The sequence below is a fragment of the Lathyrus oleraceus genome, chromosome 5 (genome assembly GCF_024323335.1).
Source record: "Lathyrus oleraceus cultivar Zhongwan6 chromosome 5, CAAS_Psat_ZW6_1.0, whole genome shotgun sequence".
Taxonomy (NCBI): domain Eukaryota; kingdom Viridiplantae; phylum Streptophyta; class Magnoliopsida; order Fabales; family Fabaceae; genus Lathyrus; species Lathyrus oleraceus.
The window spans coordinates 117,998,313-118,070,401 of NC_066583.1; positions in this window are offsets into that span (position 1 = coordinate 117,998,313).

Sequence of the window (72,089 nt, forward strand, 5' to 3'; positions counted from 1 at the left end):
GGCGAATTTATAACTAGTTAGTTACTAACTTTTATCATGCAACCAGTAGACACAATTTTCAGAGGCAGAGTTCAGAGAAGGCGTTATGATTATTTAGCTCGGAAGGATATGGCTTTGTCCATATACTATGATGGACCTACCATGGATAGGTTAGGTATCCGAGATAGCATCTTGTTTATGTTTAATCAGTTAGGATGGGAGAATGTTGCTATTAAGAAAAGGTTTGTCACTTACCGTGAACTCACCCTAGAATTCCTTAGCTCCCTAGTTTACAACCCCGAGCACGGTTACAGACTTAATAAAGGGTTGATTTCCTTTAGGCTATTTAGCCTGGACTTCACCTATAACCGTAGAGACCTTGTTGACCTCCTAGGATTTCCTAGTGGCCTATTTGTTTTCACTACCCGCCAGGAGGAACTAATCGATGACATCGACCTAGATTACTTTTGGGGTAGTTTAACTGGAGACTACCACCCTAACCCAAACGAGATGCACTCCCAAATGTTCCATAACCCTGCTATCCGCTACCTCCATAAAGTACTAGCCCACGCCCTATTTGGTAAGGAAGAGAACAACACCATAGTGTCATGAGATGAACTTTTCATCTTTCTTTGTGTCGATCAAGGTCGACATGTCAATGTCGTGACATTTATGATGGAGAGATTCTTCACCTTGCAAAGAACAATTGAACCCCAATCATAATAGGTGGCCTAGTAACCATGATAGCTGATGCCATTGGACTTAAATGCCCACTTTACGAGCATGCACCGTTTGGACACATCTGACCCATGGACATTGAATTTTTCTTTAACCGTAGAATCATAGGAAACCTTGAGCCAGATACTTTTGATTACCTCATTAACAACGAAGTTGTCCGACTATTTACCCTGCCTAACCATGAGAGAACAAGTGTTCATAACCGCAATGACTGGCTTTATGATTTATATGAACACCCAATTGATCCACCTTCACCTCCCGAGACACCGCCTATATATGAGTATTTCAATGACCATATCCATGTTGATGAATCTGACCCTGAAACACCTCCAAACTACTATAACATAGATGAATCGGAACTTCCATCCTATGCTGATAACCTTGCTATGCTTCTTACCCGTCTGAATGACTTCCATGATGACATCACAACCGTGAAAGAAGAGATAAAGATCATGCACCTTGATATCTTAGGCCTAATGGATGTAGCCGTCGAGCAGTTTGATCATCTGAACCAGGCTGTAGCTGCATTGGGATAGAGCCATGGCTGATTTCAATGACCACTGATCTCTCCTACTCACACTAAGCAATGAGGACACTGCTATGTTTTATGTGGGGAGGGAGCACATTTTATTGTTTTTATTTATTGCTCTTTTTATCGTTATTATTTCTTATATTACATTTAATTTTAATCATTTAATCTAATAACATTGCTATTTATTTATTTATGCTTCAATTTATTTATGCTTCTATATTTATTTATTTATTTATGCTTTTAAATTCTATTGCTCAGTCATTATATCATACTGTATTAAACTGCTGCAGCATTAAGTGAAAAATTTGCAAACAAGCGTGTGATGACCGTCACACATAGTGTGACGCCCATCTCACAGGCGTGATGACCGTCACGAATCCACCATGGTCGTCACACAGCATGCAGATGACCGTTACACATAGCTGACCGTTGCAGACGACCGTTACACACCCGTTGCGTGTGATGACCGTCACGAAACCTGAGAGCGCGCCTATAAATACAGGCGCACTTCCTCTCTTCTTCCTCATCAATCATCCTACTCACACCACTCTTCTTTCCAATATTCAATTCTTTACCTTCTTTCAAGCGAGAAGCGTGTAACTCACGATATCCATTCCTCCCGCCAACACCTTTATTTTCATAAACCTCACCAATGGCCCGTCAAGAGAGAACAACTCCCGACCTCTCCACCGTCGTTTTCCGAAATGGAGAAGCCGACGAACGCCAAAGAGACAACTACCTCAAATTCTATCAACGCTCAGTTCAAGCAACGAGGTATGTTGATAACGAATGTCTGACGGAGCTGGGACTTCTGGACGGCGTGGGTTCGATGCTGACAAACTCCGGTTTGACACAGCTTTACACCACACCACAACCAACTTATGAAGCGCTGACCTTGGAATTCCTGAGTTCCTTATCCTACATTACCCCCCTGGTGCAACTCAGTTTCTCACCGGAGTCTCCACATTCAGAATGTTCAGTGCCGAGTATTCTCTAAACCAAACTCAGATAGCGCGAATGCTTGGTTTCCGACATGGAGAGGGAGTTCACTGCTGTATCCTTGACGGATGGTCAGAGATAACATTTGGAGTATGGCACATCCTGACCAACATGAACGCCACAAGCTGGGATACGCTCAATGCAACTTACATTCACAACCCAATTATTAGATATTTCCACCGAGTCCTGGGGCACACAGTTTTCGGAAGAGTTAGCAATCACAAGGTAAACTCCAAGGAACTCTTCCTTCTTCACTGTGTGTTCAGCCCGGTCGCGTTCAATGTCACTCCATTCCTACTAGCCAACATTCAGGCTGCTCGCATGAGAGGCAGCCATGCATTTTGTTTTGGGAGAATCATCACCTCCATATCACTAGGCCTGAATCTAGGTGATAGGCTCGCCGACTTTCCAGCCGAGTTCCTCGACATCAACTATTGTCGTGCTTCACACTTGATCAAGGCCAGAGACGACGGGAAGTATCATCCTGTGGTTAGAAACAAAATAGTTCGAAGCATCATCATGCCCAACAGGAACCGAACAGATCCGCAAAATATGGCGAATTAGATTTTTGATCTGGATGCCCCAGAGGAAAATGAAGGAGATCCTAATAATGGGGCAGATGAGGTCGAGGAGGATCTCGACCGAGGCATGCCACAACCACCTCATGAGTACGTTGCAGAGACATCTTCCCGAAGCCAACAAAGAAACGAGCGAAGACCCGCCACCATGGAAAACATCTACGCTGAGATGTTGCGACACAACCAGAGGATGGAAGAACGCTAGATGGGAATGATGCAAGCAATCCAGCAGATACAGCGGGATCAACACGACTATGCAAACTGGCACGACCAGGGGATGGCGGAGCTTTCAGACCAGATGAGTGCCTTGACTTTTCGCGTAGATGCCATCCAGGAGTACACTCAGCATGTAGGATTAGATCCTACCCAGCGAGGAAGAGGTGAGCATGCACGAGCAAGAGCCAGAGCACGCAGAGGCCAATAGCGTGACGTCGAGTAGCGATCCTCTTGATTCTTTTCTTTTTCTTTATATTGTCGCATTGAGGATAATGCTTTATTTAAATGTGGGAGGAAATGCCTATCTCTCCTTTACTTGATTTTGTTTTTAGCCAATACTTTTTTTTGTTTATCCTTATTAAACCGTTACCATCATTTAATAATTTATACATAATGTGGCATAACAAAATTTTTGTCCTTAAAATTAAATGAATACCCTACGAGTATATAGGTTGTCTTACAAAGGTTCTGTTAGGAAACTGAGAAAAATCTAAAAAGATTAATATCGTTCCGACACTTTAGATCCCTCACTTCCGCGAGATTAGTTTGAATACCCATTATACCGATACCTTAAGTCTCCGTTCTAGATTAACCCCTAGTAGTTTATACTAGCAGTCATCACCGTCTCAAGCACAAACCACGTGAAGAGCCGATGAATATAAGTGTTTGATGCCTACGAATTAAATAAAACCCTTCATACTTTTTGCTATCAAGAAATTGATAAATGAACCATACAAACGGTTGCAAGATATACCAAAGGAAGGAACAGAAATACCCGGCTGGTTGGTTCAGAGGTACCTGGTACTGGACTCGGTAGGGTGAACTATGATTCGATCCCCCACAACCTTAAAAAATGGGATATATAAAGGGGTACCACACTAGTGTACCAGACCCCGTGCTAAGAAAAGGATCAAAGTCACTAACCGGATACTTCACTAAGTGTGTGCGAAGGCAAAGGGCTTAATTGTTAGACGGTGTGGCAAGTGATCGAGAGGGGGGGTGAATAGATCACCTCTTTAAAATTTAACGGATTTAGAGTTTTATCAGAGTTTTTAAAGTTGGCGGAAAAAATCAGTCCCGAATCGACTTCCGTCTCTTCTGAACCGCTACTAGAAGACCGGACACACGAGTTTTAATGCTGGATTTTAATAAGAATGACAGAAACAATCCACACCAGAATTTTAGCTAATTGAATGCACTTATCATTAAAGTCTATGTCCAATGAATAAAACCTAGCTAACAATTTTGTCAAACAGTTGGTGTGTATGTGATCAATGATGAACAGCAGTAGTGTTTGATTGAAATTGTTTTCTTGCACCTGCTGTCTTGCAGAAGGAATAATCACAACACACATTAACTGAAATTGCGAAAACTGTTTTAAGCGTAAAAAGGAGTAAGGTAAGAATACGATACGCAGAGATTTGGTAAGGAAGTTCCCCACGTCGTCCTCGCGTGTGGGTACGTCTCCCTCTCAACTTCAAATGAAATTGAGAACTTTGATTATCGATAATTGCCGAATCTGTTGATACAAGGTTATGATACAAAGACAGAATTCTAAATTCCAAGAACTTCTTCTTGTATGAACCTTCACTTGATCTGAGCACGATCAAGAATTTCCTGCACGAAATTGCAAACAATTCACCGGTTCCACGACCTGCTTGCGAAATCCCCCGATCTCCAAACGCAACGCTGCGGCTGAATCTGTTCTGCAAACGTGACTCCCAAACCCTCAAGAACGCTTCAGTTCTTGAAGGATAAACCAGTAGGTTTTTCCTAGAAACCCCCTTCAATCTTCGACTCAGCTAGATCCTCGATCGTTCCGCTGAAAACCACAGCTAGATCCTTGATCGTACCACTGAACGTTATCTTGATAATCCTTTAATCCAAAGAACAAGAATTATTATGTGTTGATGTTCTTGAAGAAAAGTGATTGAGAAGATGAAGAAGATGAAGTCTCTTTCAGGTTTCTATGTGCTCTCAAACAATTGCTCCAACACTGCTTTTGATCTTGTGTTCAATTGTTTTCCCTCAAAGAATTCGTATTTTTTTTTCACTGCTGTCATAACATCTTATATATGCAGCAACAACAAAACTGTTAGTGAGCAAAACAGCTTTATGCATTGATACATGAGAGTATGCATCGATGCATACTGTAAGATAAGTGAATTTTTGGTGAAATGGATTAATCATGTATCGATGCATAATTCGTATGTATTTATGCATGTGATTTTTTCACTAGTATGTATCGATGCCTAATGCGTATGCATTGATACACAGGCTGTTTCAATTGGTCATGTATCGATGCAGGGATCGTATGGATCGATGCATGAAGCCTTTTGCCTTTCATGTATTGATGCATGACTCGTATGCATCGATGCATACTGAACAAGAAAGGTTTTGTGATTTATCACATGCTGTATGTATCGATGCAGAGGCTTATGTATTGATGCATACTGACACAAAATGCATTTTAATTGTTATTTTAAGAGAAGTGTTAATGTAGGTCTATATGTACAGTTATGCAACAATAGAGTGGGATGAAAACACAATAAAAACACAAATGTATCATGTAATATAATGCACAACCAACATTTGGATGATGATCACACAATTTGCTATCATTAAAAATTAATTCAAAGTAAAGAATTCTCTCACAAACTCCCCCTTTTTGATGATGGCAAATTCTTGGCAAGATGTGTGATACTCCCCCTGAGTTTGTGCATATCTGCATTTTCTCCCCCTTTGTCAACATCAAAAAGAGGAAGAAACAGATCTATCAAGGTAGCATAGTGTAGCAGGACATGGCAAAAAATGGATAACAAGTTATCAATCACAAAGAAGGAAGCTTCAAAGTAACGAATCATTCACAAAGAATGACGAATAAGGGCAATAACAATAGAGATAAACAGAAAGAGAAAAGCATTTAAAGATTCGAACGAGTTTAAGGATTACATAAGCTAAACCATATATTGTGCAACAAAATAAAACTTGAGCAATATGAAATGAAATGCAGTGAGATGAAATGCAGGTGGGTTAATTTGGATTGTGGCCACCACACGATTCCTCATCTCTGTCGAGATCTCTGTAGCTTGGCGGAGGCGGAGGAGGAGGCATTGTGTCTGGATTTTGGCCCATGAAGGAGTATTGCCTATGAGTGATGTCCGTAGTAGGTATTGAGGAATTTCCATCTGTTGAAGCATATGAGTGATGTCCGTAGTAGGTATTGAGGATAAAGTACCACCTGAGAATGGAGGGGCTGTAGGTTCAGGTACGTAGTTGGTGGGAGACCACCTTCGTGGCACCCAATCTCCCCAACCAGCATTGGCCTCAGCATGAGGCACATCTGTTTCAGGCGCATCCTGCATTTCTTCATCAGGCTGTTCTTCAGCAACATGGATTCGTTCCGAAGGCACGTCAAAGTTGTAGATTCTGGTTTTGGATTTTCTTTCAAAAAAGTAGAAGCATTTGCGGTCTTTGTCCCACCGATATCCCATATGCGATAGAGTGGAAGAGTCAAACTCTTGATCATAACTGACGTGACGTGTTCATCCTCACTCAACGGTCTATCTATCTTTAGGATAGATGGAGTAAAGTCCTTCATGTCAAATTCAGGATCAAAATGCAGGTCATGCCAGGACTTGACAGTCATCGACGGATGCGGAATTTGAAATACCGTTTCCCAATCAGAGGCTTCAAAGGTATATGTTCTGACACCGATAGAACACCGGAACATATAGCCTCTACCAGTTTGTAAGCCGGCATAAAAGGCCCGGATGAAATCCTCATGATAATCATCTTTTGTGGACAGGAATGACCCAAGTCTTTGTGCATGTAGGAGGTCAACCACCTCATTTAGGTGCAGGTGAATAGCATCTGTTTTATCAAAGATATGGGGTTTCATGACTAACCTTGTCTTGAAGGATTCCTCAAATTCAGCAGCAATAGCAGGATGAAGTAGGTCTAAGGCATTTGAAGGAACATCTGGTGGTTGCTGAGAAGTACCGGTTGTTTCCTTTCCCTTTCCTTTTCCTTTTGCTCTGGCTGGAATAGTGCGTGGAGGCATGGTGATGTGAGATTTAGGGTTTTAGAGAGAGAGTGAAGATGAGAAAGATTAGGGTTAGCCACTGGTTTTGGGGTTTTTGAGGACAGATGATATGAAGTCTTGAGATAGGAAGCGATAGGATTGGCTGATGTGTCGATGCATGAGAGAGAAAAAAATGCATTTAATTCAAATAGCATCAGTATGTGTCGATGCAAATGGTCATGCATCGATGCCTATTATTCACATTTGGCCTGTGTATCGATACGTGCGATGGCTGCATCGATGCATCCTGAACCATTTTGAAAAAAAATTGAAATTCAGAATATATGGATCGATCCATACATGTTTTGTGTCGATGCATACTGATGCCAAAGCAGATTTTGATGACTTTTGATGCAGTATGGATATGCATTATGCACTATGTCATGATGGTTATGCCCAAGGAAGATTCATAAGTCAGAATTTTAATGTGCACACAATATAGGCAAGGAGTATATGCAATCAAATTTATATCAACTAGAGTAAGAACATTTGTTCTAACATACACAATCACTTAGCAATAAGAGAATTGTAGAAAGGATTGATATTACCTCTGTTGGCGTAATCTTGTGATGGATAATTGACATCTAAAACAAGTCTTATCAACTATGATGAGGCATAACATAATTAAGAGGCAACATGCTTAGGACATCAAATGAGAAAGATCTAGGATCCCTAATTCACGACGAATGTTGAAGAAGGGTTCCGTTGCCAAAGGTTTAGTGAAAATATCAGCAAGCTGATGTTTGGAATCAACGTGCTCAAATACAACGTCTTCTTTTTCAACATGGTCGCGAAGAAAGTGATGTCTAATCTCTATGTGTTTAGTGCGTGAGTGTAAAACAGGGTTTTTAGTAAGGTTTATGGCACTAGTGTTGTCACATTTTATAGGAATACGTTTGAGTTGAATGTTGAAGTCTTGCAGTTGCTGCTTCAGCCATAAAATCTGAGCGCAACAACTACCGGCTGCAACGTATTCTGCCTCTGCAGTTGACAAAGCCACAGAAACTTGCTTTTTGCTATGCCAACTTACCAAGGAATTTGAAAACAGGTGACATGTACCACTTGTGCTTTTCCTATCTGATTTGCAGCCAGCAAAATCAGAATCGGAGTACCCTACTAAACTACAATCACTTCCTTTGGAATACCAAAGCCCATATTTAGGTGTTCCGTGAAGATATCTAAATATGCGCTTCACCGCTTTTAGGTGCGATTCCTTAGGATTTGATTGATAGCGTGCACACATGCAAACACTAAACATGATGTCAGGTCTAGAAGCAGAAAGATACAAGAGAGATCCAATCATACCTCTGAACTTTTTGACATCTACACACTTACCATGCTCATCCTTATCTAGATTTCCGTTGGTAGGCATTGGGGTGTCAATTGATTTTGAGTCATTCATTCCAAAGCGCTTGAGTAGTTCTCTGCAGTATTTTGTTTGACATACTGCTGTACCCTCATCAAGTTGCTTTATTTGCAGTCCTAGGAAGTAGTTCAGCTCCCCCATTAGACTCATCTCAAATTCACCCTGCATAACCTTAGAAAATTCTTCGACCAAGTGTATGTTAGTTGAACCAAATATTATATCGTCGACATAAACTTGAACTAAAAGAATGTGCTTCCCTTTGTGTTTAATAAAGAGAGTATTGTCCACCTTACCTCTTGAGTATCCATGATCAATTAGGAATTTGCTAAGCCTTTCATACCAAACCCGAGGGGCTTGTTTAAGGCCATACAAAGCTCGTTTTAATTTGTAAACATGATCTGGATTTTCAGCATTTTCAAAACCAGGAGGTTGTGAAACATATACTTCTTCATTTATGACACCATTAAGAAAAGCACTCTTTACGTCCATTTGGTAAAGCTTAAAATCCTTAGAACACGCATAGGCAAGCAAAAGACGTATAGCTTCAAGGCGAGCAACTGGAGCATAAGTTTCCTCATAGTCTATGCCCTCCTCTTGGTTATACCCTTGTGCTACTAAACGTGCCTTGTTCCTTGTAATCACTCCGTTTTCATCAAGCTTATTTCTAAAAACCCACTTAGTGCCTATGATATGATGATCTCGCGGACGAGGGACAAGTTCCCAAACGTCATTTCTTTTAAATTGATTAAGCTCTTCTTGCATGGCCATTAGCCAAAATTCATCAATCAAGGCCTCTTTGGCATTTTTAGGTTCTACTTGTGAAACAAACGCGAAGTGAGAACAAAAGTTACTTATCTTAGAACGGGTCATTACTCCCTTTGAAATGTCTCCCAAGATGTTGTCAATGGGATGGTCTTTTGAGGATTTCGAGGCTGTTGGAAGCTCCTTCACATCAGCTGTCTTTTCTTCCTCATTTTCTTCATGACTAGTATCTTCCTCCTTCTCATGGGCAGCTGTTTTGGACTGATCAGTTTCCTCAATAGCTTCCTTGAGTATGTCTTCTGTAGATACACCTGCGTCATCAAAAGAAATACCTTTTCCGACATTTTTCGAATAAGACTCATCAAAAGAAACATGAACAGATTCTTCAACAGTAAGTAAACGCTTATTATACACTCTATATGCTTTACTTGACAGTGAGTAACCAAGAAATATGCCTTCATCCGCTTTTGCATCAAACTTCCCAATGTTTTCCTTTCCGTTATTCAAAATAAAACATTTACAACCGAATACGTGAAGATGTGACAAGTTAGGTTTTCTTCCTTTCAAAAGTTCATAAGGAGTTTTATTTAAAATAGGGCGAATTAAGATTCTGTTTAAAACATAACAGGCTGTGCTAACAGCATCAGCCCAAAAGTATTTTGGCAATCCGCCCTCATTAAGCATTGTTCTTGCCAACTCCTCTAAAACACGATTTTTACGCTCCACAACCCCATTTTGTTGTGGAGTTCGAGGAGCTGAAAAATTATGCTCAATACCATACTTGTCACAGAACTTCTCAAAGTGATAATTTTGAAACTCACCACCATGATCGCTACGAATTGTAACTATTTTGGAATTCATTTTGTTTTGGGACAGATTTGCAAAGTTTTTAAAAGCAGAAAAAGTTTCATCTTTGCTATGAAGGAATATAGTCCAAGTAAATCTAGAGTAGTCATCAACTATTACAAAGCCATAGTAATTTCCACCTAGGCTCTTTGTCCTAGAAGGTCCAAAGAGATCCATATGGAGAAGCTCAAGGGGTCATGAAGTTGAAATTACGTTTTTAGATTTAAAAGAGACCCTTGTTTGCTTTCCCATTTGGCAAGCATCACATAGGTGGTCTTTTGAAAATTTTATTTTTGGTAGACCGACTACTAGATTCTTAGATACAACCTTATTAAGCAAATCGAAATTAACATGCGCTAAACGTCTATGCCAAAGCCAAGAATCATCATTCAAGGTGACTAGACATTTAGTACTTGTTAGAGGTACATCAAACAGGTCAAGCATATAGATATTGTTTACTCTTACACCCTTAAACACAATGTTTTGTTCAGCATGTTCAATTATGCAGCAAGTTTTTGTGAACGAAACTTTATAGTCCATGTCGCATAGTTGACTTATGCTTAACAAATTGTGTTTAAGTCCCTCTACTAGATGGACATTTGAAATAGTAGTGGTGGAGGGATTACCTACACTACCTTTGCCGAGTATGGCTCCTTTGTTATTGTCTCCATAAGTAACATATCCCTTCTTCTTTGCCTTGAAGTCTATAAAAAGCGATATGTCACCGGTCATGTGCCTCGAGCAGCCGCTGTCAAGAAACCACCTTCTATCTGCGGAGGCAAGGCACTCATCCTACAATATCAAAAGAGAGAAGTTGGTACCCAATTTTCATTGGGTCCAAGTGGGTAAGTGCTAACATGGTTGCCTTTTGGCTTCCATTGATAAATACCTTTAGGGACAAGAAATCTCCTAAACTTGCATTTCTCAATGGTATGGCCAGCATGACAACAATAATGACATAAACCATGATGATGTGTTTGTTGTTTCTTGTTCATTGAATCCTTTAGAATAAAAGAGTATTTTGCATATGGAGGATTTAATGACTTCTTAAACAAACTAGAGTCAACGGCATAAGTAACTTTAGGTTGTAGCGCCTTCTTTAATTTGACCTTAAGAGTGTTTACCTCTTTTTGCCAAATATAACAAGCGTCACAATACCTAACTCTACTACATCCATCAATGTCAATAGTTTTTGAATTTTCTGCAATACTAGCTTTCAAGGCTTCTAAATCAATTTCAGCTTTGTTTACTTTACCTTCCAAAAATGAGAAAATATGTTTGTCGGAAGATAGTCTTTTAAAAGCATCTACAGCTTCGTTATGCAGTTTTTCAAAAGCTATTTTTAGTTCCGAAAAAGACATAGAGGAGAAATTATTGTAATAGGCTTGTTTTACCTTTTTGTCATTGTTTTTCTTCTTGTGGTAGGACAGATTTTTTGTGTGAGCCATAAGGCACAGATTTGCAGCTTCATCACCATCACTTGAGCTTTGTGTGCTTGATGAATCACTATCGCTTTCCCATGCAATATACGCTCTTCTTTGTTTGCTGTACCCTTTTGGTGAATCTTTTCTTTGATCCTTATACTTCATAGGGCAGTCCGTTTTATAATGTCCAGATTTACCACAGTTAAAACAGGATCCTCTTCCTCTACTCTTCTTGTTTCGAATTTATAGATTGTCTTCGAAACTTCATGAGATTTTTGTCGGAATGCTTGACTCCATTCTTTCGAATGAATCTATTATATCTCCTTACAAACAGTCCCATTTCCTCATCATCCGAGTCTTTGTCACTACTTGAATCATTGTCGCTTTGCTCTTTTCGTGAGGACTTAGAGCTGGAGGCCACAAGAGCTATTGGCTTCTTCTCTCCCTCTTTGTCTCTTTTCTTCTCCTTTTCCTTCTTACTTTTATTTTCATATTTTTCAAGACTTTCCAATGCTTGCTGATGTTCTTCCAGCTTTCCAAACAGAGTTGTAATCGTAAGTCTTGTAAGATCGTTGGCTTCCTTAATTGTTGTTACTTTAGGTTGCCACTCCCTGCTAAGACACCTGAGAATTTTATTAGTAGCAATTTCATTGGAAATAGGTTTTCCAAGCGCATTCAATCGGTTAGTTAGGTGAGTGAATCTCTTTTGCATGTCGGAGATAGATTCTCCTTGTTTCATGCGAAAGAGCTCAAATTCTTGATTGAGTGTGTTAATGCGGGACTGTTTTACTTCAGTAGTACCCTCATGGGCAACTTCTAAAGCATCCCACATTTCTTTAGCTGTCGTGCAATGAGATACTCGATAATACTCATCAACACCAAGTGCTGAAATTAGCATGTTTCGAGCTTTCCAATCACACGACCACTTTTTCTCATCTTTCTCATTCCAATCATCTTCTGGTTTAGGTACTATGGCGCCAGCCGCATTTGTCATAGTAATTTGAAACGGACCATTTTCAATGGCAGCCCATACTAACCTATCCACAGAATTTATATGAACTCACATGCAGTCTTTCCAGTAGCCGTAATTTTCACCGTTGAAAATAGGCGCTCTATTATACGCCCCCTTTGGTTCAGAATCCATACTGTTACAGGCAGCCACAGAGCACCAGCGAACCGGCGCTCTGATACCACTTGTTAGACGGTGTGGCTAGTGATCGAGAGGGGGGGTGAATAGATCACCTCTTTAAAATTTAACGGATTTAGAGTTTTATCAGAGTTTTTAAAGTTGGCGGAAAAAATCAGTCCCGAATCGACTTCCGTCTATTCTGAACCGCTACTAGAAGACCGGACACACGAGTTTTAATGCTGGATTTTAATAAGAATGACAGAAACAATCCACACCAGAATTTTAGCTAATTGAATGCTCTTATCATTAAAGTCTATGTCCAATGAATAAAACCTAGCTAACAATTTTGTCAAACAGTTGGTGTGTATGTGATCAATGATGAACAGCAGTAGTGTTTGATTGAAATTGTTTTCTTGCCACTGCTGTCTTGCAGAAGGAATAATCACAACACACACTAACTGAAATTGCGAAAACTGTTTTAAGCGTAAAAAGGAGTAAGGTAAGAATACGATACGCAGAGATTTGGTAAGGAAGTTCCCCACGTCGTCCTCGCGTGTGGGTACGTCTCCCTCTCAACTTCAAATGAAATTGAGAACTTTGATTATCGATAATTGCCGAATCTGTTGATACAAGGTTATGATACAAAGACAGAATTCTAAATTCCAAGAACTTCTTCTTGTATGAACCTTCACTTGATCTGAGCACGATCAAGAATTTCCTGCACGAAATTGCAAACAATTCACCGGTTCCACGACCTGCTTGCGAAATCCCCCGATCTCCAAACGCAACGCTGCGGCTGAATCTGTTCTGCAAACGTGACTCCCAAACCCTCAAGAACGCTTCAGTTCTTGAAGGATAAACCAGTAGGTTTTTCCTAGAAACCCCCTTCAATCTTCGACTCAGCTAGATCCTCGATCGTTCCGCTGAAAACCACAGCTAGATCCTTGATCGTACCACTGAACGTTATCTTGATAATCCTTTAATCCAAAGAACAAGAATTATTATGTGTTGATGTTCTTGAAGAAAAGTGATTGAGAAGATGAAGAAGATGAAGTCTCTTTCAGGTTTCTATGTGCTCTCAAACAATTGCTCCAACACTGCTTTTGATCTTGTGTTCAATTGTTTTCCCTCAAAGAATTCGTATTTTTTTTCACTGCTGTCATAACATCTTATATATGCAGCAACAACAAAACTGTTAGTGAGCAAAACAGCTTTATGCATTGATACATGAGAGTATGCATCGATGCATACTGTAAGATAAGTGAATTTTTGGTGAAATGGATTAATCATGTATTGATGCATAATTCGTATGTATTGATGCATGTGATTTTTTCACTAGTATGTATTGATGCCTAATGCGTATGCATTGATACACAGGCTGTTTCAATTGGTCATGTATCGATGCAGGGATCGTATGGATCGATGCATGAAGGCTTTTGCCTTTCATGTATTGATGCATGACTCGTATGCATCGATGCATACTGAACAAGAAAGGTTTTGTGATTTATCACATGCTGTATGTATCGATGCAGAGGCTTATGTATTGATGCATACTGACACAAAGTGCATTTTAATTGTTATTTTAAGAGAAGTGTTAATGTAGGTCTATATGTACAGTTATGCAACAATAGAGTGGGATGAAAACACAATAAAAACACAAATGTATCATGTAATATAATGCACAACCAACATTTGGATGATGATCACACAATTTGCTATCATTAAAAATTAATTCAAAGTAAAGAATTCTCTCACATTAATGTGATTGCGTTAGAATGAAACCGGGTGAAATAGAAACGAGGGACACTAGGTTGAGCTATAATAGCATGATTCGAACTGGCTTGTACAAAGGAGAGGTCTACGTTAATTCTTATTGCTTGTGTCGTCACTGTATCTTTAGTGTTCTACTTGAGTATCGGCCATCTTAATAAACCACCTGACAACCACGTACGAATTGGAAATGTATTCGCGTTTAACTATGTTTTCAAAATTCCATTTGCTTGAGGACAAGCAAAGATTCAAGTTTAGGGGAGTTTGATAACGCGAAAATATATCATATATTTGCCTTGATTTACACTCAAAGATCATACCATTTTAGTTTATATTCCGATTATTTCGCAAGTATTCGAGTTATTTTTGTAGGTATTTCAATCTCCAAGCATGAAGGAGCAAAATGTAGAAAAGGAAGAAAAAAAAGAAGAAACAGATGAGAAAGCATCAGAAAAACAGAAAATAGAAGAACACAGAAATTGCTGATGTGACGACCGTCACAAAGGCGCATGACGACCGACACGCCCAGCCTGTGACAACCGTCACAGGCCCATGACGAGCGTCACACGGCCAGAATTAACGCTTGAAGCATTCAACAAAAGCAATCAAAACTTGCCTAAATTCTCTCCAATAGAACCACTTCCCCGTGGATTCCTCACTCAACCAGTCACCCTTAATTATCTCAACTGCCAAGACCTATGAGGAATATAAAAAGGACGAAGGTTGGAAAAAAATGGAACGTCTACACTCCCTCTGCAAGTTATTTTTCTACAACATTCTAGCTTTTTAGTATTATTTTCCTTCAGCAACTTTGTTTTCCTTACCGTAATTCAGTTACCATTCCGTTTAGAATTTCCGTTTTCCCCTTTCGTTTCCATTTTTCAGTTAGCCAAAGTAGTAGTTTCCTACACTGAGGAACTACTACACTTTATTTAATTTAGTAAGCAATTGTATCGAAGAAGCAGAATCCTACCGACCTGTGGAGGATTGCTCAAGTACTCCAAGATTCAACGTACTCTGTTAATCCAAATGCCAGGTTTTTATTCAATTATTATTATTATTATTTCCCTGTTATTATTATAATTGTGTTTGCTGCACTATTAATCTGTCTATGCTCGTTTGTGTTTGCGCTGTTTAACATGTCCGGCTAAACTACCAGTATCGGTATGTAACAACTTAATTGGATGGGATTTAATAATAATCGGTGAAAAACTCCTTTTCTCAAACAATCTTTTTGGCTGAGGTTTTTAATTTAAATTTAATTAACTTTGTCACAAAAGTGAGAAGTTATTTAATACAATTTTGCCACGAGAGTGGGAAATTAACTAAGGTGAGAACCAACAATCGCGAGAGCGTGAGACTCGAGTTGGATAGTAAAAACTAGGCATTGATTTTAAAAACAGCAAGAGCACTTTAAAAGCAATTAGAACTTATTTATTTTCAAAAAGAATTTTTAACTTCAAATGGGACAGCGAGAGCGTAAATTCTGACTTAAAGCTATTGGCCGAATCAACAACCACGAGAGTGTGACATAAAGTCTTTTAAATAAACATTTTCTACTGAGAGATATTTGGCATTTAAACTTTTCACCGGTGACTTATCGAATCCCTGAAGATTAATGCGTTGCATACTGATTCCTCCTATTAATACTTTCTTAAAACTCAATTTCTCTTAGATTTAATTCTCTGCACCCGAACTTCTATAAATCATTCCCTTAGCTAAACATAGTGACGTTAGTAGCACTAGTTTGACCATCGGTCCCTGTGGGTTCGATATCTTTTAAAACTAAAACAACTGGACTGTACACTTGCAGTCAAGTACCTGATTGACTATATTTTATATATAGTCACGCACGTATAAGGGGTGCAAAGTAAATGCCCTTTCAAAGTAGAGATTCAAGTTATCAAAATGGCCAAGGACCGAATTCTATCTAGGGATAAGTTGGAGAGAAGCTGTCAAATAAGACATTGCCCGAGGAGGCACGAGCTTGAATCAGGGATTTAATCATATCCAAGTGTGGAAAGGATAGCTAAAGCAAACCATTCCCACGAGGGTAAAACTCAGCGGGGAGGTTAGAACGAACATACACTTTCTACTTAAAGTTGTCGACTCTATCTGGAGAGAGATAAACAAATCACTTGGGGATAAAAACAACCATAATGAGTGAAATAAATAGCATCAAAAGGTGCAAACCAAACATGGATTTGATTTTAAACATGTAGGATGTATGGATGTATGAATATTTATGATGACAAAACAAACACAGAAGAAAAACCGGTGATGAATAAACATCACAACATAATCAAGTATTTGGCCAGTCTTAACAAGATGGAAGATATCACTGAGGATAAGGGATTCAGAGAATGACCCAAATTCGTTGAGGAGACAACATGGATTCTGTTTTGGTTGGAGACAAAATAAATCTATGACCTGTTGTGGGAGAGGGGTGTCTGCAGTCGACACTTAGCTGGGGACACAAGGTTTAGTCCTTCATTGGAGAGCAAAAAATCTAATACATCACGGCAATTTGGGGTATAGGATCCATCATTTGGAAACACCTGCAAGGAGCATCTCAAGGACGTTTGATCTGTATTTCGAAGCTTACTATGCTTGTGATAACTATGAATATTCTTTCTCACGTTCAAGAGTCAAAAGAAAATATACACTTTTAAACTTTTTAGATTTGTTTCAATAATTTATTGTCAAAGTAAAATGTTATTTTGCAAGATAGAAATAAAATGAGAATTGCAAACAAATGGGAAAAAGGCTCAAATTTTATTGATAGAATGGTAATCCGCAAATGGCGTGATCCCATGGATTGTTAAAAAGTTGGAAAATGGTAATTAAAAGGAAAAGGATACATTAAAAAAATACAATGACCATTATTTCCCCTAACAACTTTGAATTCCAAGCGTTCTTGAGATTCTGTGAAAGCGATCTGATTGTGAATTCTTTGATAGATGCAGCTTCTTCAGATGATCCAATAACTATTTGCCATAATCCCTAACTTTTGCCTAGATTGCCCTTTTGGGTTATCAATCTACCAGGGTGATTATTTCTATTTTATGTCTCTAATTTTTGCCTGGACTGCCCATTCGGGTTTTCAATCCACCAAGACGCTCTTTTTTTCCTAAGCCCCCCTTTCGGGTTTTCAACTTAGCAAGTTGTTCTTTTGTCCTTTAGGCGAAGTATTTCTTAACTGCATCGACATTCGTATGATGAGTGAACTCTTCACCATCCATAGTTGCAAGAATTAAAGCACCGCTTGAGAAGGCTTTCTTGACAACATATGGTCCATTATAATTAGGAGTCCACTTGCCCTTAGAATTAGTAAGGAAAGATTGGATCTTCTTAAGTACGAGGTCGCCTTCTCTGAATACACAAGGTCAAACCTTCTTGTTAAATGTTATCTTCATCCTTTGTTGGTATAACTGACCATGACACAAGGCCGTCATTCACTTTTCTTCAATTAAGTTCAGCTTATCATATCAGTTTTAACACCATTCAACCTCTGTAAACTTATCTTGCATCAAAACTCGCATTGATGGGATCTCAACCTCCACAGGGAGCACAACCTCCATGCCATAGACCAAGGAGAAGGGGGTTGCCCCGATTGAAGTGCGGACAAACGTACGATACCCATGCAGAGAAAATGGGAGCATCTTATGCAAATCTTTGTAAGTCACAACCATCTTTTGGATGATCTTATTGATGTTCTTGTTAGCAGCCTCAACATCTCTATAAGACCCTAATTTTGACCCTAAGATCCTTCATGTTATCTCATCATATGCATTGGCATTGGGATCACACCTTGACATCCTCCTTACCCCTCATTCATTGGGTTTTCATTAGGAGATATCACCAAGTACATTTGATTGTATCATACTTCATTTTCTTTGTTTACTAACCAAAACGCCAAAAATATGTCAATGTATAGTTTGTTGCTTTTGTAGGAAATGTGTATGATCACCTATGCTCCATCAAGCTCATATATAGGGTTTAAAACCCTCAATGCAAGGAGAACAATCAAGAATTGGTTTAAATTGGTTCTAAGCATCATATATAGATCCCTATGATCTTCACATGTCATTTTGATCAAGAAATCATCAAGAGTTTGAAGTTTATTTGCCTTAGAAACCCTAATTCATATTGGTATCTTGTGTGACTTCCTCAACATGTTTCTTCAACAATTGATCAAATATTTCAAGGTATACTTCACATTACATAATCTTACACACATATGATCCTCCATGAGTCCCAAAATTCAAGATAATGTCAAGCTAGCAAGATGGTTCATGGTGGTTGACCAAAGAAACTCAACTGGTCAAAACTGGGGTTCCCTAGACCCTATCTCCTACAATTTTTGTCATATTAAAATTATTCCAAGAGAAAGGATACTTAAAATGACATTACAAACAACTTTAATTTTGAAGTCAAGACCTATTTTTTCTTTGAAAGTCATTTTTTATGGTGAAAGATTATATGTCATTTTGTCTAAACCCTAGTTTGGAGGACAACTTCCCAAGACCATAACTTTCTCAATTTTTATGAAATGAAAGCCATTAAAATTCCATTATCAAATTCATGATGTCTAATTTAACTTTTATGTTTTGAGGAAGTTCAAATTCAACTTTCAAATGCATGTTCCAAGAGGAAACATTATAGGTCATTTTGGGACAATACCATTGAACAAGTGATTTTCCTCAACTTCTAAAATGCATAAATCCTTCATGCCAAATCCAAATGAGGTCAAATTTGTTACCAAATTGAATATGTTTGAAATATATACAACTTTTATGAAGGAAAGTTTCTCATTTGGAGTCCATAGAAAAAGTTATTCAAGGTGGAAGAAGTGAACATTTGACTTGGGACTTAGAAAATTTTCAAATATGTTTGATTTCCCAAACTTCCACCTCAAATTTCATCATGATCCAAGATCCAAATGAAAACATGCTCAACATGAAAGTTGTTCCCCTTGATCTCACCTTTCCAAAAAATCCAAGGTCACCTCATTTGACCAAAGGATGAAGGACTTACACATTGGTGCAATATGAATAACCATTTAGATGATTTCCATTTCAACTTTTCATACACGACTGCATGCCTTTGTAACATGATTTCAGCATGATCCTCACTCATTTTTGGACCTGATTACATCACTTGATGGGCCTATTGTAAGACCCCAATTTTGAACATAAGATCCCTCATGCAATTTCATCATATGCATTGGCATTGGGATCATACCTTGGCATCCTCCTTACCCCTCTTTCATTGGGTTTGCTTTGGGAGAGATCACCAAGCACTATGTGATTATATCATACTTGTATATTATCATTTTTACTAATAAAAATACCAAAAATATGTCTTTGTATTTGTCTAACCCCTTTGTAGGTAGAGCATGATCCCCATTGATCTATCAAGTTCACATCCAGGGTTTAAGACCCTCATGGCTAAAAGTACAATCAAGAATTGGTCCAAAATGTCTCAAAGTATCATATATGAGTCCCAATGATCTCTACATGTTATATTGATCAAGTATTCTTCAAGAGTTTGGAGGTAGTTTGCCTTGGAAACCCTGGTTTGTCTGGGTATCTTGAGTAACTTCTCCAACAAGCTATCTCACCAATTGATCAAATTTCTCAAGGGACACTTCAAAATTCATCATATTATGCATATATTATCTACCATGAGCCTATAAAGTCAAGAGAATTGGAAGTTAGCAAGTTGGTTGATGGTGGTTGGCAGATGAATTCATCTGATCAAAACTAGGTCTCCATAGACCCTATCTCCTACAATTTTCACCATATGAAAATGATTCCAAGAGAAAAGTTACTATAAATGACATTCCAAACAACTTTCATGTTTAAGTATAGAGCTAAGTTTGCTTGTAAAGTCATTTTCTATTTTGAAACATTATAGGTCATTTTGTCTAAACCCTAATTTGAAAGTCAACTTCCCAAGACCATAACTTGCTCAATTTTTATGAGATGAAAGATTTCCAAGTTTCACAATCAAATTCAAGATGTCCACTTAAACTTTGATGTTTGGAGTAAGAGCTAATTCAACTTTTATAAGCATGTGATATGAGGATACATTATAGGTCATTTTTGACCTATACCATTGAACAAGTGATTATCCTCAACTTCAAAAATGCATAAATCTATCATTCTAAATCCAAATGACATGAAATTGGTGAAAATTTTGAAGGTCTTTGAAAGAGATATAACTTTGATGAAGACACGTTTCTCATTTGGAGCTCACATAAAAAGTTAAGTAAGGTGGAATATTGAGATATATGACTTAACACTTAGAATTTTTTTCAACATGTTGAAATTTCCAAACTCCCACCTCCAAATTCACCATGATCCAAGTCCCAATTGGATAAGTTTCCAACATCAAAGTTGTTCCCCATGATCTAAGCCTTCCAAAGAACCCTATTTCATGCATTTTGGATGGGGTTTGCTAGGGCTACGCATGGTCTTAACATGTCTGTATCATTGGAGAAAATCAAATGTCCAAAACTCCATTTCACTTTGCCTTGCCATTCAAGCATGATTTAAACTTTAGTAAAGTTGCAATTGGATCATAATGGATTGCTTCATCGGCCTGTACACGCCCATGCAAGCTTGTGCATCACATTGCCAAATTTAGCAAATTTTCAAGTGTGCAATTATCAATCCCAAATGCTATAAATACAAGGCCTCTGAGCTCATTTCAAACACACCTTGCGCGCCAGCTTTACCCCCCAATTGAAACCCTCACAATTCAAAGGAAAATCTGAGAATTTTCAACTTGAAAATTGAGTTTGAATCTCACTGTTTGGAGATTCAAAAACTCCAGGATCCAAAGCTTTGTACCATAGCCAAACCACTTCTACAAGCTCCTCGAGTGTGATCAAGTCAAGTTTGAAGCAAGCAAGATCCATTTCTATACAACATTGAATGTAACTTTCAGAAATCTTCTTCTCTTCGATTCTCACTCAATTCTCTTCAATTCTCTTGGATCTTTGGTTGTCTGAAGTCCTACCAATGTAGGCAAGAAGATTGAGTTGCTTTGAGGTCAAATCGAAGCAACTCAGTTGACACCCCTCAAAATTCAACTCCTCATATCTTTCTATATATTTTGAGTTAGTTGAAATTGAGGTCAGATTCGTGCTCTACACAATTTTTTCTTTCAAATCATGTCCTCTTTTTTCATTTTTGTGATGGTGATGAGTGAACCAGTCCGATGGACCTCGCCTCAGAAGGTGACCGGAGGTCCAGCGCCGGTGGGGTGCTGGATAGGTTCTGAGCCATTGGTCTCATTTGAAATGTTTTAATCCTGAGCACCCAAAGTAATTACCATGCGTGTGGAACAGTTGACCGGATGTATGATGGAACACGCACTCATGTCCACTTGATCTGCGAGCTCAATTAATGAGGGAGATCAAGTGGTCCACATTTTTTTTATTTTTAGATTTTTATTTTATTTCATTTGATTTTCATTAATTCATATTAATTTTAATATTGGTCCAAAAAATATGAGAGTTCCACCAAATTTTTTTAAATAAATGCTTCTTTCATATTTTGAATTAAATTTATTTTTTGGATCATTATTAATATTTTTCATGATTTAATTGATTTTTTGAATATTTTTAATTATTTAAAAATACTTTTAAGTTTTCAAAAATTCTGAAATTTTTTCTCCAAGGTCCTTTGACCTTGTTTGGCCTATGATAAATCTCATGGCCATTTCTTTGGTGTTTTGATGAGATTTTAGGAATTTGACAAACCATATTTAATTTAATGCATTATTTTTAATATTTTTAAATTGAATAAATGACAAATAATTGTGTTGAGCTATCTTGATGATTTGTATAAGTTTGACTTGTGTTGTTGGGCCTTGGTCAAAGTCGATTTGACTTTGCTAGGTTAAGATCATTGGATTTAGGGGATTAATGGAATGTACATTCCATCTCCCAAAATGAATGAATGATCTTAATTTGGTAAAAGTCCTCCTTTGACCAATTTAAGTTTTGATCTATTCCCCTCCCTCTTCATCTAATTCCTCTTCTTTATGCATCCATTTCATTTGGCATATGATATCTCAAGGTCCTAAGGCTAGTTGATTGAAAACTCAACATAAGTATGGATGAGATTAGACCACCTCTTTTGCATATTCTTTTTGTGTGTGGTATGTTTCATGAGCATAGTCCATTATACTATGTCTCTAACATGCATTAACACCAAAATTCTATTGCCCGACCTCAAGTAGTTGTGACTTCTATATAAGTCCAATTACAATTTCTTAACATAGCGCTAGATTTTTGACACAAAAAGGCATATCATTCTAATTAGTGAGATTGTAAGTCTCCCCTCTTTCATGGTATTGTATGGAAACTTGGCCTTTTTTCCTTCCTTTGGAAGATGTCTTGGTTCAAGGATCCATGCTTGTGATAAGTGCGTTGAGTGTTCTCCAAAGAATGACTTAAAATGAAACGCAAAAGCAAGAACAATACTAAATTCTAATTCATTAACAACTAACATTTAATTTCAAGCCATTTACTTCTAATGCACTTTAATTTTTAAGCTCTATTCATTTGCCATTATTCATACCATTCTGATTATTTATATTAATGTCTTTTCACTTTGTCCACTTGGACCATATTATGTGATATATCTTGTTTGTGTATATTTTGTTTGTTTGTGTGGTCTTTGACCATTAATGTACATAATAAGAAACAAGAACCCTAAGAAACTATTGTATGGACTGTTGGTTTGATCTTGGATAATTGGACTTAGAATCTAGGAAACATCCCTATGCAAAAGGACTTGGCCAATGCCAACTTTCATGTAACCAAGTGCTTGCAATTTTAAACTTCATCTGATACATCATTCAAGATCCATCTGAGTTCATCTACAACATGATAATTGTGAAGCTGTTATTTTGAACCCATGACTAGTGGAATTCATCTACTACATGGGTAAATTTGAAGAAGATCATAGTGTGGCTAAAGCTTGGATGTGGATATATTTATTTTATGCCTTGCTCTTCAAGTTAATATATTATGCATTGTTTGTTGCTTGATTCTAATGTCCACGGGAATTTGGGTTTCTATATGGCATTCTTGCCTATTAGATTGCAGCTCATTGGTCAGATCTTTTCAACTCTTAACTTTTAAATTTATGCTTAGGATTAGTCTCTTCATATCCTCCCCATCTCTTTAATTTCAAAATCTCTCACTCCTTTTAAAAAAAATCTTTGTTTGAACTTGTTATTTTCTAAACTTTGACCACTTTGCAAACTAGAAACTTTAGCCTTATGCCATTGCATTTTCAAACTTCTTTTCCTAAATCAAACTTGTAAATAAACTTAACTATACTTGACTTAAAATTTTCAAAATCCAAACAGAACTAACTCATTCAAACCATTTTCTAGGCCCTTGTGCCTTTCAAATCTAACCTTTGTTAAAAGCAATGCCCCCACTTTGAAATTTGTATCACGAACTACGAGGTTTTGATCCCTCATTTTTATGTTGGTACGTAGGTACAAGTCCGAAGGTCTTGTCAAACACAAAAATATAATTAATACATTATTTTCTCATCCCCCCATTCTATTTGTTTGTAAACATCACTTTGTACAAAATACATATGCACACAAGAAAGGGCTCTTTAGGAGTACCTAGGACACTTTGGGTGCTAACACCTTCCCTCTGTGTAACCAACCCCCTTACTTGTAATCTTTGGCGTTTTGTTAGTTTTGATTTGAAAACTTCTTATTTTTGGGTTTTGTTCTTACTTTTCCCTTTTCCCTTGGAAACAATAAAAGCGCGGTGACGACTCTTGTTATTTGATGTCTAGCTTATCCATAGCTTGATGATCATGAATTTACTACTATATAAATTAAGTGGCGACTCTACTGCGGAGTAGTCTCCAATGGGTTTAGCCCACTTTTTTGTGTGTATATAATTGTATATATATGATGTATATCTATTTGTGTGATATAATTTGCTTGTTGTGCTTGGTGATCTCTGAGTGGTGAGATAAGTTCTAACCCAAAATTGAGTGCAATTAAGATAGGAGGATGGTATAGTTACGTTCGACTTGTGTGGAGTAGTCCTTAACAAGTTGGCTTGAGATCCATCTGCTCAGTGGAGACCCTTTTGGATTTGTAAATGTCATACAAGTATTTGTGGTTATTCATTACTATCTCTAATTTGGGTCCGAGAAGATGAGGACCGTAGAATATTTAACCCCCCCCTTGGCCTATTTAGGACGTAGTGCGGAGGCTGTTCAAGTGTAGACTTGATAACAGTTGTTACATGATACTACACTCAGACGAGTTTCTCTTGAGAATATTATGGATCGATGAGTCAATCATCTTAACCTGTAATATCTGATAGATGGAATTAAGACTTTGGGAACTTTTTAGAACATGATCTACATGTTTTATCCTTAGTTCACTCCTTTGGGAGGGTTCTTACCCAGACTCCGTGCTCGTGACTCACAACAAACCCTTGATTCTTGGTCGATCCAATCAAGTCTTGTCAACATCAATGGAACTTGGGTGTTGATAAGGTGTAAACCATAATCTACCAAAAATGGATGATTGATCTTGACAGTGACTTAATTCATCCCTTGACCTTTGTTTGCTTGCCTTGTGTGTGATCCCTTATTTATGATTGTTGCATTCATGCATTCATACGCATCATAACATTCATCACACGAAAATTTCAAGGAACTGAGGTATTATTTGCAAATATTTTCAGACCATGGATTGTGGACGAAGGAACACTAAGAAGTATGGTTTCAGAAGTCCTGGCTTGAAAGAGTTAAGGAAGCTAGCATCTTTTGTATTAGATCCCTTGGACTTTAAACAACGCCATGGGAAGCTTCTGTCTATCTTGTCTTCTAATGTGGTTGAAGGACTTCTGAGTGTGCTAGTGAAGTTCTATGATCCTCTATACCATTGCTTCACTTTTCCGGATTATCAGCTTGTGCCTACGTTAGAGGAGTATGCCCATCTCTTGGGAATACCTGTTTCTAGCAAGGTACCTTTTAGTGGGTTGGAAGAGATTCCCAAATCTCATCTTATTGATGAAGCTCTTCAATTGAAGAAGTCTGAGATAGAGGCTCATTGGGTGAAGAAAGGAGGATTATTTGGGTTGCCATATGATTTCCTCATCAAGGAAGCTACTGCCTTTGCTCAAGCCGGTAGTATGGACGCTTTTGAAGCTCTTTGTGTTGCTCATTTATGGATTAGCTTTGTTCCCTAACGTTGACGGTTTTGTTGACGTTAACACCATTAGACTTTTCTTGATTGGGAATCCTGTGCCTACTTTATTGGGTGATATGTATTTCTCTTTGCATTTAAGGAACTCTAAAGGTGGTGGAACTATCGTCTGTTGCATTCCTCTTATGTACAAGTGGTTTATTTCGCACTTGCCTCAGACGTTTGCTTTTGTGGAGAACAAACAATGTCTACAGTGGTCTCAGAGACTTATGTCTCTCACTAATGATGATATAGTTTGGTATGAGCCTTCTTTGAGCAGTTTGGAGATTATTGATTGTTGTGGTGAATTCTCTAATGTGCCTCTCATTGGTACACAAGGAGGAATTAACTACAACCCTACTTTGGCTCGTCGTCAACTTGGGTTCCCCTTGAGAGACAAACCTAATAACACTTTGTTAGAAGGTCTTTTCTATCAAGAGGGTAAAGATCCCCAACATTTGAAGTAGAAGATCATGCATGCTTGGCATAATGTGCATAGGAAAGGAAGGTCCGACCCTGGTCCGTGCAATTGTGTAGATTTGGAAGCATACACTCTTTGGGTGAAGAAGAGAGCTTTGGATTTGAAGATGCCTTATCCTTGTGAGCCATTGACTCTCCCTAACCAAGATGTAGAGGAGTTGGAAGACGCGCTTGTTAAGATGAAGCAAGAGAAGGATATGTGGGAAGAGCGTTTCCGTGCTTTAAGCAAAAAGCATGAGGAGTTGCAGTTGGAGTCTAAGGAAAAAGATGCACTTATTAAGCTACTTGAAGACCGAGTAACAAAGAGACAGAGAGAGCCGGAGGTTTCATCTTCCTCTAGTATGCCTCAGCCTTCCGTTGCCTGGAAGAAGACTTGTTACAACTTGTGAACACTCTAGGTTTTACCAAAATTGCTGCCAACACATAGAACCAACAAACTCCCCCTTTGGCAAATTTTGGCTAAAACATACATCAGTCCATTTGTTCACAAGAGTACAATAAAAACACATATCAGCAGTTTAGCAGCAAAAGTAATAAACCACACATTTACTAGCTATCATAGCAACTAGTAAACACATATGTGCTTCTTCTCCCCCTAAGTCTGTTCAACATAGACATCTCCTTTAACAACACCTGTAACATCCATCACCCCATCTGACATCTCCTTCAACATCACCTGTACTCCACAATAAACATAACATCCTTTTCATCATATGTCATTTGTTTATAGCCTAGCTACTTCATAGCACATATTAATTGCAACACCTCTCCTTTAGCTACTTCTCCCCCTTTTTAGTCAAAATAGACCAAAGAGACCAATGAGACAAAATAAATGTCTATTAGTCAAAGAGGATGTCACATAGAATGTCAAAACACATAGAATGTTAAAACAAATTGTCAGGTGTTACTGAACCACAAATAAACACAACTATATAAGCTGAGATAAAATGAATCCAGAGAAATCACAAAGAACCCAAGAAATTACATCAAGGCATCAAAACAAGACTGCCAAAAAAACATCAAACATCAAGGCATCCAAAACAATAAATCACCATAACAGGGGAACCATCTTCACCACAACTCAGTCAGAGGAGCTAGCATCTTCATCAACTTCAGACCCAGAACTGCCACTTGATTTATCTTGAGATTCAGACCTCTCACTAGAGGTGTGGGCTTCTGTTTCCTTGGCTTGACCAACATTATCCATATCTCCTTGCTCCAAGCTATTAATCAGAACCTCCAGAGCTTTTTTCCTAGCTTTAGCCACCCTTATCCCAGTCTCCAATTCCTTACAGGTCTCTTTCAGTTCAGCAATCAGAACACCTTGAGAGGCTGGCTTCTTTACAGCAGATGTCATGACAATGTCATTGACATGACTGCCTTCAAATAATTTGTAATGAACTGATAATGGAAGTTTTCTTCTACTAGGGATATCACTTGTGCTCAGTATTCCAGGTTGCTGGCTTAGGATTATCCCATAAATTATTGAGGGGAAAATCTATGGGCAGCTTCACTGCATTTGTGGAAGCATGTTTGACAATTTGTTCAAACATGAATCTACCATAATAAAAATTAAGCTTGGTTCCAATAGCAAATATGAGCCTTCCAAGAGAATTTGAGATTGTAGAGATGTGATTTGTTGGTACCCAGTGTCGCAACGCGAAAAACAACCGGCGGAAAAAAACAGGTTTACAGAGCCGCCACCGACCCTATTCATCCTCGGACGGAAAGGGAGCGCAGGACTAACCTAAGAAAGGGAAAAGGAACGGTCTTACGACCAGAGATTGCAAGGTACGGGAGTCGGTTACGCAAGGGGAAGGTATTAGCACCCCTCACGTCCGTCGTACTCGACGGGATCCATGCTCAAAAGAATAGGAAAAGGTTGCTAATAAACTGCTCAAAGGAAATGCACGCACTGGAATAATAAAACAGGTGAAAGAAGACGGAGGAAGTGGACTCGACAGGATGTCGCATCCTGGGCCTACGTAGTTTGTCAGAAACAAACATCAGAGTCAACGTAGTTCGGGGAAATGGGAAACATGCTCGCTAGGACATCACATCCTATGCCTACGTATCTTCTCTATCCAGAGTAAGAATCAGAGCACTCGTAGCTCGGCTAACGCACGCCGAAACAAAACACTCAAAAGGAAACAGAATGCCAATACATGGACTTATATCCGACTCCGAACAAACCACACAAACAAGGAAACAGAATGCCAATACATGGACTTACATCCGACTCCAAACAAACAACACACGAAAGGAAACAGAATGCCAATACATGGACTTACGTCCGACTCCAAACAATAGCACACGCTAACCAGCGAACACCAAAGAAAAAGGTTATCAGATTGACAAACTAATAGGGAGTCTGGAACTCGAGCCTAATAGTTGTCACAAAAACATAAAGAGACGCTGAGACGTCAAAAGAACAAAAAGGTTAAACACACATAAAAAACAAAAGGGTGAACAAACAAACTAATAGGGAGTCTGGAACTCGAGCCTAATAGTTGTCAAGCAAAACACACACACAAAAAAGAAAAAGGTTTAACAAACAAACTAATAGGGAGTCTGGAACTCGAGCCTAATAGTCGCCACAAAAAAGAAAGAAAGGGTTGCCCGGAGAGATCTCACATGATCTCCTGCCTACGTATCTCATCTGGTATGAGAATCAGGGCGACGTAGTTCCTCTTAACAGGGGAGAAACTCTCTCCTAACCAGAGACCAGGGAAGCCAACAAACTAATAGGGAGACTAAGACTCGAGCCTAAAAGTTGTCATGCAATCAGATCCCTAGGTTGAGGTCTCTAATCAGAAACTAACTCACACAGGAAGCAAGTCAGTTCAAACAGCAAATAAACACCAATCACAAATGATCAAGCATCACACACTATATACAAACAAGAGGCTCAGACAAATGGTTGGGCTTTAGTCAAGAGGGGTCATACAACCTCGACAAACAAGCCAAAACTGTAGGGGTATGCTGAAGCTCTTAACCACTAACATTGAGAGTTAGGGTGAAGCTGATCAAATATGGTAATGAGGATTAGACCTCATGCTCTTAACCCTGGCATGGGTGAGCTGAACTCAAAGAAAGCGTGGGGATCCAGAAAGAGGGACCCTATTCCACTTGACTGACTCTATACCGAGATCTTGGGTACATTGTTCAAGAGCATCAGCACGTAGTGCAAGCATAATGAACGACTCACTGAATAACAGGGGATTGATTGCTAATCCCTTCTATCTGTCAATTGCCTCTTCACTTAGGAGGACTTAACAAGTAACATGCCTCATTTAGAGGTCTTTGGTACAAATGTAAACAAACACAAACAGTGCCTCTTAAGGAGGACTTCAGCCAAAATGCCTGCCAAAAAGTGACAGGACTTCCAGAATACATGGAGTAAGAAGGCTAAACTACCTTAGTGGTGTATCAACCACACTCCAAAGCAAACCAAAAGCTAGCTAGCAAGCGACTAATGTACCTGTACAAAAACCTAACAGTTAGTATCTCAGACAACCAATCAGAAAACACAAAGTGAAACTTTCCAATATCTACACAATGCAAGTCATTAGTGCAAGCACTCAAGTGAGTTCATCACATCAATGGACCTACAACACAACCAGAGTTAGTAATCAAAGCAACTTGCATCTCAAATAATGAGACCAAACCAACCATTAGTGCCAAATGCTCAATCCTGAAACACAAAGCTCAATTAGTATGTGTACAAACCACTAGTTCAAAGACTAGGTTCAAAAGCAAGTCAAATGACCAAAACAGAAGTCAATATTTCACATGAAGCACATTCAATCAAACAAGAAAAAGTCCTCAAGAGTACCAAGTTCAATTCATGAAGCAAAGGTATCAAATGGATCATGCTTATGCAAAGGCAAACAATATGCACAAAGATGGACATCCAAATTAGAAAATGCAAATCAAAACAGAAAAGCATCCAATGATCATGAAATTTTTTATGTCAATTCAACATGTTATGAACATACATCATGCAAAAAATCAGATTCAGGAGAGCTCAAATGATAGGCAAATGAAAATGCACAAATGCAACATCAAAAATGTGACACAAATTGTCACACTACAAGTTCATGTGTCCAAAACAGTGATATCAAATGATAAAAATGCCAAACTAAAGCTCAAAAATCATATCACATGTTAGGGTTAAGCATGCCAAATTTCAAGTCAATTGGATTAAACATGAGCATTTCACAAACAAATGAATGTAACATGTCATTTTGGCATAAGGTGCAATCAACAATTCACAATTAAAAGTCCAGCATCAAACAATTCATGAAATTAATGCTAAAATATACTAGACATTAAAACAAGAATGTGAAAAAAAGTTTGGATTAATTTGGATTAATCTACTATTTTTAGTGATTTTTTGAAATTGATGAAATAATATGGATTAACATGAAAATGTGAAGGAAAATGAGATTCAAAATGAAATTCAGCAAAATGCCTCAGCCAAGGTTCGAACACACGCGTGCCAGGATCAAATGCGTGCTTAAAAATTAAATTCAGAAATAGCATGCGCCAGGCTCGAACTCAGATATGGACGGGTAAATGAGAAATCAAATTGGAATTCACAAAATGCTTGCGCCAGGTTTCGAACTCGCGCGCGGACGGTCCATAAGCGCATTCATTAAGCAAAATGCTGTGTTTAGGCCAAGAAACCCTAGCACTGTAGCAGGCGGCGGCGGACGGTTGTTTCAACCGTCTTCTCCGGCCAGCCAGGCGGAGCGCCGCCGTGGATTTTTTCCAGAAATCAGCAAGGCTTATACCATTCGAAAGCTCTTCCAACGTAGAATTCGAATATCTCATTATCTAATCCTAACTCTTCCTAATTTTTCCAAATCGAGCAAGAACATTATTGAGATCCAAACTTGAATTCAACATAACTTTCTCATTTTTCAGCCAAATCAAAATCTAAATACATCAGCATCATCAGTGAAGCAAGATCTACATGATTATCACAAGTATTTGGCAAAAAAGAGAGGTAGAAAAATCACCTACTTGAAATGGCAGTGATGTGAATCCGTGTATTCAAGCTTCCAAATGATCCAGATCTTCTCCTATGCTTGTATCTTGAAGCTTTGATCACAAAGAAACAGTCGAACACTCCTAGATCTGGCTGAATTTCAACAATCCATTAACATGAAGATGCATTCAATCTGCTTGAATATGGATAGAATTCTCCAAACCAAACGTTGAATCTTGCTCAATGGTACTCCATGATCATGATTATGCAAGCAAATTCAAGAATTATGTGAAGAATTTTGAGTTTTGAAGAGAGAGAAAAATGGAGGGAAATGAAAATTCTAGATCTCAAAAGTTAGTTATGAGCAAATTCTGTTATGATTTGGCTTTTAGATCATGTGTTAATGACAATGCTAATCCAAATTAGGCTTGGTTAATTAAGATTAATGAAATGTGAAGCAAAGTGCAAAAAAATGCAAATGAGGTTATGCATGGACATGTGCACGTGAACAGTGCCATGCTGAGCTTAAACTTCACTTAAAAACATCCAAAAATCAACATGGAATGGTTAAATTGCTTGTATAATCCACCAAATTTGAATTGTCAATTTTCCCTCCAAAATGCACATGAATGAACAAGTTATCACATGAGCTTCTTCATGCAAGGCAAGGCTTGATTTGGAACGTAATGGTCAAGACAAGCATTTTGCAAAAAGAGTGGACCAATTTGGAGTTCTGAATCAAAAGTTATGCCATGTTAAACTTCCATGTACACTTTGTGATCATTTGGCCATAACTTCTCAACCAATTATCATATGACTATGATCTTGGACTTTTTGAAAAGGGGAGGGAAAGATCTTCAACTTTCATGTTCACCAAAAATCCATTTGAAGCTTCTTTGATGTTGAAAAGTCAAGTTGAATGTGGACCAAAAACTTGCCATTTTTGGAAACTTTCAATTACAGGTCACTTTCCATTTTTGGAAACTTTTGCCATGACTTCAAAATCTTCAAGATAGATGCTTAAAATGACAAATGGACCTCTTTTGGACATGATTGAGGTGTTGAAACTCATTTCCCCACCTCATAGCCCTCTGTTGACTGCACAGTTGACTTTTGTGGTCCATAGATGACCTTGAAATGCTCTGATCAGCTTGAGCCTCTACCACTTGAGGAATTTGGTCAGAAATGAACCCCTAGCTCATGTAAGCTCAATATAATGATCATATGATCCTCATCCCAATAAAATGCTTCATCTCCTTGAGAAACCCTAGCTGGAAGAATGCATTGATTAGGGTTGACTAGAGGTCAAAACCCTAATCCAAAGGAACTTGAGGATGAACAATGAAGCTCTTGAAGATGATAGAACCATGATGATGATAATATATCCTTTCAAACAAGATAATGTTCAAGACCTTCGAGGAATCAAGAAACCCTGACTGAAGCACAAACCCTCAGATGGTTGATCACCAATTCATAGAAACCCTCAGGCTTGAATCATATAATATCTCCATCTTCTGAAAAGACCTTGGAGGATGACTTTCTTGTTTCCATATGATATGCAAAAAATGCAAATGCCTAATGTCCGAAAATGAAATGCAATGTATCAAACTAGTCCCAAGAAGAGGAGGGCAAATTTTGAGGTGTTACAGCTACGTCTATTCAATCCACTGTGAACCTGTCGATATGAACAACCTCGGCTTTCAGATGATCAGGGTGAAGAGTGGTTGAATACCAAGAACAGATGAACAATTTGCGCTCCACTGGGAAATAATTAACAATGCCTGTCAGAATCGGCAAAGAGGTAGTCTTGAAAGAAAAATTTGTCTGGTACGGTGCGAGTCGGCCTGAATACCGAAAAGAATGTTGACCTGGATACCAAAATAAATGGTAACACAGGAATAACCATGGCCTGAATGCCGCATCTGCTGGGGATTATTATTATTATATTTTTTTGCTTTTTCTTGAACCCCAAAACTTTTTGATGATGATTTTTTTTGCTTTTCTTGGACCCCAAAACTTCTTTGATTTTCATTTCCATCTCCTCCCGACAGAAATCCTCCTCCAATATCGCACTACTGGGGAATACCGTTGACCCAACGTCACGATGCTAAATTCCTCAGAGTAACATCTTCCAACTTCCATCTCGTACGACCGAAATTCTTCCTCCAATATCGCACTACTGGGGAATACCGTTGACCCAACGTCACGATGCTAAACTCCTCAGAGTAACATCTTCCAACTTCCATCTCGCACGACAGAAATCTTCCTCCAATATCGCACTACTGGGGAATATCGTTGACCCAACGTCACGATGTTAAACTCCTCAGAGTAACATCTTCCAACTTCCATCTCGCACAATAGAAATCTTCCTCCAATATCGCACTACTGGGGAATACCGTTGACCCAACGTCACGATGCTAAGCTCCTCATAGTAACATCTTCCAACTTCCATCTCGCACGACAAAAATTCTTCCTCCAATATCGCACTACTGGGGAATACCGTTGATCCAACGTCACGATGCTAAGCTCCTCAGAGTAACATCTTCCAACTTCCATCTCACACGACCGAAATTCTTCCTCCAATATCGCATCATCCTCAGCTGAACCAACCCAAGATCTTTCAATTTCTTTAGCAGAAAGGCATACGTCACAGGTGGCCTATCAAACTGACGATCAGTCATCCGTCCTCTCACTTGATACCCGGCCCGTTGTGTTCTCTGCTGAAAGGGCTGTCGTTGCTGCGGTTGTTGCTGTTGCTGTTGTTATGCAGGTTGATTATCAGCAGGAATTGTTACTACAGCAGTGTGCTGGTAGTAACGATCCCTACCATGTCCCCTCTGGGCATACACAACACTTGTGTCACCCTCCTTCTTTCGCTGACCGTTACCAAAGGGCTTCTTCGACCAAGAAGACGAAGCATTACCCTGTATCTTTCCTATCTTCAGCCAACTCTCAATTCTCTCCTCTGCCACTACTATATCTATAAAGCCAGTGATGGGACAACCCACCATTCTCTCAGCAAAAGTCCCCTAAAGGGTACCCATGAAAAAATCAAACATCTCTCGATCCACCAACGGAGGTTGAACTCTGGAAGCCAACTCCCTCCACCTCTGTGCGTATTCTTTAAACCCTTCATTCGGCTTCTGAGACATACCCTGTAGCTGGGTACGGCTAGGAGCCATGTCAGCGTTGAATTGATACTGTTTAAAGAAAGCATCCCCCAAATCTTGCCAGATTTTGATATCCGATGATCTCAACTTGGTATACCACTCTAGAGACCCACCAGACAAGCTATCCTGGAAGAAGTACATCCGTAGCTTCTGATCCATGGTATAGGCAGATATTTTTCGGACAAAGGCCTGGAGATAAGTTTCCGGGCAAGAACTCCCATTATACTTATCAAACGTGGGCACTTTAAACTTTTGCGGGATCACAATCCCCTCAACCAGTCCCATGTTTTTCATATTGATAGCCCTAGGAGTAGCATGGCTTTCTAGAGTCCTGATCTTCTCTGCTAGTACCTGAATTTCTTTGTTTGGCGGTTGAACACCGTACTGACCAAAATGTTCGTTCAGCACAGAGAACTGATCTTCTTCTTTATCCTCCATGGCCCCAAATAGAGGAGGAAATTGATTATCCTTCAGATTATTGCCTACGGGACCTAGCCCTCTGCCTGTAGCAAAACCGAAACCTCCACCGTTGTTGATCACTACACCAACAGTAGTTGCCTTCTTTCTGGGATCACCGCCATCCCTAGAACCACCAAGACCATTGTTGGAAACACCCTCTAGATTATTACCACTGTTGGCAGCAGAAGCCCGCTCAAGCTTTTCCACCTTCTCAACCAGTTCCTTCTGCCCCAAGGCGAACCCTTGCATGACGTTGATCAGCTCTCCCATCTTCTCTTTCAGCTCGACGATGTCTGCGTTGGGTAGATCCATCAGTTTGGATTTGTTGCGCCTGGTAGGGTATCTGTACGGACGAGCTACGTGCAGAGGAATGACTCTACGTGCGCGAGCAATGATTCCTGAGTCAATCAAACATGTTAGAAACTGAAACCTGCAAAACAGAAGACAAGTTATATGACTCACGCATGAATGCAATGTCTATCCGTATGAGGAACATTCTGTCCTTTGACTCTGGCTTCATCGAGACGGATAATAATTTGATAATAACATTCTGACATCAGGATGTCTCTTAACCAGAATCTCAATCGAGAATGTACCCTGAGTATGGATAAACATGAGTTAGATGCGAATGAATGCAAAATGGGAATGATGCAGATGCATGAATGCAAGGCACTGTGCCATCCTCCAAGTCATCTGATCACCAACTGTACGGACATTCCGGTCTCTGAACTGATCACAACCATCTGAGGTACTGAGTAACCACAAATCCAACTCGGGGTTCTGAAATAAACGGAACCGAAGGATACATCACCATCATCACAGGAAAGCCATTGACCATCTGGACAAGCAACCCCAAGTTCAACCCGGGGATCCGAAATAAATGGAACCCGCTGATAAATACCACGGACAGAACTCCGGCGTCTCAGAAATAAATATCCATAAGTCCGACTGAACCAAAGTCACCATCCGAGAGTCACCAACAAAACCTGTACTGTAGGAATCAAACCCTCCCCTCATGGGTGAATTCTAACAAGGTCATCCTAAGGCGGATAATAGTCTCGACAATTAGACAAGATACTCAACCGGGTTGCCCTTTCGGGTGTGTCGTTGCAGCTCTCATAAGATCATCTAAACCAAAGATCCGGGAAAGAACGGTCACCGAAGTCAACAGCTCAAAAGAGGTAACCCAACCATAGTGGATACTCCACGAGGAAGGGCTCTCTCAGAAGAACCTCGTCCGACTGTGGTATGTCACGTTGTAGCACCTCAAATTTGCACCCCCCCATTCATGCATTCATTTCATTTTTTAGGTCATTAACATTACACATTGCATTGCACCATATCAATAAGCATTGGCATCAAGGATATTCATCAGTGCAAAAGAGCAAGTATTCCCTTGAGATGAAGGCCACATGACTATCCTAAGGATTTTATATGAGCCAAGGTTCATTTTGAAGCAACTTTGCCAAGTGTTGGAGGCTCAAAGTCATCAGTGCATTTCCAGGTCACCTGGGGTCCATACAAGTCAACTGTACAGTCAACTGAGGGTTATGAGGTGGAGAAATGGTTTGAGACACTTCATTCACGTCCAAAAGAGGTTTATTCATCATGTCAAACATCTAGCTTGAAGATTTTGAAGTCAAATCAAAAGTTTCCCAAAATGGAAAGTGACCTGTAATTTCATGTTTCCAAAAATGGCAAGTTTTTGGACCATATTCAACTTGACTTTCCAACATCAAAGAAGCTTCAAATGAAATTTTGGTCAACATGAAAGTTGAAGATCTTTCTCTCCTATTTCCAAAAAGTCCAAGATCATGAGCATCTGATGAATGGTTGAGAAATTATGAGCAAATGATCACCAAGTGCGCATGAAACTTCAAAGTGCCATAACTTTTGATTCAAAACTCCAATTTAAGCCACTCTTTTTGCAAATTGCATGTCATGACCTATATTTTCCAAATCCATCATTGCATTGCATGAAATAATATTACATGATCATTTGGCCATGCATGTGCTTTTTGGAGGGAAAATGAAGAATTTGAAATTGGTTGATGCTACAAGCTTTTTGATCATTCCATCATGTTCATAAGTTGATTTTAAGTGTAATTGAACCATGCATGTGCACTGTTCACGTCCATTTTGCCATGCATAAGGTGAATTTACCAATTGTGCATAACACCTCATTTCTCATTAAATATTCATTAGCAAAGTGATTAACCTGTCATATAAAAGCCTAATTGTAACAGAATTGTTCATTCTTACACTTCTATATCTAGAAAATTTTCTTTCCCTCCAATTTTTTCTCAATTTGAAACTTCAAATTTTTGCACATAACACATCAAGATCCTTGCATATTCTGGATTATTGAGCATTGTTGATGAAGAATCAAGGTTTGGATTGAAGATTTTGGCCAAGATTCGTGCACATCAAGCTCATGAAGATGAACATGGAAGTTGCAATCTAAGCTAGATCCAAGCCTTTTCAAGCATCAACTCGTGTACCAGACTTCATATCAAGGTTGGAGGAGAAGATTGGGAGCTGGAGGGAGCTTGAATCCACTGTTTTCATCCACTGCTCTTCAAGAAGGTTGGATTTCGAACCTCATGATTCTTGATTTTATTGCCATAATTGTGTAGAGTTTTTGTCCCTGATCATTCTGATATAGATTTCATTGAATTTGGTGAAGTATTGATTGAGTTGTGAGGAATTAAAGTTTGATGCATGATTTTGTTTTCCTTCGATTTACATTGGTTATTGAGAATTAGGCTTAGAAATTGATAGATCCATGTTCTACTCGGTGAGAGCTTTCGATCCATACCAATTTTTCTTAATTCTGCAAAAAAAAATATATGAGGTCACTGTTGCTCCGCCGGTCTCATTGAGGAAGACGGTGGAAACCATCGTCAACCACCGGCCATGAACAGTGCATAAACTCTCTGGTTCGTTCACTAGGGTTTACTACTAGCGCGCTATTCACCGCCTCATCCTGCGCTCGATTCCCAGCGAAGGACATTTTATTTTTCACTTGTTATTTCCTTCATTATTCCAAAACGGCTGCGTTTTGTGCCTGCCGCGCCTTTGACATTACATTCCTCAGTTCGATTCTCAGCGAATGGATTTTCCTCAATTGATTTTTTTAGCGCTTCCTTGTACATACATGACCTGTGCTCGATTCCTTCATGATGCATTTCCATTTTTTTCATTTCATTTCATTTTTTTTATATGATTCACATGATGTCACATTATTTCATGCAATTGAAAAAATCACTAAAAATAGTATAGGTATCCAATGGAATCCAAATTTTTTGCCACATGTTCATTGTAATGTCTATTATTTTGTGGTATTCATTTCCTGATCTTAGCTTTTTTGGAATTTTAATTGTGAACTGTTGTTTGATCATGATGCAAATGTGATATGTTGTACCAAATGATTTGTGAAATGCTCATACTTGATCCAATTGCCTTGAAATTTGACATGCTTGTTCTATACATGTAACATGATTTTTGAGAATTGGTTTGGCATTTTTAGCTTTTTTCATCTCTGTTTTATGCACATGAATGTATGGTGTGACAATGTGTGTCACACATTTTGATGTTGATCTTGTTCATTTTCATTGACATGCCAATTGAGCTCCTCTGATTCTAGATTTTTGCATGATGATTGTGTTTAACATGTTGATATCACATAAAAAAATTCATAATCATTGGATGTGTTTCTAATTTAATGTGCATTTTCTCATTTGTATGCCCAATTGTGAACACATTGTATGCCTTTGCCTTATCATGATCATTAGATGGATTTGCTTTAGGATTTGAGTTTGTTCCTTTTTAGGACATGTTCTTACTTGAATAAATGTGCTTCATGTGGAAAATCAACTTCTATTTTGACTTTTTGCTTTGCCTTTGACCCTAGTCTTTGCACTAGTGGTTTGTACTCCCCTTTTGAGCTTTGTATTTCAGGTTCAAGCAATTAGTCCTAATGGTTGATGTAATCTCATGACTTGAGATGAAAATTATTTGGTCCACTAACCTTGATTGTGTTGTAGGTTCATTGGTGGAATCACTTGAATGCTTGCACATAGAGCTTGACTTGTGTACATATAGAACCACTGTTGACTGTCTGTTTGATTTGTCTGAATGTGAATACTGATTGTTTGACTTTTGTACAGGTACTTTAGTCGCTTTTAGCTCATTGCTTGAGCTTTTCTTTGCTTGTGGTTGGTATACCACCTAGGTAATCATCCTTTAACTCCATGTAGTCTGGAAGCCCTGTCGTTTCTTTTGGCAGGCATTTGGTTGAAGTCCTCCTTAAGAGGCAATGATTGTGATTGTTTATATTTAAGCCATGTACTTGTTAAGTCCTCCTAAGTGAAGAGGCAATTGACAGATAGAAGGGATTAGCAATCAATCCCCTGTTACTCGTTGAGTCGTTCATTATGCTCGCACTACGTGCTGACGCTCTTGAACCTAACCCAAGATCCTTGTATATAGAGTCAGTCAAGTGGAGTAGGGTCCCCCATTCTGGATTTCCACACCTTCATGATTTAAGCTCACCCAGGCCCGGGTTAAGAGCTATGAGGTCTTATCCTCATTACCCTTTTCATCTGCTCACCCTAACGGTCAATGTCAGTGGTTAAGAGCCCTCAGATACCCTTCCAGTGTTGGCTTGTTTGTCGAGGTTGACATGACCCCTTGACTAAAGCCCAACCTTGTATGAGCCACTTGTTTGCATATAGTGTGTGATACCTGTTCACCTGTGCTTGTTTACTTACTGTTTAGGCTAGCTTGCTTCCTGTGCGAGTTAGGTGCTGATTAGAGACCTCAACTTAGGGATCGTTTGCATGACAACTTCTAGGCTCAAGTCGTAGTTTCCCTATTAGTTTGTTATCTCCCTAGTATCTAGTTAGGAGAGTTTCTTCCCTGTTAAGGGGAACTACGTCGCCCTGATCCTCATACCAGATGAGGTACGTAGGCAGGAGATTGAGCTGATCTCTCCGGGCAACCTTTTTGTTTTGTTTGGTGTGTGTTCACCACCCTTTCACTCTTTTCTTTTTCCACCTTCTTGTGTGTGTGGTCGGAGTCTGATGTAAGTCCATCTATTGGCATTCGGTTTCCTTGGTTGCGTTTGCTTGTTTGGAGTTGGATGTAAGTCCATTGATTGACCTTCCGTTTCCTTGGTTGTGTTTGTTTGTTCGGAGTCTGATGTAAGTCCATCTATTGGCATTCGGTTTCCCATTTGTTTGTTGTTTGTTCGGAGTCTGATGTAAGTCCGTCTATTGGCAGTCGGTTTCCTGCTTCCTTGTTCGTTTGTTTGGAGTTGGATGTAAGCCCATTGATTGGCATTCCGTTTCCAGTTGTGTGTTTCTTTTGACGTCTCAACGTCTATTTTCCGTGTTTTGTTTCGGCGTGCGTTAGCCGAGCTACGAGTGCTCTGATTCTTACTCTGGTTAGAGAAGATACGTATGCATAGGAAGCGATGTCCTAGCGAGCATGTTTCCCGTTTCCCCGAACTACGTCGACTCTGATGTTTGTTTCTGACAAACTACGTAGGCCCAAAATGCGACATCCTGTCGAGTCCCATTCCTCCGTCTTTTTCCTTCGCCTGTGTTTCATTCTAGTGTGTGTGCATTCTTTGAGCAGTTTTTTATTAGCAACCTTATTCTATTCTTTTGAGCGTGGATCCCGTCGAGTACGACGGACGTAAGGGGGTGCTAATACCTTCCCCTTGCGTAACCGACTCCCGATCCTAGCAATCTCTGGTCGTAAGACCATTCCTTTCCCGTTTTTAGGTTTACTTTGAGCGTTTCCTTTCCCTCCTTTGGGATAAATAACGCACAGTGGCGGCTCTGTGTCTTTTCCAGCCGGTTGTTTTTCGCGATGCGACAGCTGGCGACTCTGCTGGGGATACTAGAGAAGTTGACCTCTTGCTGGTCAATCTTCCCTAAGCGAGTCAATCCTAGTGTAACACCCTTCTAAAATACCCCAATAATAATTAAAACAACAAATATAAATCAGAGTAGATATGCAATTTCAGGGTGTCACACTTGACACTTCACACCATTCACCAAAATAGTTGGTCATGCTCATTTAATAATCAAAATAAAACATTGCACAATTCGCAGCGGATAGAGATCTAATCAATCAAGCAAACCATGTAACACATTACATGTAAAGTTGTTCAACAACCAAAATGAAAACAAAGTAAAACATCCCGTCCCGATGTTACATATACCAGAGCATGACCCACTAAGGAACTACACTAGACTTCAAGCACTAGCTTCTACTCAATCACTGCTCGTTACCTGAAACATAGTTGTAAGGGTGAGTTCCTCAATCGATATAATAAGCATTATAAAATATCATGTAATGCTAAGTAATTTAACACATTTCATCACCCAAATCAGATCACACATTCAGCAACGGCAACATCAACTCAAAATCATAATCATACTCAACCCAACACAAAACACACGTATAATATTGGAATACATCCATTCATATTATCCGCCATACATACATTATGCAATGAGACTCCATGCATGCGGTACCGACTATTCGTGAACACATAGTTCAACCTCACCGATCAAACCCAGATGCGGCTACCAAGCTCACTAGTCCCACTCATTTGAGACCTAGTGACTCACTCACTAATTCCTCACCATGGGAATTAGCTACCACCCCAAGGGCTATGCTATGCACGCTAAATCACCTAGCATGCAAACATCAACAACAATCCACAATAACTCACTCACTAATTCCTCACCATGGGAATTAGCTACCACCATAAAGGCCATACTATGCACGCTAAATCACCTAGCATGCAACCATCAACAACAATCCACAATGGACATATGCTCACACTCTAAGCCATAAACAGTCCATTCACAATTGCATACATAACAGATACATTCACAGTATTATGCATACCATCATACATCATCAGCATATTTATCACAGAATCATATTCATATCATGCCAAATAATAAATCACAGTATTAGCACACTCTACTAATACCTATACTGCTCAAACAACGGGAAATGATCCCTACTATATCATACACCAATATAGGCCAATCATCAAATATGTCCACAATATTTAAATATCAATTTTTCACTTTCCAAACAATGTTAACCGGTTAAGGCCCTGGGTTAACCGGTTAACGCAACACAGAACACGCTTCCTGACAATTTTAACAGTGTTAACCGGTTAACACCCTGGGTTAACCGGTTAACGCAAGACAGACTTTAATTATTTTAATATCATAACAGTGTTAACCGGTTAACACCCTGGGTTAACCGGTTAACGCAAGACAGAAAGCTGTTCCTGCGCTAACACGAACAGAATGCAGAATCCCCCGCATTTTCCGCCGTTGGAGGACTTCCGGACCTCCGATTTCGATTCCGTAAACGGCTACACGTCCAGAAAATCACAACTCATCCAAATATAGGTTCATTCACAATTTTAACATAACTTATTCATCATCATTTACAGCATTCCTCATCCGAATTAGGGTCAATTCAATGGCTTATTACTACCCATTACATGTTAACCCATAATACCCATTAAACGACGATAAACCCCCCTTACCTGAGTTAATCCGGCAAATCCTTTACTTCAAGCTTTTCCCTTCTTCAACCCTTGTTCTCTTGCTCTTCCTCTTTGCCCTTTTCTCACTTTCTGTCGCTTCTCTGGTTTTCACGTGAAAAAAACCCTTTTTACCAAATGGAACTCTTTATATATATATATTCCAACTTTATTATTCCATTAATAATAATCCAATAATATTCCAATTATTTAATTAAATTAATAAATATACTATTAACTTAAATTAAATAATTATCATATTTTATCGGGGTGTTACAACTCTCCCCCACTAAAAGAGTTTTCGTCCTCGAAAACATACCTCAAGCGAATAACTCTGGATAAGACTCCTTCATCTGACTCTCAAGTTCCCAAGTCACATTGCCACCTGCTGGTCCTCCCCAAGTTACTTTTACCAAAGCAATCTCTTTACCCCGCAACTGCTTCAACTCTCGATCCTCGATCCTCATAGGTGATGTTTCAACAGTCAGGTTATCTCTCACCTGTATATCATCTACTTGGACCACATGCGACGGATCAAGAATGTACCTCCTCAACTGAGACACATGAAAAACCTCATGCAAATTCGCAAGTGACGGCGGTAAAGCGATACGATAGGCTACCTCCCCTATCCTCTCCAAAATCTGATAAGGACCAATAAATCGAGGTGTCAGCTTCTTCGACTTCAAAGCTCGACCAACCCCAGTTATCGGAGTAACACGAAGAAACACATGATCTCCCTCTTGAAACTCAAGTGACTTCCTCCTCTTGTCGTGATAACTCTTCTGACGACTCTGAGCAATCCTCATCTTCTCCTGAATCATCTTAATCTTTTCCGTAGTTTGTTGAACAATCTCCGGTCCAACCACAGCACTCTCACCGGACTCATACCAACATAAAGGTGTCCGACATCTCCTACCATACAAAGCTTCAAACGGTGCCATACCAATGCTCGAATGAAAACTATTGTTGTAGGTAAACTCAATCAAAGGTAAATAACAATCCCAAGCACCTCCCTTTTCCAAAACACAAGCCCTCAAAAGATCCTCTAGTGACTGAATCGTCCTCTCAGTCTGACCATCAGTCTGCGGATGATATGCAGAACTCAATCTCAGCTTAGTTCCCAAAGCCCTCTGCAAACCTTCCCAAAACTTCGATGTAAATCTAGGATCTCTGTCTGAAACAATACTCGACGGAATACCATGCAAACTTACAATTTTCTCAATATACAACTCAGCTAATCTCTCTAACGGATAATCCATTCTGATCGGAATGAAATGAGCCGATTTTGTCAATCTGTCAACAATCACCCAAATAGCTTCAAAATTCTTAATTGTCCTCGGTAAACCAGAAACAAAATCCATACTGATACTATCCCACTTCCACTCTGGAATAGCCAGCGGTTGCATTAGCCCAGACGGCTTTTGATGCTCAATCTTTGACTTCTGACAAGTCAAACAGGAATAAACAAAACTCGCAATTTCTCTTTTCATTCCCGGCCACCAAAATAACTTTTTCAAATCATGATACATCTTCGTAGCCCCAGGATGAATACTCAGGCCACTACGATGTCCTTCCTCAAGAATACTCTTCTTAAGTTCGGTAACATCCGGAATACACACCCGATTACCAAATTTCAAAACACCATTCTCATCAACTCTGAATTCACCACCTTGACCTTGATTCACTAGAGTCAACTTATCAACCAAAAGCACATCGGATTTCTGACCCTCTCTAATCTCATCCAGAATATCACTGGTTAACTTCAACATTCCCAATTTAACACTATTGTGAGTACTCTCACACACCAAACTCAAGTCTCTAAACTGCTCAATTAAATCCAATTCCTTAACCATTAACATAGACATATGCAATGATTTCCGACTCAATGCATCAGCCACTACGTTTGCTTTACCCGGATGGTAATTCAAACCAAAGTCATAATCCTTCAGAAACTCTAACCATCTCCTTTGTCTCATATTCAGCTCTTTCTGATCAAACAAATACTTTAAACTTTTATGGTCACTGAAAACCTCAAATCTTGACCCGTACAAGTAATGCCTCCATAACTTCAGAACAAATACCACAGCTGCTAACTCTAAATCGTGTGTCGGATAGTTCCTCTCATGAACCTTCAGTTGTCTCGAAGCATAAGCTACAACCTGCTTATTCTGCATCAAAACACCACCCAAACCCAACAATGAAGCATCACAGTAAACCTCAAATGGTTCCGATGGACTTGGTAATATCAGAATAGGAGCAGTAGTTAACCTTCTCTTTAACTCTTGGAAACCTTCTTCACACTTTGAGTCCCAAACAAACGCTTGCCCCTTTCTAGTCAACATCGTCAACGGTAATGCCAACTTAGAAAATCCCTCAATGAATTTCCTATAATAACCTGCAAGTCCAAGAAAACTCCTTATCTCAGGAACCGACTTCGGAGCTTCCCACTTAGATACCGCTTCTATCTTAGAAGGATCAACAGTAACACCACCTCTTGAAACCACATGACCAAGAAAACTAACCTCTTCTAACCAAAATTCACACTTGGACAGTTTAGCAAATAACTTCTTTTCTCGTAGAACTCCTAAAACCACTCTCAAATGTTCAGCATGCTCTTCTTCAGATTTCGAATACACCAAAATATCGTCAATAAACACCACAACAAACTTGTCTAGGTACGGATGGAAAATCCTATTCATATACTCCATAAATACCTCAGGCGCATTAGTCACACCAAAAGGCATTACAGAATACTCATAATGTCCATACCTTGTTCTGAAAGCAGTCTTCTGAATATCCTCATTTTTCACACGTATCTGATGATACCCCGATCTCAAATCTATTTTGCTGAACACACTCGCACCAACCAACTGATCCATCAAATCATCAATCCTCGGCAAAGGATACCGATTCTTGATCGTCACTTTATTCAGTTGCCTGTAGTCCACACACAACCTCATAGTACCTTCTTTCTTCTTAACCAATAACACTGGTGCGCCCCACGGTGACACACTCGGACGAATAAATTTCTTATCCAACAGATCTTCCAGCTGATTCTTCAATTCAGTTAACTCAACAGCAGACATACGGTACGGAGCCATCGATATCGGCCTAGTACCAGGTACCAAATCAATCGAGAACTCAACTTCACGCTCTGGCGGTAATTCATTCACTTCTTCAGGAAACACATCAGGAAAATCACACACCACAGCTAGATCGCAAATCACCAGTTTATCTTTAGCCTCCAAAGTCGCTAACAGCATAAACAACTCTGCCCCATCTGCTACTGCCTCATTCACCTGCCTTGCTGATAGAAACAAACTCTTTCCTTCCTCAATCTCAGGAAAAATCACAGTCTTATCAAAACAGTTGATATAAACTCGGTTAAACACCAACCAGTTCATACCCAGGATAACATCAATATGCACTAGTGGAAGACACACGAGGTCCATCCCAAAGTCTCTACCAAAAATACTCAAAGGGCAATTTAAACAAACTGAAGTAGTAGTCACTGAACCCTTCGCAGGAGTATCAATCACCATACTCCCATGCATCTCAGATATCTCTAATTTAAGTTTCACAGCACAATCCAAAGATATAAAGGAATGAGTCGCACCTGTGTCAATAATAGCTACAAGAGGAAAGCCATTAATATAACACGTACCTCGGATCAAATGATCATCTGCAGAAGTCTCAGAACCCGATAAAGCAAAGACCTTGCCTCCCGACTGGTTCTCTTTCTTAGGCTTAGGACACTGTGGACTGATATGACCCACCTCTCCACAGTTGAAACAAGTCATAGTCTTCAACCGGCACTCTGCAGCCAAGTGACCACCTTTTCCACACTTGAAACACTTCTTCTCAGCACTGGTACACTCATGGATACGATGTCCAACCTGACCACATCTGTAACACTTAGCAGGGGCACTGGAGTCTCCCCCACTAGGTCTCCTCATCCCACTCTGTCTCTGGAAACCTTTGCCAGCTGCATACGGTTTCCCCCGATCATTCTGATTCTTGCCTTTCCTATCAACCCTCTGCTGATAGCTTTCCGCTCTGGCCTTGGTATCCTGTTCAAAGATCCTGCAACAGTCAACAAGGTCAGAAAACACTCTGATCCGCTGATACCCAATAGCCTGCTTGATCTCGGGACGCAACCCGTTCTCAAACTTCACACATTTTGAAAATTCCCCAGTAGCCTCATCATAGGGAGTGTAATACTTCGACAGCTCTGTGAACTTAGCAGCATACTCAGTAACAGACTGGTTGCCCTGCTTCAATTCTAAGAACTCTATCTCTTTCTTTCCTCTGACATCCTCTGGAAAGTACTTCCTCAGGAATCTCTCTCTGAACACCGCCCAAGTGATCTCAGCACTCCCAGCAGCTTCCAACTCAGTGCGGGTAGCAACCCACCAATCATCTTCTTCCTCTGATAGCATATGCGTACCGAACCTGACCTTCTGGTTATCGGCACACTCAGTCACTCGGAAGATCCTCTCGATCTCCTTCAACCACTTCTGAGCACCATCTGGATCGTATGCTCCCTTGAACATTGGAGGATTGTTCTTCTGGAACTCACTCAGTTGACGAGCAGCTCCCAATCCCACAACATTCGGATTTTCTCCAAGTACTCCAGCTACCATACCCAGAGCCTCAGCAATCGCAGCATCCTCTCTACCTCTTCCAGCCATCTCTATTCTGAAAACCCAACAAGCTAAAATAATAAGTACTGATAGGGTTACACAACACCTATCACGTACAGGGAAACAGAATAATTACGACTCGACTCGACCGACTATGCTCTGATACCACTAATGTAACACCCTTCTAAAATACCCCAATAATAATTAAAACAACAAATATAAATCAGAGTAGATATGCAATTTCAGGGTGTCACACTTGACACTTCACACCATTCACCAAAATAGTTGGTCATGCTCATTTAATAATCAAAATAAAACATTGCACAATTCGCAGCGGATAGAGATCTAATCAATCAAGCAAACCATGTAACACATTACATGTAAAGTTGTTCAACAACCAAAATGAAAACAAAGTAAAACATCCCGTCCCGATGTTACATATACCAGAGCATGACCCACTAAGGAACTACACTAGACTTCAAGCACTAGCTTCTACTCAATCACTGCTCGTTACCTGAAACATAGTTGTAAGGGTGAGTTCCTCAATCGATATAATAAGCATTATAAAATATCATGTAATGCTAAGTAATTTAACACATTTCATCACCCAAATCAAATCACACATTCAGCAACGGCAACATCAACTCAAAATCATAATCATACTCAACCCAACACAAAACACACGTATAATATTGGAATACATCCATTCATATTATCCGCCATACATACATTATGCAATGAGACTCCATGCATGCGGTACCGACTATTCGTGAACACATAGTTCAACCTCACCGATCAAACCCAGATGCGGCTACCAAGCTCACTAGTCCCACTCATTTGAGACCTAGTGACTCACTCACTAATTCCTCACCATGGGAATTAGCTACCACCCCAAGGGCTATGCTATGCACGCTAAATCACCTAGCATGCAAACATCAACAACAATCCACAATAACTCACTCACTAATTCCTCACCATGGGAATTAGCTACCACCATAAAGGCCATACTATGCACGCTAAATCACCTAGCATGCAACCATCAACAACAATCCACAATGGACATATGCTCACACTCTAAGCCATAAACAGTCCATTCACAATTGCATACATAACAGATACATTCACAGTATTATGCATACCATCATACATCATCAGCATATTTATCACAGAATCATATTCATATCATGCCAAATAATAAATCACAGTATTAGCACACTCTACTAATACCTATACTGCTCAAACAACGGGAAATGATCCCTACTATATCATACACCAATATAGGCCAATCATCAAATATGTCCACAATATTTAAATATCAATTTTTCACTTTCCAAACAGTGTTAACCGGTTAACGCCCTGGGTTAACCGGTTAACGCAACACAGAACACGCTTCCTGACAATTTTAACAGTGTTAACCGGTTAACACCCTGGGTTAACCGGTTAACGCAAGACAGACTTTAATTATTTTAATATCATAACAGTGTTAACCGGTTAACACCCTGGGTTAACCGGTTAGCGCAAGACAGAAAGCTGTTCCTGCGCTAACATGAACAGAATGCAGAATCCCCCGCATTTTCCGCCGTTGGAGGACTTCCGGACCTCCGATTTCGATTCCGTAAACGGCTACACGTCCAGAAAATCACAACTCATCCAAATATAGGTTCATTCACAGTTTTAACATAACTTATTCATCATCATTTACAGCATTCCTCATCCCAATTAGGGTCAATTCAATGGCTTATTACTACCCATTACATGTTAACCCATAATACCCATTAAACGACGATAAACCCCCCTTACCTGAGTTAATCCGGCAAATCCGTTACTTCAAGCTTTTCCCTTCTTCAACCCTTGTTCTCTTGCTCTTCCTCTTTGCCCTTTTCTCACTTTCTGTCGCTTCTCTGGTTTTCACGTGAAAAAAAACCCTTTTTACCAAATGGAACTCTTTATATATATATATATATTCCAACTTTATTATTCCAATAATAATAATCCAATAATATTCCAATTATTTAATTAAATTAATAAATATACTATTAACTTAAATTAAATGATTATCATATTTTATCGGGGTGTTACACCTAGCGCTCTCTAGGATAGTTTTGGTTGCTTTTCCTGCTTTATCTATTGCATTTATGATTATTATGTTGTGATTGTATATATTTGCATATATGTTTGCATGCAACATATTATCATTGTGCTGGCTATGTATCTGTTTCTCTGTTGGGTGGGAGTCACAAGAGGTAAAAGGCCTAATACCCAGGCTATGAGTGAACTTTAGGACACCTAGGAATAGAGTGATTCATGGGAAGCGGGTGGTATGGCGCCACTTAGCGGAACATGGTATCACGAGTAGTTTAGATTCTGATGGGGTATTATCGTTGCATACACCTGGTGTGCATATGATGATATTCTTGAAATGATCGTTTATCCTGCGTTTCTCTTGACCTTACCTTGGCCTAGATGAAACCCGTGAGTGGGGCGGAAATGAATCATTTGCAGGTACTGATGGTGACTTTGGTTCAGTTGGACTTATGGATACTTATTTATGAGACGCCGGAGTGCTGTCCGTGGTACTTATCAGCGGGTTCCGTTTATTTCGGATCTCCGGGTTGAATTTGAAGGTACCTGTTCAGAGAATCTTGTTGTCATCCATTCAGTGGATTTCCTGTGATGATGGTAATATATCCTCCGTTCCGTTTATTTCGGAACTCCCCAAGTTGGATTTATGGTTACTCTGGCCCTCAGATGATTGTGATCAGTTCAGAGACAGGAATCCAGTACAGTTGATCTTCAGATGTCTTGGAGGACGCACAGTGACTTGCATTCATGCATCGGCATCGTTCCCATTTTGCATTCATCTGCATCCAACCCATGTCTATCCATACTCAGGGTACATTTTTGATTGAGATTCTGGCTGAGAGACATCCTGATGTCAGAATGTTATTGTTGAATTATTATATGTCTCGATGAAGCCAGAGTCAAAGGATGGAATGTTCCTCGTACGGATAGACATTGCATTCATGTGTGAGTCATATTAACCTGTTTTCTATTTTATAGGTGTCAGTATCTAACCGGTGCACATAGCTCTTCCGCTCAGATACCCTACCAGACGCAACAAATCCAAGCTGATGGATCCACCCAACACCGACATTCTCGAATTGAAAGAGATGATGAGGGAGTTGTTCAATGTCGTGCAAGGGCTCGCCTTGGGGCAGAAAGCAATTGCTGAGAGGGTGGAGAGGATTGAAAAATGGCTGATAACGGAGAAAATACAGGGAAATGCTCCGTCGTCTGGAGTAAAGAAGCCCTCTTGTAATGGTCAGCACAAGAAGGAGGTTGAATCAAGTGATGTGTATGCCAAAAAAGGGCACGATAGAGATCGTTACCACCCGTATGCCGCTGCAGACTATTCCTGCTGGTAATCAATCTGTACAACAGCAACAACAGTCACCTCAACAGAGAGCACAGAAAGCTGGGCGCCAAGTGAAAAAAGGGAAGCCAGATCGTCAGTTTGATAAGCCACCCGTGACGTATGCCTTCCTGTTTAAGAGGTTGAAGGATCTTGGGTTGGTTCAGCCGAGGATGTTGGTTCCGGTAGGACTAGGTCAGAGGCCTGCAGATTACGATGAGAACACCAAGTGCGAGTTCCATTCTGGTGCACACGGGCATAACATTGAGGGTTTTAGAGCTTTTAAGCATGTCGTTCAAGATTTGGTGGATTCTAAAGCCATCAATTTTGCACCGACACCGAATGTTGATGCTAACCCCATTCCGATGCATGGTCCCGTGGGGGTAAACGTGACGCCAGAGGATAAGTGAAAAATATAGGTGATGAATGTGGATCAGTTGAGGACTCCAATGTCTGTGGTTAAGAGACGTCTGATGAAGAGTGGAGTTTTCCCTGGTTGTGATAATTGTTGTGCTGCTTGCGCTGTCACTACGAATTGGTGCGTAATGTTGAGGGGGACGATTCAGAGAATGATGGATGGCGGACATCTCCGATTTGAGAAAGTTGATTGAGGAGAGGAGGGTATTTTTGTCATCCCATTGTCATCATTCAAATATATGGAAATGGACGGTGAAATATGTGAAACACCATGTCAGGCGTTTGAAACCGTCAAGGTAGAGAATGTCATTTTTGCTAAAGAAGAGAAAAAGCCGTCCATTTCTTCTTACAAACAGGCCATGGAGGTGGTGAAGAATGGAGAAGCCCAAGGGTGGGGAAGAATGATAGACATTGCGGTGAAAGCAGATAGGTTTGGGGTTGGCTATCAGTCGGGCCAAGGCTCGTCTGGACAGAATAAAGGACGTCGTCAATCGTTCATGTTCACCAGTGCTGGAATGCTAGATCCAGATCACGCCTGTGCGAAGGGTGAAGAGATTGACAGTGATTGCGAGCTCGAATCGTGGATAAAATCGTGCGTACCAGGGATGGAGGTCCAGAACTGGAAGGCCTAAAAGATCATCACTGTCACACTACATGAAGAGTAATATTTCTGTTTTTCAATTCTATTTGCATGAAAGCCATACGTTTTGCCCGAAACGTAATGGTTCATTGTAAGGGCCACCTCATGTGTTTCATTTTGCAATATTTTGCATCATTAATAAATGGATGTTTTTTGTATTAAAAGCGGTGTTCCCTGTTTTTCATTTATTTTTACAGTTTAAAAATAATAAAAATGGCAATGCTTGTTTTCATTTTTCTTCCTTTTGATTCGTCTCGTCCCGACCTCGAAAGCAATGCATGAATCAAAATTCATGTAGATGCGATCATTCTCTGGATCTCATTGATAACAATCCTGTTACACCCCGATATGACTTCGAAAATCCGATCTATCATGCCGAAGAAGAAGGCGAAGAAGATTGCGAACTGCTGGAAGAATTAGCCAGGTTGTTGAAACAAGAGGATAAGGTGATTCAACCGCACGAAGAGCAAGTTGATCTTGTGAATCTGGGTACCGAGGAGGTCAGAAAGGAAGTGAAAATTGGGGCCACTTTGGAGGTAAGTGCCAAGAGCCGAAGAAGGATAGAAAAGTGAGGATGTGTGTGAACTCCCGGGATTTGAACAGAGTTGGCCTGAAGGGGTTTCCCATTACCTCACATCGATGTGTTGATAGATAATAAAGCTCAATTCTCGGTGTTTTCCTTCATGGATGGCTTTTCTGGCTATAATCAAATTAAAATGTCCAGATGATATGAAGAAAACAATGTTCATCACACCGTGGGGCACTCTTTGTTATAAGGTGATGCCATTCGGTCTCAAGAACGCCGGTGCCACGTATCAAAGAGCTGTGGTGACTTTGTTTCATGATATGATTCATCATGAAATTGAATGCTATGTTGATGACATGATAGCAAAGTCCCAAACAGAAGAAGGGAACCTGGTAGATCTGGCCAAGTTGTTTGACCGGTTGAGACAATTCAGACTGAGGTTGAATCCGAATAAGTGCACTTTTGGAGTGCGGTCCGGGAAGTTGCTGGGGTTTATTGTAAGCGAAAGAGGAATTGAGGTTGATCCCGCTAAAAAAAAAATAAAAAAAAATAAAAAAGCAATACAAGAAATGCCTGAACCGAGAACAGAAAAGGAGGTTCATGGTTTCTTAGGTAGATTGGACTACATTTCATGGTTCATATCTCATCTAACAGCCACGTGTGAATCCATAGTCAAGTTGTTGAAAAAAAAAGGGATCAAACGGTCAGGTGGATAATGATTGCCAAGCGGCATTTGAGAAAATAAAAGAATTTGCAGGAACCTCTGATTCTGATGCCTCCTGAGGAGGGACAACCGTTAATTCTGTACTTGACAGTCCTCGAGGGATCTATGGGGTGTGTACTGGGGCAGCATGACGAGTCTGGTCGAAAAGAGCATGCAATTTACCTTAGCAAAAAGTTTACCGACTGTGAAACAATATATTCACTGCTCGAAAAAACTTGTTGTACTTTGGCATAGGCTACTCGCCGACTGAGACAGTATATGCTGGTTCATGCCACTCTATGGATTTCCAAGACGGATCTGATCGAGTATATATTTGAGAAGCCAGCATTGACCGGACGGGTTGCGAGAGGGCAAATGACTTTGATTGAATATGATATTCAGTATACTTCTCAGAAAGCAATCAAGGGGAGTGTATTGTCTGATTACCTCGCCTGGCAACCCATTGAGGATTATCAACCGATGAAGTTTGAATTCCCTGATGAAGACATCATGGTTCTCAAATCGAATGATTGTGAGGAACCAATCCCGGAGGAGGGGGCCTGACCCTGAATCTGAACGGATTCTGATGTCTGATAGGGCTGTTAATGTGAATGGTAGTGGAGTTGGTACCGTTTTGGTTACGCCGAAAGGATCCCACATTCCTTTTGTTGCCCGGATAACATTTGGTGGCTGAGTAGGAAGCTTGTATCCTGGGTGTCGATCTTCGGGGCGTACGTCTACTGGGGCAACGCCGTTCTCGCTCATGTATGGGATAGAAGTGGTATTACCTATTGAGGTCTAGATCCCATCATGGAGAGTCCTGATGGATGTAAAATTGGAAAAGGCTGAGTGGATAAAGACCCTGTATGGAAAGTTGAGCCTGATTGAGGGAAAGAGGCTGGCAGCCATGTGCCATGGGCAGTTGTACCCAGCGAATGAAGCGTGCTTTGACCGAAAGTTTCGAACTCGTGGGTATCGTGTGGCAGACGTGGTGTTGAAAAGGATCCTTCCTCCTCAAAACGATCGTAGGGGCAAGTGGACACCCAATTGTGAAGGTCCATATGTTGTCAAGAAGGTCTTCTCTGGTGGAGCCTTGATGCTTACAACTATGGATGGTGAAGATTTTCCGTCCCCTGTTAACTCAGATGTAGTCAAAAATACTTCGCATAAGAGACCCGCTGGACGAAAAGAATAAAATAGTCCAGGCAAAAAAGGGCATCCCGGCGAACCAAGAAAAAAAAAAGAAAAAGGTTCGGGCAAATGTTAGGGATAAAGAATGAAAAAATATATACACCCGGTAAGTCGAAAACCTGAAAAAGCGGCTTAGGCAAAAAAGGGTATCCCGGTGGACTGAAAACCCGAAAGGGCGGTCCAGGCAAAAGAGGGAATGAAACGAACAACTGCGTCTAGCATGATCGTTTGCATCTTTGGATATGACATGGGTAATCCTTGGCAGGGATCGGTCAGAAGCGTCTTGTTCAGAAGGCAGAAAGTGTGGAGAGTCTTGAGGACATATGGGGTGTAACCGAGTTGGAACTCGATGAGATCACGGTTTCACATTGCCATTAGGATAGATTTTTCCTTTTGTGCGCAATTACTTCTTTTCAGGGATTGCTTCCTGTGTGGTGCTCAGTGACGAGCCACCTTTTTCAGTCAATAAAATGCATGTTCAGTCAAATAATTTTATTTTTGTTTTCATTACCGCTTTGATTGCAAAAACATCTGTTTGTTTTGATAAAAAATCTTTGCATTTTGAGACATAGGGGTCCTTTCCAATGCATGTTCATAAGGTTGAAAATCTAAAATCTTATTTGGAAGGTTGAGTGACCTAAGTGTTGAAATTTTGGCATGCTTGGGGCACATTTTTATCTAACGATCTTTTTTGTAGGTGCTGTTAGATATTTTCACTCACTCGCAGGTTGTGATGTGAAGCGTTTTGAAAAGAGATCCCCGTAGAGTCCAATCAGGGACGAGGGATAGAATAACGGTGAAAAGACGGCGAAAGAAGTGCGACGATCCTAGAGGGTAATCAAGAAGACTCTTCAAAGTCCGAGGATTAGAGAATTGGCCCGGATCTGAGGAGATTGATTTTCTCGAAGAAGAGAAAAGCCGAGAATACAAGATGATGAATCAGAAGAGACCAGATGAGTCTGGGAGCTCTCAAAAGTGGAAAGTTGACATTGTGGTTGGATGGTGAATGCCAGTGTTCAACGAATCGACGAGCGTTCCGTGTCAAATAGGCCGTATTTCCCCAGCGGGTTCGAGGTCGTTATTTCCCCAGCGGATCCGAGATCAGTGTTTCCTCAGCAGCCAGGTCTGGAATTTGTTGTAATCCCCAGCAGGGTTGTGACTGTTAGTTCCCGAGTTAGTCTGAAGGTTACTATTTCCCCAGCAAGTCTGGAGGTTGCTCTTTCCCCAGCAAGTCTGAGGACTGTTAGTTCCCCAGCGAGTCTGGAGGTTGCTCTTTCCCCAGCAAGTCTGAGGGTTGTTAGTTCCCCAGCGAGCCTAAAGGTTGCTGTTTCCCCCAGCAGGGTTGAGAGGGTTGTTTCCCCAGCTAGTCCGAAGTTTGTTGTCTCCCCTAGAAGGGTTGAGAGGGTTGTTTCCCCAGCTAGTCCGAAGTTTGCTGTCTCCCCTAGCAGGGTTGAGAGGGTTGTTTCTCCAGCTAGTCCAAAGTTTGTTGTTTCTTTCAGCAGGTTTGAGAATGTTGTTTCCCCAGTAAGTCTGAGGGTTGTTGTTTCCCCAGCAGTGGTTGGCATTGGCAGTGTCCCCAAGCGGATCAAGTTCGGTGAAGGTCATCCCCTATGAGGATTATCCTTTCCCCAGCAGCAGTGCTATTCCCCAGTAGGGTGGAGATTGGAGTGATATTGAGTTCCTCAGCAGAGTTCCTCGAGATCCCCAGTAGAGTCCCCAGAGGGGGACATTTTTTATGCATTCATCATTTAGAAGAGCATAGCATATTGCATCATTAAATACGTAGCATTTCCATGGTTATGGAGCATTACGCTGAAAAAAAAACTCATGCATCAGCATTGCAAGCATAAACTAGCCCTAAGTCGTGGTTATCATTCAAGAATTGGTTGAGCTGGTTTGTGAAAATGTTGCTCTGAGGAGTTTTGCATCGCGACGTTGGGTCATCTGGGTCGATTTCAAAATTTGCTTCTCCAGCATGGTTGAGAGGTTGGTGGTTTCCCAACAAGTAACTCCCGAGTTGAGTGGGTTTCTCTGCCGTTTCGAGAATGACAGATCAGCGAGCGTCCCCAGCATTGTTTCCCCACAGAGTTGGGAAATCGAATCAGGAAGCGTGTGCTCAGCAAAGTGATCACTGGCTTTCCCAGCAGGAGTTTTCCTCCCCTTGCATCTTGCAGGCTTGGATCATATCTCCAGTAGAGGCGGATCCGTTTTCAACATCTGAATGGCACATTTGCAGCGGTTGCTCTTGACAGCATTCAGAATTGACAATCCCCAGAGAGGTTTATTTCCTCACCCGTCCGTGAAAGGAAAGCGTGACTCCTCAATGTAGTCCCTGGCGAGTGTCTGCCTTGTTTGACATAGGTAGATGTCGTCCTTGCGATACCAGTAAGTGTCGCGTTGATCCCCGTGTGGGTCCTTTCTTTTGGTGTCAGTAGACATCATCTTTCGATGTCCGTAAACATCGAGTTCTTCCCATTCGTCCGTTGATGTCTGGTCGTGGTTTCTCTCTTCCCATTCGTCCGTTGACGTCTGGTCGTGGTTTCTTTTCCCATTCATCCGTTGACGTCTGGTCGTGGTTTCTCTTCCCATTCGTCCGTTGACGTCTGGTCGTGGTTTCTCTTCCCATTCGTCCGTTGACGTCTGGTCGTGGTTTCTTTCTTCCCATTCATCGGTAAATGTCTGGTCGTCCTTTTTTTGGTGTCGGTAAACATCATCTTTCGATGTCGGTAAACGTCGAGTTCTTTCCCAGTCATCGGTAAATGTCTGGTCATGTATCCTTCCTTCCCAGTCATCGGTAAATGACTGGTCATGTATCCTTCCTTCCCAGTCATCGGTAAATGTCTGGTCATGTATCCTTCCTTCCCAGTCATCGGTAAATGATTGGTCATGTATCCTTCCTTCCCAGTCATCGGTAAATGTCTGGTCATGTATCCTTCCTTCCCAGTCATCGGTAAATGTCTTGTCATGTATCTTTTCGTTGATAAATATCAACTCCTCAGTAGAGTCGTCAGTGAATGTATGGTCTTGCTCCAGTCGTAATCATCTTTTCCTCCCCAGTCGAAGCCGCCATCGGTAAATGGCCCCGCTTTCCTTGATATCAGTGTATATCAAGTCGACTGTTTTGAAGCCGCCATCGGTAAATGGCCCCGCTTTCCTTGATATCAGTGTATATCAAGTCGACTGTTTTGAAGCCGCCATCGGTAAGTGGCCCCGCTTTCCTTGATATCAGTGTATATCAAGTCGACTGTTTTGAAGCCGCCATCGGTAAATGGCCCCGCTTCCCTTGATATCAATGTATATTAAGTCGACTATTTTGAAGCCGCCATCGGTAAATGGCCCCGCTTTCCTTGATATCAGTGTATATCAAGTCGACTGTTCTGAAGCCGCCATCGGTAAATGGCCCCGCTTTCCTTGATATCAGTGTATATCAAGTCGTGGTTTCTTTGATTCATCCCCTGCAGAGTGCAAATTCTACGATCCTTTTGGTATTCAATCCCAGTGTACCTTGAAGGTCTGATAGCCGTTGCTCTCATCCGTTCAGGTTCTCAGTTGATTGAATAGGGGCAGCTGTAGCACCTCAAATTTGCACCCCCCCATTCATGCATTCATTTCATTTTTTAGGTCATTAACATTACACATTGCATTGCACCATATCAATAAGCATTGGCATCAAGGAGATTCATCAGTGCAAAAGAGCAAGTATTCCCTTGAGATGAAGGCCACATGACTATCCTAAGGAGTTTATATGAGCCAAGGTTCATTTTGAAGCAACTTTGCCAAGTGTTGGAGGCTCAAAGTCATCAGTGCATTTCCAGGTCACCTGGGGTCCATACAAGTCAACTGTACAGTCAACTGAGGGTTATGAGGTGGAGAAATGGTTTGAGACACTTCATTCACGTCCAAAAGAGGTTTATTCATCATGTCGAACATCTAGCTTGAAGATTTTGAAGTCAAATCAAAAGTTTCCCAAAATGGAAAGTGACCTGTAATTTCAAGTTTCCAAAAATGGTAAGTTTTTGGACCATATTCAACTTGACTTTCCAACATCAAAGAAGCTTCAAATGAAATTTTGGTCAACATGAAAGTTGAAGATATTTCTCTACCATTTCCAAAAAGTCCAAGATCATGAGCATCTGATGAATGGTTGAGAAATTATGAGGAAATGATCACCAAGTGTGCATGAAACTTCAAAGTGCCATAACTTTTGATTCAAAACTCCAATTTAAGCCACTCTTTTTGCAAATTGCATGTCATGACCTATATTTTCCAAATCCATTATTGCATTGCATGAAATAATATTACATGATCATTTGGCCATGCATGTGCTTTTTGGAGGGAAAATGAAGAATTTGAAATTGGTTGATGCTACAAGCTTTTTGATCATTCCATCATGTTCATAAGTTGATTTTAAGTGTAATTGAACCATGCATGTGCACTGTTCACGTCCATTTTGCCATGCATAAGGTGAATTTACCAATTGTGCATAACACCTCATTTCTCATTAAATTTTCATTAGCCAAGCCTAAGTACCATTAGCAAAGTGATTAACCTGTCATATAAAAGCCTAATTGTAACAGAATTGTTCATTCTTACACTTCTAGATCTAGAAAATTTTCTTTTCTTCCAATTTTTTCTCAATTTGAAACTTCAAATTTTTGCACATAACACATCAAGATCCTTGCATATTCTGGATTATTGAGCATTGTTGATGAAGAATCAAGGTTTGGATTGAAGATTTTTGCCAAGATTCGTGCACATCAAGCTCATGAAGATGAACATGCCAGCAATCAACATCAGGTGGCTCATATAGCACCTGTCTTCCGTGATAATCAGCAATATCAGCATCAGCAGCATAATACTCAGCAATCTGAACAGTATCATCAACAACAACATCACCCTCAGCAGCAGGCCTACCAGCCTCGCAATAGTAATCCAGCTGGGCCGAGTTATGAGAGGAAGAAGATCACTTTCGATCCGATTCCTATGACATATGCAGAGCTGTATCCCTCTTTGATAGAGCGGAAATTGATTACTCCTAGGGATCCTCCGGTTGTACCTGCTAACCCGCAGTGGTGGTACAAGCCCGATCAGCATTGTGTTTACCACTCCGGTGCTCCGGGCCATAATGTGGAAAATTGCTATCCGTTGAAGACTAAGGTTCAAGACCTTATGAGATGCGGCATTCTGAGCTTTGAGGACTCAGACCCCAATGTTACGAAGAACCCATTGCCCGAGCATGGGAAGTCGGTTAACATGGTCCAGGGTTGCCCTGGCAAGTACAAAGTCAAATATGTAAGCCATATTCGACAGTCATTGGTTGAGTTTCATCGTCTGCTGTGTGATTACAGTCATATGGAGCACGACCATGACAAATGCCGTATCTGCTCTGTCAATCGTCTGGGTTATCGCCAAGTGCGTAGAGAGCTGCAAGAGTTGCTAGATGATGGGACTATTGAGATTCTTCAAAACAGAAATGTTGATGAAGATGAACCAGAAGTGAATGTGAGTTCTCTTGTGTTCAAGATACCTGAGCCTGTTGTCATTCGTTATGATGGCAGCAAGCAGAAGGTCTCTCCTTCTTTGGTGATTAAGCCTGCAGGCCCTGTGCCTTATTCTTCAGACAAAGCAGTTCCTTTCCGCTATAATCCAGTTGCTGTTGAAGATGGGAAAGAAGTGCCATTACCTTCATCCTCTGTTGTGAATATAGCTGATGTGAGCAGATTGACCCGTAGTGGTCGCGTGTTTTCACCTCCGAAGCCTCAGGCTAAGGCTGATTGTGCTGTTCGTCCGGTGGGGAATGTTGTTAATCCTCCGAACCCGGCACTTGCTGTTGCTAAACCCTCCTCGGTACAAAAGACTCCTACTTCTTCTGTTGGCCCTAGTGGCACCGTGAATGAAGACTGTGATGAGATGCTGAAGCTCATCAAGAAGAGTGAGTACAACGTTGTAGACCAGCTTCTACAAACGCCGTCCAAGATATCCGTGTTATCTTTGCTTCTGAATTCAGAACCCCATAGGGAGGCTCTGCAGAAAGTTTTGGATCTGACTTATGTTGATCATGACGTCACCATTGAACAGTTTGACAACATTGTTGCAAACATCATTGTAGCACCTCAAATTTGCACCTCCCTTTTGTACATTCATTTTCATTTTAAGTCATTAACATAGCATAGTCCACTGCATAGCATTGCATTGTCCTTTGCCCAAGTGCAAGCCATTAGACAAGATTAGGTCAACTGATCATGAGAATCAGTCAATCAAGCAAGCAAGTGCATTCCTATTGAAACAAAGCCCTATGGTTGGTTCATCAAATTCACATGATTTAGGGATCATTTTTGAAGTGGTTTGACCAAAGATTGGATGTTCAGAAGTCATCAGTCAAGTTAGATTTCATCTGAAACCCTAGAAAGTCAACTGTGCCAGAAATCAAGGATTTGAAGGTGGGAGTTGGTTTGAAAGGCTTCATTCATGTCCATACAAGTCTCATTTGACATTTCAAAGATCAATATTGAAGAATTTGAGGTCAGATAAAAAGTTTCCAAAAATAGTAAGTGACCTGTAATTTCAAACTGCCAAAAATGGAAAGTTCTTCTCCTCAAATTTACTTCATCATGCAAGCTTCAAATGGAATTTTGTCCAACATGGAAGTTGAAGATCTTGTTCTCCCCTTTCCAAAAAGTCCAAGAACACTCATTTCTCATGTGTGGTTGGCAAGTTATGATCAAATCATTTTCAGGAAAAGTTGAACTTCAAGGAGGCATAACTCTTGAACCATTTGGCCAATTTGAGTGATTCTTTTTTGAGCAAGTCACATTTGACATGTACTATCATGATTCATCATCACATTTCATCAAAAATCATCACATCAAAAGTCCATTTTTCAAGTGTTCATTTTGCATTTTGGTGGGAAAAATAGTCAATTTGAAAAATACACATGATTTTCACTCCAAACCACTTCCAACTGCTGCAAAATAGGAATTTGGACTTGCTTCAACTGATATTTCACCGTTCCATTGGTTATAATTGAAAAAGGGCATTTTGGCCAATTTAGCATAAAACTCCATTTCCTTTAATCACTTTCATTTTGCTAATCATGCTTAACAATTGGATTAGGAAGAGGAGTATATATGCTTAATTGTAACAGAAATCAGATTAACACAACACAATCTCAAATCCAAACTCAGAATCATCTTAATTCGTCCAAATTCTCTCAAATTTTTCCAAGCTTTTTGCACTTTGTTCATCAAATTTCACCATTGCCTTTGCTTTATGCTTGATTGAATCTTCATCTACATGTACTTTTGAGCATCTGTTGCAGCAAACATTGGAAGATCATCGCAGAATCGCATCTGTTGAAGCTTAAGCATAGTCATGGCATTTTGAAATTCCTTCGAGCTGGAGCACAATTGAGCTAAAAAACCTACTTCATTCATCTTCCTCAAGATTATTGTGCATCTGTTTCAGCATTTCAGGCTTTGATCTGCATGAATTCAACATCTGCAACTTCAAGAGGTTGGATCTCGAATATTTTAATTGCTAGAATTATGATATGGCTTTTGTAGATCCTAGTTCATAGATCACAATGCAATTCGAATCGTGCATTTTCATTAAGAATTGAAGAAGATATGCTGATTTGAATCTTTGATGTTGAAACTTGTTTGGATCGGTTCTTTTAATACAGCTAGAATTAGGTGAATGATGTTAGATTAATGATCTATGTGGAAAGGAGATTCGATCCATATAGCCTTTGTCCATTTCTGTGAGATTTCGTTCATAAGCATGATGAACATGAAGAACGCGTGATGAACTTGTTCAATTTCCTTTCCAGAACGCGTTTAATCTGTTTTGGTTGTGTTGCATGAGGATTCCGTGTTTTCCTCCCATGAGCCCTATCATGTGATGCCACATCACTTAGTGAAACGCGGCGTTTCACTAAGTGGCGCTCCTTGTGTAATTTGGACACGGTTCGATTCCGTGTAGTAGCATTCTCTCTTTTGGACTTTGGTATTATTTCAAATAGGATCACATGTTCATCCATGCTTCATTCTACATTTTTTATTTTTTCTTCCATAATCAAAAATCAATAACTCACTCAATTTTAATTCAAATTTCATGATTCTTTTTTTGGAATGTTCCTTATCATGTCCTTGATTTTCTGGTGATTTTTAATAATATTGTGCACGGATGGATTTTGAAATTGGCTAGGGTTTGTTTTCACATGTCCTTGTGTGCACCATGCTTACTCTTTTGATCATAAAATGATGATGCTTCATTAGAAATTCCTGAAATTTTGCATGCATGTTCTAGACTCATTCCTGGTCATTTTGATATATGATTTGTGATTTTTGAGTTCCTGGATTGAGAGATATGACATGATCTTTAGAGGTGTGACAATTTGTGTCACACCATGTCTTGTGCAACTTCATGATTTTTGATACCATGCCATATGATCTTGAAATGAATTTAATTTTTGCATATTGGATCTTCTGGATGTTAACTTTGAATGTGAATTTTTCTGGAATTTTTGAATCCATTTCCCATTGGATTGGAATTTTCTTTGCTGTTTAGTCATTTGTGAACCTTTTGTGAGACATGTTTTTATTTGATTTGTGAAATTCTGGTTATTAATTGGATGGACTTGAAATTTGGCATGTGCATTATAGACATCTTGAAGTTTGCCATGGCTTTGATTTCATTCATTTATCATGCTTGGTCTCTGTTTTATGATTGCTTGAAGTGGATGCATGTTTTGATGCCTTGTATGAGCTTGTTTGAACTTGGTTTGACTTCATGAATTTAATTGACTTGCTTACCTTGGTCCAAATGAGCTGAAATTTGGTATGATTGTCATGTTATGAATTCTGTTTGACCTTGATTTTTTGGGGATTTGTTGAAATGTTTGTGAATTGATTTGAGTTGAGCCATTCTGTTTGATCCTTTGAGGTTCTAAATTGCATGTTTTGTACTCTTTGCTTCATGAAATGATAATGATGAATGATATGAATGTGAAACCACTTGGATTGGATTCTTAATTGATTGATCTTGATTTTGGATAAGTTTCATGTTCTGTTTTGACTTTTTGTTCTCATTTTGACCCTAGTCTTGTACTAGTGGTCTTGTGCTATCACATTTGAGCTTTGTTTCAGGTTAAAAGCGCAATTTGCTTATGCTTGATGATGTGCACTCAATTGGAGTTGGCTTGTAGCTTGTTTATGACTAACTCGGAATTTGTTTTGTAGGTTTTGAAACTTGAGTTTGTGCCATGTGGCTTGCACCTTTGTGCATTGACTGTTGTTTGACTGTATAGTTAACTGTTGACCATTGTCTGTTTGCTTTTGTTTGAGCTGAGTACTGATTATATTGGATTGATTTCAGGTACCTTAGTTGCTATAGTTCCTTTGTGAACTTGATTGTGCTTTGCTTGCTAGCTTGAGCACTGAGGTATAATGATCTCTTCTCCATGTAGTCTGGAAGACCTAGCCTGTTACTTGGCCAGGCACCTGTCTGAAGTCCTCCTTAAGAGGCAATGTTTGTGCTTGTTTATTTTTGTCCCCAAGCAGGAAAAAACCTTTGTTAAGGCAATTGGCAGACACAAGAGGTGTGTAGTCCACCTCCTGCTATTCTGTTGAGTCGTCCCTTGGCTCACATCACATGTTGATGCCTTGTGGACATTAACCCAAGATCAGTTGAGTCAGTGTCATAAGTGTAGAAGGGTTCCCATTTTCTGGACCCACACTTCATTGTCTGAAGCTCTCCCTGGCCAGGGATAAGAGCTGTGAAGTCTAATCTTCACTCACCTTTCATCTGGCTTCACCTTGACTCTCAATGTCAAGGTTAAGAGCTAACATTAACCTTCCAGTTGGCTTGCTCTTGCAGCCTAACCTTTTGTTTGAGCCCCACTTGGTGTGTATATAGTATGTGCTATCTGTAATAGTTTGCTTTGCTATTGCCTGTGCTTTAGGTTTAGCTTGCTCCATGTGCAAGTTAGCTAGCAACCTTGACTTAGGGATGATTTTGCATGATAACATCTAGGCTCGAGTTAGTCTCCCTAGTTGTGTCTCCCTTTGTTATCTGGTTAGGCTAGTCCTGTGTCCCTGCGTAGGGGAACTACGTCGCCCTGATCCTCATACCAGATGAGGTACGTAGGCAGGAGATGAGCTGATCTCTCCGGGCGCCCTTTTGTTTTGTCTTTGCGTGTGTCAGGAGATGGATGTAAGCCCAGCGATTGGCATTCCGTATCCTCTTGTTGTGTGCTTGGAGTCCGGTATAAGTCCATCAAGTGGCATCTGGTTTCCAGTGTGGGTGTGTTTGGTTCGGAATCTGATATAAGTCCAGCGATTGGCATTCGGATTCCACGTTTGCCTGAGTCTGTTGTGTTTGGTGTGCGTGAGCCGAGCTACGGATGCTCTGATTCTTCTTAGTCCAAGGAGATACGTATGCATAGGATGCGACATCCTAGCGAGCATGTTTTCCCCCAGTCCGAACTACTTTGACTCTGATGTCTATGTTTGATAGACTAAGTAGGCCCAGGATGCGATATCCTGCCGAGTCAGTTTCTCTTGTTTTCTGTGTCTCTTTCAGCCAGTGTTTGATGTTTGTGAGCAGTGTTTTAGCAACCATTTTCCTTCCTTTTGTGCGTGGATCCCGTCGAGTACGACGGATGCGTAGGGGTGCTAATACCTTCCCTTCGCATAACCGACTCCCGATCCCATTCTCTTTGGTCGCGAGACCATGTTCTTTCCAGGTTTACTCTGAGCGTTTCCTTTCCCTCTTTTGGGATAAATAACGCACGGTGGCGGCTCTGTTATCTTCGTTTCCCGCCGGTTTTTCGCGTAATGCGACAGCTGGCGACTCTGCTGGGGACATAGAGAAGTTGACCTCTTGTTGGTCCATCTTCCCTAAGCGAGTCTCTCCTAGCGTTCTCTAGGTTAGGGTTCTGGTTGCTATTTGCTGTTATTTATTGCATTCATGATTATTATGTTGTATATATGTGCATATCTGTTTGCATGCATCATACTGTCATTGAGCTATCTTCTGTGCAGGTGGTTCCTCTGTTTGGGGTGGGTGTTCTGAGTGGGGCTAAAACCCAGGCCCGAGTATACACCTAGGATTAGTGTGGTCTCGCGTTTCCTCACTTGCTGTATCAGCATGTTGTTGCGACGTGTCACCGCAGCCGGACGAGGTTCATTTGAGGGAGTCCTTCCGTTTGGAGTTATTCCACTCAGGTTGGATGATCTCATCTGAGCTGTTGACTTCGGTGATCGTTCTTTCCCGGATCTTTGATTGAGACGATTTTAAGAGAGCTACAACGGCACACCCGAAAGGGCAAACCCGCTGAGTATCTTTGCCCGATTGTCGAGATCATTATCCGCCTTAGGATGACCTGAGTAGAATTTACCTGTGAGGGGAGGGTTGATTCTTACTGATGCATGTTCTGATGGTGACTTTGTTGGTGACTATTGGTTGATCAGAGTTCTATTTATAAGTCGGATTTATGGATCGTTATTTCTGGACGCCGGAGGTTTGATCCTAGTATTGATCAGAGGGTTCCGTTTATTTCGGATCCCTGGGCTGAATTTGAGGATGCTCAGATGTGGATATGGTTCAGTTGACTTGGGTTCAAATGACTTTAGGTTTCAGATGAATTGTGGTTTCGAGTTCGAGCCGAAGCTTTGACCCTGTGCCTTGAGACGCACAGCCTGACCAGTCATGTTCGCATCATTTGCATCATAGCATGTTTATTTTTCAAAAAAATAATAATAATGCATGAACAAACAGAAAAAAGTTAACCCGCATGTGCATATCCTTTATCAGGATCATTCATGATAAAATATAGTACCCATATCATGCATATCATGCACATATCATCCTGTCATTGCAGACATGTTTGGAGAGACTTCTCACTTGGTTCCTGACTGAGACAGGATTGCTGACCGTCGTCCGCATCGTTACTCAACCAGACTCAATCATCAGAGGAGTATGGATCAGGTTCAGACCGAGTTGGCTGAGATGAGGGCAAACATGGCCTAGTTTATGATGATGATGCAAGGGGTTGCGCAAGGTCAGAAGGAGCTTAGAGCCCTGGTTCAGAGGCAGGAGACTGTGATTCAGACGTCCAACCGTGCTTCGCCTACTGGTATCCCTGCTCATGGGAATATCAATGTTGTTGCTCCCACTAACGACTATGCCGTCAGGGATGAGTTGAGAGGAATAAGAATCAATGGACAGCCTCTTGCTGCAGAGACTGTCAATGCCAGAGCTACCCGGGCTCCTATTCGTCATCCTGCTCCGCTTGTTGATAGACAAGAGGACATGTTCACTCTGCTCAGTGATGAGGATGAAGTTGTGAGAACCGGAGAAAGGGATAGAAAAATGGATGCCCTTGCTGAGAAAGTCCGTGCCATGGAATGTCAGAACTCTCTGGGGTTCGATGTAAATGATATGGGTTTGGTTGATGGGTTGAGGATCCCCTACAAATTCAAGGCGCCGTCCTTTGACAAATACAACGGTACTTCCTGTCCTCGCACCCATGTGCAGGCTTACTTCAGGAAAATCTCAGCATACACTGATGATGAGAAGATGTGGATGTACTTTTTCCAAGACAGTTTGTCTGGAGCGTCTTTGGACTGGTACATGGATCTGAAGAAAGAATCAGTCAGAAGCTGGAAAGATCTGGGTGAAGCCTTTCTGAGGCAATACAAGCACAACATGGATATGGCGCCGAGCCGAACCCAACTGCAGAGCTTGTGTCAGAAGACTGGTGAGAGCTTCAAAGAGTATGCCCAGAGGTGGCGTGAGCTAGCCGCAAGAGTGCAACCTCCGATGCTGGAGAGAGAGCTGACTGACATGTTCATTGGAACCTTGCAGGGTGTGTTCATGGATCGCATGGGTAGTTGCCCATTCAGTAGCTTTTCTGATGTTGTTGTCTGTGGGGAGAGGACTGAGAGTCTCATTAAAGCAGGAAAGATTCAAGATCCTGGCTCTTCAAGTTCTTCGAATTCTAAGAAGACATACTCCGGGGCACCCAAAAGGGGAGAGAGTGAAACGAATGCTGTGCACCGTCGAAGGAATGTGAACGGAGGACAATATCGACAGGCTGCTGCTGTGACTATTCCAGCAACTCAAACTCAACAACAGCAGAGAAGGCCAACTCAGCAATATTAGCATCAACAACCTCGTCCTCAGCAGCAGGCTTACCAGCCTCACAATGGTAATCAAGCCAGTACAAGTAATGAGAGGAAGAAGATCATTTTTGATCCGATCCCTATGTCATACGCAGAGCTGTATCCCTCGTTGATAGAGCGGAACTTGATTACTCCCAGAGACCCGCTGGCTATACCCGTCAACCCTCGGTGGTGGTATAGGCCTGATCAACATTGCGTGTATCATTCGGGTGCTCCTGGTCATGATGTGGAAAGCTGCTTTCAGTTTAAGAATAAGGTGCAGGACCTTGTCAGATCAGGGATTCTGAGCTTCGAGGACTTAGGTCCCAGGGTTAATCAAGCTTGAAGATAACAAGTCCTGGGCTGGCGTTGACTTGTCTTCTGAGATCTTCAACAAAGAGGGTTGTTCAAAAGCAGAAGCTGTTGATGCAAAGGATTATGACATTTGTCATCCCTGGTGGGATCTATCGCAATTGGGTCATTGTGGGCGTTCCTACAGTTGTTCATAAGTCAGAGGAATAATCACTTTATTTAAAAACCCTTCTCCCATGCCAAAAGGAGAAGTGATGACATTGTTGGCAACATTTTGTGCAATGATATTTTCATTCAAATAAAAGCATGTTAAAACATTTGTTTTTTCCATTTGTTTTCCCTTTTCGCTTTTTGCATGAAATTGATGATCACAAAAAAACCCTAAAAACAAGAATAAAAGCAATCTTTTCATCTGCATAATGATTGTCTTGTTTGATTTCCAAAAAGCTTTTCATCTCAAAATCATTATGCAGGTTGTTTCTTAAACCCATTGAACATAATGATCGGACGTCATCTCCCAATTTTGAATTCCCTGTATTCGAAGCGGAAGAAGATGATGATGAAGGGATTCCTGACGGTATTTCCCGACTTCTTGAGCAAGAAAAGAAGATCACTCAGCTGCATCTCGAGAATCAGCAGAACAGCCAACTGGGGCATATAAAAAATAAAAAAAAATAAAAAGAAAAAAAAAGAAAGAGGAGGGTGCAAAATCCAAAAAAAAAATCAAAAGAGATTCAAATCAAAAGAATAAAAAGAAAAAAAGAAAGAAAGAAACAAAAGAGAAGTAGCACCCTCAAAGTCCCAAGTTGACTGATGCTGAATGGATTCAGGGTCACTACGACCAAGTGAATCCGATCGAAAAGAAGAGATTAACTGCCATGTGTCATGGTCAGTCATATCAGCAGAAAGTGAAGAAAGCATTCAATAAGAAGGTCAAGCCTCGTGTGTTCCGAGAAGGTGACCTTGTGCTCAAGAAAGTCTTGTCTTTCGCGCTCAATTCCAGGGGCAAGTGAACCCCAAGCTATGAATGTCCATATGTTGTCAAGAGAGCCTTTTCAGGTGGTGCTTTGACACTTACAACAATGGATGAAGAAGTTCGCTCGTCCTGTGAATTCTGATGCAGTCAAGAAATACTTCGCCTAAAATAAAAAAAAGCAAAAGAAGCTCGCTAAGTCGAACACCCCAAAGGGCGACTTAGGCAAAAAGGAGCGTCTCGGTGGATCGAAAACCCGAAAGGGCGATCCAGGCAAAAGTTAGAGACATTGGAAAAAAAGAATTTGCATCCCGCTAGATTGAGCACCTCACCCTGGGGAAATCTAGGCAAAAATTAGGGATTTGGCAAGTAACTGCATCTTGACAAGACTGTGCTCTACATCTGTCATCCGTCAGGGATTCTCGATTCGTCGTCGACTGAAGCTCCGAATACATCGAAAATTCAGAATGGTAGAGGAAAGGTCATTATGTTCAATGTAGCCCTCTCCAATATATATCACCAGTTTCAAACTTGTACAGATCTATGGAGTCCTGCCATTTGCAGACTACCATTCCATCACATCGATTTGAGCTTTTATCCAATTATTTGCACTCTTATTTGTTTCAACTCAACAAATGTTTTGCATGTTTTAATTGATAAAGTATCATTGTTTTCAAAATAAACAAATTTTTCAAAAATTGTTCTTAAACAAAGTGAACATTCACATTGATGGAAGGATACTTAGGAGACCCGCAATGCTCTCCCAAGGGTGGTATGATTACCAACAGGTAAGACATTTGTTTGTATCTCGAGCATAACTGTATCTTTTTCCTGTAGAACCTCTTGTGGTTTATCCTCAGTGAGGTTGCTCAGTGCAGTGTTGGTTGAAGTTGTTCATCTTCATGTCCCCGGCAGTGCAACATTCTTCCTCCAAAGTCCCTATTAGCACCTATGGTGGGGGGCATCTCCAGTAAAGGGCTGTTTGGACCCTATTGTGGGGCATCCCCAACAAGGTTGCTGTTGAAATACTTTTGTGGGGCAGTTCCCCAAGCAGAGTGTTTAATGAAGACTTTAACTTTCGTCTCTCCAGCAGAGCAGTCTTCTCTTCTCCCCGGCATGGGTGTTTTTCTGTGAAGATTCAGTATTTGGAGGATTGACATCCCAGTACTCCGTTATTCCCCTCGGGTAGGTTCTTCAACAGAGTTGTTGGCATGATGAACTTTATCAATGCCTATCTATCCTCACCAGAGGTCTGGTTGATTCGCAGTATCACTTTCTCCAGCATGAGTGAGAAGTCGTTGCTCTCCCTGCAGAGTTTTTCTCAAGCAAATTTCTTCAAGCGGAGTCTCCCCACCAGAGTTGGAGTATCTGATCTTTGGGCTCCCCAGCGGAGTTTTCATCATTTGCATTTTGCATATAGTAATCATTGCATCCTCAAATTGCGTAGCATTTCCATTCAATATGGAGCATTACGCCATAGAAAAATTCCAACATATGCATTCATGTGTTACCCACCAGAACGTATCCCCGACAGAAGCGGATCTTTGTTCAACGTCTGTACGGCACGTTTGCTACAGTTGCCCCTGACAGCATTCAGGATTGACACCCCTCAGAGAGGTTTATTCCCTCATCCGTTGGTGAAAGGAAAACCAGATCTCCCCAGTAGATCCTCCCTTAGCAGATGTAGGTGTGTCTGATCTCTCCATATAGAGTCGACCCCTTAAGCAGAAAATGTCTGTCATTTCCTTCTGCGATCCCCACTGAGTTTTATCCTCGTGGATGACGGTTGTTTCCGTTCCCTCCCCACACCTAATGGGATGGGTTTTCCCTATTGAGATCTTTCCTCATTAGGATGAGTCTTGATTCAGTCGGCCTTTTTGGATCGATCCTGAATTGGCTTCCTATTGGCTGTCTCCTGTGCCTCCCTGTTGTATAAATGAATAGTTGCTCACTAACCGACACTCATTCATCTTATCCTCAGCGGAATTTGGTGGCCTCTGCCTACAAACCAGCAGTTGTAAGTCCTATCTTCATGGTCTTCTACCTACTATCCGGTAGATGTGAATCCTCTTTTCTCCCCTTTGTGGAGTCTACCCTTGTGCTCATCCCAGTGATGACGGTTATTGTTCCGTGGTTTTCTACCTACTAACCGGTAGATGTAATCCCCTCTTTATGGTTATCATTATCCAGTCGGTATTGATATTCCTTTCCCCTTTCGGATATTTGCTTTGATTAAGCAATCTTATCCCCCAGCGGGTTTTCACCTTTCGGATATTTGCTCCGAGTCAGCAACCTTATCCCCAGTGGGTCCTCTTTCATTCACCATTTGCTGGTAATGTTTGTGGTTTCCCCTTTTGATTGGTTATCTTTGCATACCTAGTCTGGTACCCTGATGCCTTTCTTTTTCGGTCGATTCATCCTTTAACAACCTACAAACCGGTTAGGATAATCTTCCATGCGAGGGTATTATCTATGTTTTGACGGCTATAGATAATATACCTCTTGCGCTCTTTGGTCAGTCTTTTGATTGTTTTCACCATCAGAGTAAGATTCGTATTCCATGTGGAATTGAATGTCCATCCTTTAACAAGTTTGCCTTTGCTCTCTTCAGGATGATGTCGGTCGATTTATCCATTTAACAACCAAACCGGTTAGGATAATCTTCCATGCGAGTATGTTATCTACGTTTTGACGGCTATAGATAATATATCTCATGCGCTCTTGGGTCGAAGTTTTGTCCTCCCCAGCTGAGTAAGATTCGTATTCCTTGTGGAATCGAATGTCCATCCTCTAACAAGATTGCTTTTCTAGCCCTCTTCGGGATGATGAGTGTTTTGGAAGTACAAACCAATTCACGTTTTGGTCGATCACCTTTTTCATGCCTACAACCCGGCATCCTTGGTGTTCCTTCCTGTCTGCTCCCTGTCGTGACCTTGATCCCCAGTAAGTCCTCCTCTCCGTTGGTGTCGATAAACGTCGAGTTTTTCCTAGTTGTCCGTTGACAACTGGATGTATTTCCTTCCCCAGTAGGGTCACCTCTCCGTTGGTCTTGGTAAACGTCGAGTTTTTCCTAGTTATCCGTTGATAACTAGTTGTATCCGTTTTACCTCAGAGTTACCTCTCCGTTGGTTTCGATAAACGTCGAGTTTTTCCAGATCGTCTGTTGACGGTTGTTGGTGATATATTTCCCCATGCAGAATTACCTCTCTGTTGGTTTCGATAAACGTCGAGTTTTTCCTATTCGTCCGATGACGTCTAGTTGTACCCTTCCCCATGCGGATTTACCTCTCCGTTGGTTTCGATAAACGTTGAGTTTTTCTCATTCGTCCGTTGACGTTTGATTGTATACCCTATTCCCCAGTCATTCGTTAATGTCTGGTTAATTCCCATCCAGATTCCCCAGTAGAGTCGTCGGTGGCGTCCTATTCGGTTTTCGGTTGTTATACCCCTTCCCTAGTGAAGTTTCCTCCTCTCCGTTGGTGTCGATAAACGTCGAGTTTTTCCTAGTTGTCCGTTGACATCTAGATGTATTGCTTTCTTCCCAATTCATCCGTCGTCCGTTGATGTCTGGTCTCCTTCTCCGTTGGTGTCGATAAACGTCGAGCTTCTCCCTTTCGTCCGTTGACGTCTGGTCGAGTCTTCCCAGTTCATCCGTCGTCCGTTGATGTCTGGTCTCCTTCTCCGTGGTGTCGATAAACGTCGAGCTTCTCCCTTTCGTCCGTTGACGTCTGGTCGAGTCTTCCCAGTTC